The 64,739-nt window shown below is 42.3% G+C and overlaps 2 protein-coding genes and 1 long non-coding RNA gene across 4 annotated transcripts; all 3 read left to right on the plus strand.

The window, feature by feature from the left end:
• Nucleotides 1-8,668: 8,668 nt before the first annotated feature.
• Nucleotides 8,669-16,449, plus strand: LOC138949796 (uncharacterized). Its single transcript, XM_070321585.1, has 4 exons — nt 8,669-8,852; nt 9,456-9,745; nt 13,469-13,600; nt 15,660-16,449. Exons 1-4 carry the CDS (start codon nt 8,708-8,710, stop codon nt 16,206-16,208), a joined length of 1,116 nt encoding a protein of 371 aa, XP_070177686.1. The 5' UTR covers nt 8,669-8,707; the 3' UTR covers nt 16,209-16,449.
• A 4,153-nt stretch (nt 16,450-20,602) lies between these two features.
• On the plus strand, nt 20,603-27,875 carry LOC138951537 (uncharacterized). Its single transcript, XR_011451155.1, has 3 exons — nt 20,603-20,743; nt 24,700-24,864; nt 26,480-27,875. It is a non-coding gene; the product is annotated as an uncharacterized lncRNA (long non-coding RNA).
• Nucleotides 27,876-42,231: 14,356 nt separating this feature from the next.
• LOC138951470 (zinc finger protein 665-like) lies at nt 42,232-57,848 on the plus strand. 2 transcript variants are annotated; one of them, XM_070323073.1, is made up of 3 exons: nt 42,232-42,344; nt 45,120-45,301; nt 54,359-57,848. In XM_070323073.1, the coding sequence occupies exons 2-3, from the start codon at nt 45,199-45,201 to the stop codon at nt 57,244-57,246; spliced, it is 2,991 nt and encodes a 996-aa protein (XP_070179174.1). In that variant the 5' UTR covers nt 42,232-42,344; nt 45,120-45,198; the 3' UTR covers nt 57,247-57,848. The 2 variants fall into 2 exon arrangements, with proteins under 2 accessions (XP_070179174.1, XP_070179173.1); XM_070323072.1 differs by lacking the exon at nt 42,232-42,344 and having other exon boundaries at nt 44,849-45,301.
• The last annotated feature ends 6,891 nt before the right edge of the window (nt 57,849-64,739 follow it).

Here is a 64,739-nt window from a genome sequence, read left to right on the forward strand (position 1 = left end):
GAACAACAACAAAACAGGAAGTCGGCACCTCCTCGTCGATGGTCTCGCATGCGTGGCGGTAGGTAGGCTCTCCGAGAGGCTCCGGCAAAAGCATTCGATTCAACCATCTTTGAGGCTTTGAAAAGTGATATGAACTGAAGACAGCCAGGATAATAGTGCAGGATAACCTTTGACACACGAAACGGACATTTATTTCTGTTATTTTGGACATTGTGGCTCGAAAAAGCTAACTTAGCTGAAAAGTTGGACACTTCCGGTTTGACGCGAGGGGTGAGCGGAGACAAACATAGGATTAAATCAACTCTGTGGCAGTGAATACGTATCTCAGTCAGAGACTTATCAAGCTAAGTGAACAGGATATCTTTTGACTCAAGATAAGGTGGTGTACTTTTCACCATTCTGGACTTTGTTGCCTGAAAAGTGACTGGTGATTTGGAAACTAGGAACTTCCGGTTGGTAGGCGAGGTACGTACAGACGATAACTTTATAACATTCGACAGCCTACTTTTGTGGCAGTGCATTATTGCTGTGAAGAGACAACCGTCAAGCTAGGAGTGCGGAATAACTTTTGACTCATGATTAGACAGTGCGGTCCCACCACTGTTAGTATTGAGGCGTAAACAGTGCAGCGTTGGCAACTTACGGTCCACGGGAGCGGCGGGTGAGCCAGTGCATTTCTGCAATGGGAGACGAGCAGGCAAGATCCAGGCTTGGCACCCGAAGCAACTCCACGGGCAGCACAGGCAAACAACCCCAGACACAAAACAAGAAGATCAAGGTACTGTGCACTTTATGCAAACAAGATGTACAAGAGAAAGACAAGGCTCTGAGCTGCGAGTTATGTAGTGCATGGTACCATGCAAGCTGCGTCAAAGTTGATGATAACTTGTATGCATCCCTCCAGCAGGAAGGTACGAAGCAAAGATCATGCTTGCATTTCTATTGCCCAAGGCCATGCAACGACCTAGCCGCAAAGTTTCTCAACAATTTCATGAGGATGGATGTGAGGATTAGCAAGCTGGAAGGCACAGTGTCTGACATAGACTCGAGAGTAGGAACAATGGAGGCGTCTGGCATGGACAAAAGGGTGGAGAAACTAGAGGCACAGATGGAACAAATGTCAGAACCACAAGCAGGAAGTAGCATTGAGAGCGCGGCCCTCATCAAGAACTAGCAGACGAACAGGCAAGAAAACAGGTCGCTGAAATGGAAGATAGAGCTCGACGCAGAGGCAATCTTGTCATCTTCAGACTAGAAGAAGACCCATCAACCGATCAAAGCAAGACGAAAGACATGGAATTGGTCCAGACAATTTTGGCAGAGACTAAAAGCCCACATCAACCCACAAACATCAGACGGCTAGGAAACCCCAAGGCCCAGGAAGAGGGGGTGAAGAAAACCAGGCCGCTTCGGCTGACGTTTGCCACGGATGCAGCCAGAGATGAAACCATCACCTCCTTCAGAAAGGCCACCAAGGGTATCACAGAAGACGACCCCAGGCTCATCAGCAAGATTGCAATAAGAAAAGATATGACACCGGGCGAAAGACAAGAGGAGCAGGCTCTTTTTTTAGAATGGAAAGAGAGAAAGGCCCAGTCACTACAGGAAAACGACACACATGCCATCTGGATCAGAAGGAAGGGCAAAGTGGTAAACATCGGGAGGAACCCGCTGGCCCAGATGGACAGCGAGGAAGAAGCGCTCAAAGAACGTTGAAGAAGAGGAAGAAGAATGTAAATAGTTTTAAACGTGATCCAAACTGCGGGGAAAAAAAGACTTTGATGTACATACTCAGGCCAACTGCACTTGTATATATAGTAACGTTGACACCCTGAATACCAAGCGAGCTGAGCTTGCTGCCCTTGTGGAGATCCACAAACCCTCGATCATTGGCATTACGGAAATCAAACCGAAGAACGCTCGGTACAGTTTGCAGGAGTGTGAACTAGCAATACCAGACTACGAAATGTTTCATAATCTGGAAACCGGATCAAGAGGAATATGTCTGTACATACACAGCAGCCTGAAACCCTCCCCTGTAGACACTATAGACAGTGATTTTGAAGAACACATGCTAGCAGAATGCAAAAGAGACAACCTGCCCTCACTGCTTGTGGGGCTGGTCTACCGAAGCCCAAACTCCAGCAAAGACAACAACGAGAAGCTGAACTCCCTACTAGTGAAGGCTGCACAACTGAAACACTACGAGCTACTGATTATGGGAGACTTCAACTACCCAGAGATAGATTGGGACTCGAGCACCAGCGAAGCAGGACCATCACACCCAGCAACCTCTTTCGTCAAAGCAACAAAGGATGCATTTCTGGTACAGCACCAAAAAGAGCCCACAAGGTTTCGCCCAGGGCAGAAGGCCAACATAGTGGACCTGGTTTTGACCAGCGAGGAAGGCACAGTGGAAGAAATCAGCACCACGCCAGGTATGGGCAAGAGCGATCACTTCACCCTCATCATCGACCTGAGCATGAACATGAAGAAGCCCACAGCACGCACTTCTTTCAACTACGCAAAAATGGATGCGGACGTCCTGACTAGGGAACTGGGAGCGATCGACTGGAAGAGAGAGGGAAAGGGACTGAAAGTGGAAGAATACTGGACCCTGCTGAAAGGCAAGATCTCCAGTGCAGTTGAGAAGGCAGTACCAAAACGCAACACACAAGGCAGACGCAGGCAGAAGTGGATGGATGGTGGCACGCTGACCTCAGTACGAACCAAGCACAAACTGTTCCGACGATGGCTACAGACGAAGAGTGGGGAGGACTACACGGCCTATGTAAGAGCAAGGAATCGGGCATCGGCAGCCTGCAGGAGAGCAAAAAAGAAGCTGGAGAAAACGGTCGCAAAGAGCGCCAGGACCAACCCCAAGGCATTCTGGTCATACGTGAAGTCCAAGACCTCGACAAGATCGGGCGTGGGCGACCTAAAGACAGAGGACGGAAATCGAGCCACAGCAGACCGGGACAAGGCAGAGCTGCTCAACACTTTTTTTCAGAGTGTATTCACCAATGAAGATGACGGCCCACTACCACAGCCTCCAACCTACAACTACGGAGAAGCACTCGTTGACTTCGACATCAAGGATGAGGAGGTGAAGAAGAAGCTCCAGGGTCTGAAGACGAACAAAGCGGGTGGACCGGATGGCATCAGCCCCTTGGTACTCTCGACGGCTGCGGAGTCACTAGCACACCCAGTAGCGGAACTCTTCCGTCGCTCTCTGGCAGCCGAACAAGTACCAGGCGACTGGAAACGAGCTACGGTGACTCCCATCTTTAAGAAAGGCAGTCGCCTGACCCCAGGCAACTACAGACCGGTGAGCCTGACCTGTATCCTGTGCAAAGTGATGGAGGGTCTAGTGAGGGAGAGAGTCATGAAGCACCTGGCAGAGAATAACCTTATCCACAAAGAGCAGCACGGTTTCGTCGCAGGTCGGTCATGCGTGACTCAACTCCTGGATGTTTTGGATGCCTGGACTGAGGTTCTTGACGATGGCGGGAGTGTGGACATCATTTACACTGATTTCATGAAAGCGTTCGATTCGGTGCCTCACAAACGTCTGCTGTCAAAAGTTGCGGCCCACGGAATCCAAGGAAAGGTCCTAAGATGGGTGGAGTCATTCCTCACGGACAGAACCCAGTGCGTAGTGGTTAACGGAGCATCCTCACAGCAAGCTAAAGTTACTAGCGGCGTGCCGCAAGGCAGCGTTTGCGGGCCTCTACTCTTCGTCATCTACATCAACGACCTGCCGGAGGTGTGTTCCTGTCCTGTCCGCCTATTCGCCGACGATACGAAGGTCTACACCCGCAGCGACACAGAGGGGGGACCAGAGGCACTACAGCATGACCTGGACAGTCTACAACAGTGGTCGGACAACTGGCTGCTCCGCTTCCACCCAGATAAGTGCCACACCTTGAAGCTCGGCAACAAGAAGTCCGAGGCAAAGTACTTTATGAAGGGGAAGAGGGGAGGAGTGGATGTCAACATTGAGCTACAGGAGAGTGAGGTGGAGAAAGACTTGGGTGTGCACGTCGACAACAGACTGAGCTTCAAAGAACACGTCAGCATAGTCTCTGGAAAGGCCAACCAGATCGTGGGCGTCATCAGGAGAACTTTTGACTACCTGACGGAGGAAATGTTCATCCAACTATACAAGAGTCTGGTCCGACCTAAGCTGGAATACGGGCACTCAGTGTGGCAGCCACACAACAAGACGATATGTGCTGAAGTGGAGAACGTGCAACGCAGAGCGACCAAACTCATTCCAGGTCTGAAAGACGAGCCCTACTGTGAGAGGCTGAAAGCTCTGAAACTTCCAAGCCTGGAACACCGTCGCCTGCGAGGCGACATGATAGACACCTTCAGGTATGTGCACGGCATGTACGAAGCGGACAGACCCCACTTTGAGCCCATCAGCAGTAGAGACACTAGAGGCCACTCTCTGAAACTCGGCAAAGACCACTGTAGACTGAACGTACGAAGCAATTACTTCTCCCAGCGAGTAGTGAACACCTGGAACAGTTTGCCTGAAGAGGCAGTAACAGCGCCATCAGTCAACAGCTTTAAGACCAGGATAGACAATTTCTGGCGCCACAGTACTTCTATGTACAACCCTACCTGCCTAGTCTAGATTGTAGAACAGCCCGCCACGCATGCTACAGTCAATAGGACCTATGTAAAGGCTACACAGCCTACCACATAGTAAACTTCAAGTTCAAGTTCAAGTTCAAGTTCAAGTTCAAAACACTGTCAATTGATTCCGCAGAAACATCCATCCTTTTAAATTCCACAGAAAACATTGTTTGAAGGGCGCTGGTTCTATGCTACGCATAGTTTTCAAGATAGGCGTGACCTGACGAAAAACATCACGACAAATCCATCAAAAATAGAATGTTGCTACATTTGGCATCAATCTGAGAGATATTTCTCTGGTAACGTTGAACAAAAATAGATCTGGGCTGTTCGGTTGAGGCGGTTGGGAAGCAGACAGATTACTTTGATTTAAATGAATCACTGGCAAAATGAATAAATGCGTCTTGAAATCTTATACTTACAGATGAAACTGTATTTGACATGGTGTGTGTGCATATGTCCATTTGTCAACGCATTCTTTCGTAGCAGACAGATTTCTTATGACGGCGGGACTGAATAGTCCATATTCGTAAATCGCGCGGGAGGAGAGCGCGAGAGTAGCTTCCCTTGAAAGGGATAACAAACATGGCGTGTTTTTGTTTTCACAGTGCTGTGTAGACTGTGACATTTTTGAGGTTATAAAATGCCGAGACAGAAAAGATGTGCATGGGGGATGTGCATGGGGAGTGTGCAATATGGACACTAGGTATCCCGAACGGTGTGTGTGGATCGAATTTTTTTCCATTCGTGAAGCCTGGAAAGTTTAATTATCACTACGATAAGTGTCAGCGCTGGGTCACAGCTTGCTACAGGTAGAATGTTTATGTTGGTTCTTCCTGACAAGAAACCAGGATTCTGCAGCTGAACATTGCGTCGTCGTGGGTTTTCTGGGGTGCGTATCGCTAGCGCTACGTGTCATTTGTGCTACGTGTCATTTGTCCTACGTGTCATTTGTGCTACGTGCCGCTATCGCTACGTTGATTAGTGCTACAAATAATTTGTCTATGAGTCGCTATCATTCGTTCATTATCACTACGTGTCGACAGCACTACATCTTTTAGCGCTACGTGTCATTATCGCTACGTGTCAATACCACTACTTACTGACGACTTTCTCTTTCTCATTTTTTCTCGCGCTCTCACTCCTTCCGGTTTGTGTGTGTATATATTTATGTCTGTGTATGTGTGTGCGTGTGTGTGTCTGTTTCAGTGTGTGTGTATATATGTGTGTGTGTGTGTGTGTGTGTCTATCTCTCTCTCTTGCTTACTCGCTCGCTCACTCACTCTGTCTCTCTCTCTCTCTGTCCCTCTCTTTCTCTCTCTCTCTCTGTGACCTTAATATAATAAACCATTCTGAGTTCTCTCTCTCTCTCTCTCTCTCTTTGTTATGTTAGTTTGTATGTATGTTTGTTTGTTTAGTCTGTTAATCGTTTGTTTGTTCGGTTGTTTGCTTTTTTTTACTTCTTTAATTCATATTCTAACATTTTTTTAAACGTATTATCATTAGATTAAACCCTCCCATGTGCGAGGGCTGGATGTGAAAAAGCACCGGTTTGTTTATGCCATTACCCTCGTTAATAAATAATTTGTCTTTGTCTTGTCTTGTCTTGTGTGTGTGTGTGTGTCTCTCTCTCTCTCTCTCTCTCTCTCTCTCTCTCTCTCTCTCTCTCTCTCTCTCTCTCTCTCTCTCGCAATCTCTGAAGGAATATTTTGTTTTTCCTCTCACTTTGCCAGAGATTTGTAATGTAATTTTTGGAAGAAAGTCTCTGCATGATTTTCAGTTGTTTCTCTCGGAATTTGATCTTTTTAGAAGAAAAAGTGCTTTGTTTTTGACAAATTGTAAGACAGTGTTATTGCATATATTTTTAAATACAAATATTGACACAAGGTATAACCGAGGATATTAGTGAAACCTTTTCTTCTCTCCCAAATTATTTTATTAAATTAGAGGGGGAGAGAGATCCGGGGGGGGGGGGGGGGGTTGACAGACAGAAATACAGAGAAAGAGCGAGAAAGCGGAAGAGAGAGACAGTTAACAGAGAGAGACAGTTAACAGAGAGAGAGACAGTTAACAGAGAGAGACAGTTAACAAAGAGAGAGAGGGATGGAGGGTGGTTTTTGGCTCACGTAAGTGTAGCCTATGCGATGATAAACTTTGTCTGTCTGTGCGTGCGTGCGTGCGTGCGTATGTATGTGTGTATGTCTGTGGTAGAAACTTTAACATTTCCGAGTCTATGGATTACGTCAGTCTCGGTCAAAAGTGTTCGACGTGTGTGATAGAAACTATTTGAAGACGTCACATTATGACGTAAGAGGGTTAGACGTCACGCAAAGGAATTACTGAAAGTCTCGGTCATTGTTATTGTGAGCGGGCCGAGACTTCTTGGCAGATCCAGGGTCTCGCTTTCTTGCATATAGTTTCACCTATGCTTACTGTGTGTGTGTGTGTGTGTGTGTGTGTGTGTGGTGTGTGGTGTGTGTGGTGTGTGTGTGTGTGTGTGTGTGTGTGTGACGGAGTGATTGAGTTTGTGTTACTGTTTGTCGATTTCTTACGTGAGCCTTGAAGGCTTCGCCTCTTGTTATTTCATGGTTGGTTGGTTTTAGTTCTTAATGCACTGTTTTTGACAATTGTTTTCATTCGGTAAAAGGCAAATTCAATTACCGCTCTCCCTCTCTCTCTCTCTCTCGCTCTGTCTCTCTCTCTCTCTTCATTACACACACACACACACACACACACAAACGTACACACAGTATCGTACACACAAACTCACACACAGAAAAACATCCGTGGATGTAGAGGGGGGGGGGGGAGAGGCGGGGGGAGGGGGAAAGAGCGAGCGAGAAAGAAAGAGCGAGAGAAGACAGATGGGGAGAGAGAGGGGGAGGTGATAATGGCATGTGTGAATTGTGGCAATAGCAATACGTGCCGATAGCACTACTCCTTTTTTGTCAATTTGTGTCGATAGCACTAGAGAAAATAGCGCCAACGATACGTAGCACAAATGACACGTAGCGCTAGCGGGACGCACCGCTCTTTCTGGACCGGCTAAATCGCGCAGTTTCAAGCCGATCACTTCGGCTCGATCCTCGATCAGCGCCTCGGGATCGATGGGCAACTTGATTTCAAATGCTTTCTGCACTAATACGGACAGTTCATGCTTGCGGTAATCGCTAAACGTGACGCCTCTTTCACGCAAGAACGACTGTAACTCGCTCACGGGTAGCAGGCTTTCCCTTCGCTGACGCCATTGTTTGGTATCCCAAACAAGGGAAACTACTCTCATAAGTCAGTTTATGCATACGCCCTATTGGCACGCATAAAGTTCCATTCTTTAACTCGCAGCTTGAATGTGATGTCAGTTCAGCTTTCGTCATCCGTGATCGTTTGGTATTCCAATCACTGTGTTCTGACAGACCAGACGTGTTGAGAAAAGCATCGCCAAACATTGCGGTAAAGCAGCTGAATATGAAAAGAAAAGGAAGCGTGCAGAAGGATGTTTGAGTCTTGCTGTTGCTGTCTCCTTGAATGCTCTTGGACACTTTTCTGTACCTATATAGCAGTTTGTATGTGGCTATTCATTTAGCTCTAAAATTCGGACAACTTTATGACTGGCTTTGCCTCCAAAGGTAATTCGTGGGGTTCGGGTATTACATGCGAAATATGTACATAAACGAAATCACAAAGAAATACATTGAAGCCAAACATTCTCAACGTCTAGTTCTTAGGGTGTCCAAATTAGCCCCCTTTACCCTAAGATGTTAAAATAAAATGCTTTTTCTTTCTTTGCCGTTTATCATAATATTCACCACATTGTAAATCGAACACAATGTCATCTTCAAATTAGTTCGATCCTCGGCACGTAGCTGGGTCAAGGGGTCCTGCAAGTCGTGAATTCCTGTGTGAGGTAAGCTCGAGGCTGGCCAAATCGAACAACTGCGAGACAGGACTTCAGGGCTGGGCAAGACACGCCGAGATTTCGAACCCGAAAGTGTTTGACGTCATCTGAGTCGTCACTACTAATTGATACGTCGTTCTTTTTAGCCCTGGCGTAAAGTACACCAAAATGGCCGGGACGTTGACGGTCATACTCACAGCAGTCCTAACTATCGGCAGTGTGTGTGGTCAGGTCAACATCACGGTGAAAGCTACCAACGCCTTGAGAGTCCACCATTATGCCCTCATGTGCTGTTCTTCTCAGCGCTGGCGAGGTCAGTATAGTATTATGATTATATAAACTATGTCACCAGTAATCTTGATGCCGGTAATCTTGAACTTTAGTGTGTTAAATTCATAGCTGAGAATTCAGACTGACGTCGTACCAATATCTCCCACCTCACCGCTTTCTCACTTTCCCAAGGTCTGGAACCATCGGTGAAAATAAGAGTATGTGATGCATCTTAGACTTTTCTACCTACTTTTTTTTTGTTTTTTTGAGAAATGATAAAAAAAAACTTCAGGGTCGGCGGGAAAAAATAGGGTCGGTCGGGTTACCCTAAACCAACATATTTTTGTGGGGGCCTGAACACCCAACATCATACAGGAGGACCCCCCCCCCCCCCTATTTTTTTTGGTGGACCCCTCATTTTTTGTGTTGACCCCCCCCCCCCTCTTTTTTGTGTGGACCCCCCCCCCTTTTTTATGACCCCCCCCCCCCCCCAATTTACGTCTTCCTCTCTTTAAGACACTGTTTTCTTAGACGTTCTGTTTATAACCTCTGTACACTCACCCCCATTTGAGGACTTCCTCCATGATTTTCTCAGATTTGGGGGGGGGGGTGTCTTAAAATGAAGGTTCCACTGTATTATTACAAGGTCTGGTGCCAGAACTTCGCCTGAAAGTGGACCCTGACGACGACTACACGCTCACCCGACCCCCAGAGAAGCCTGGCGGGGAATTTGAGTTGTGCTACAACATTTCTGTGGCCGCCAAACACCACCTGAGGCAGGCCGAGTGCATGGCGACTTACCTTCCTCCTAACGCCGAGGAGCTGCCCGAATCCTTCACTTCCTCGTTCGTGATGAAGGTCTTCCTTCTCACCGGCGTTAGGATTCAGCAGACCAACAGCTTGACTCAGGGTCTGGGTCTCACCGCCTCCTGTGAGGTATGCTGACAGCCCGCTTTCCCTGAGGTTGGGGCGGGGGCGGGGTTGTGAAGATGAAAGGAGTGTGTCTGTGTGTGGGGGTGGGGGGGGGGGGGGCGTTGGGGGAGGGGGGCTTGGCGGGGTAAGTGGGGCGGGGTGGGGCATGCGGGTTACCGGAATGTGTGGGTGTGAGGGGGGGGGGGGGGGGGGTACGTGTTGCCAGGCAACATTTTAACTCTCTTTTTGACTCACATGCGAAGCAAAAGTGAGTCTATGTACTCACCCGAGTCGTCCGTCCGTCCGGAAAACTTTAACGTTGGATATTTCTTGGACACTATTCAGTCTATCAGTACCAAATTTGGCAAGATGGTGTATGATGACAAGGCCCCAAAAAACATACATAGCATCTTGACCTTGCTTCAAGGTCAAGGTCGCAGGGGCCATAAATGTTGCCTAAAAAACAGCTATTTTTCACATTTTTCCCATTTTCTCTGAAGTTTTTGAGATTCAATACCTCACCTATATATGATATATAGGGCAAAGTAAGCCCCATCTTTTGATACCAGTTTGGTTTACCTTGCTTCAAGGTCAAGGTCACAGGAGCTCTTCAAAGTTGGATTGTATACATATTTTGAAGTGACCTTGACCCTGAACTATGGAAGATAACTGTTTCAAACTTAAAAATTATGTGGGGCACATGTTATGCTTTCATCATGAGACACATTTGGTCACATATGATCAAGATCAAGGTCACTTTGACCCTTATGAAATGTGACCAAAATAAGGTAGTGAACCACTAAAAGTGACCATATCTCATGGTAGAAAGAGCCAATAAGCACCATTGTCATCATTTTCACGAGTTTTCATTCACAAGCACCTGGGAAATAAATCTCATGTTCCCCGGGGAATAAATCCCCGGTTACCATAGTTGCAGGAAGCCCTATTACATGGATAATCAAAAGCAAACCCAATAGAAACGCTCGAGGATTCTTCGGCTCTTTTCATTGGCGTTTCCCCAGACCTAAACAGACGACACTGCTTCGCCAAGTTCCAAATACGAACTGGCAAATGTAAACAAAAAACAAAACTACCTCATCAAAGGTCATACATTTATGCTTTATCGCAAACAAATGAAACCTATCGATATGTTTTATCTTCTCACAATGTCATGGAGTGCGTGTATCTCTTTGGAGAAACACGAACGTCAAGTTTTAAGTCAAACCAATTGACCCCTGACACACACATTTTGACCCGTGCACAAGACGTTGTATCGATAAACTAAGCGCAAATAAAAAAATAATAATAAAAAAGCAAAGAACATAGCAACAAGAAATGAAGACATCTGACAAAGCCGAGCAAGCAGAATGACAAGTCTAATGAAAAACAGAGAGGCAATGAGAAACAAGATCGCGATTATCTTTCCTTCGCGGCACGACGCAAATCGTTTGTGTCCTTTGACCCAATTCGTGCAGTGCTGCACGATGCAAATCTTCTGTGACCTTTGACTCAACGTAGCTTCAATTTTCGATTACTAATATTTACCACTGAAAACCGAGGGGTGGAATACCGAGAGGGGCAGGGTGGTAGGGCGATGGTGAAATGTAATGAAGAGACACGTGTAGCAATAAGAGAAAACCAATTCTGCAATAACACAAACACGAACAAAAAACCCAACACTGACCTATATGAATATTTAATCAATGATATGATCGTCTGCGTTGCAGGTGTGCAAGTGAAGGGTTGGGGGGGGGGGGGGGTAACTTGATCATTAATTTGTGTGTGTCAGTGTTTGTGTTCATGGACTGATTGTGAGGGAGGGGGAGGGTGGGGTGGGGTGTGTTTCAGGTTTTGGTGTGGGTATGAAACGAGCAAAACAATACCCACACCACAAAATCTTGGAGGCAAAAAACACTCGCCGTCGCATCATTTTGTCCGCACAATATTATATGCACCAACAACCGGAAAGAAAGGTGACAATGGAAAAAGACTCATCTTTGCTTCCTGCGATTCCTTGCCCCCGACTCGAACGTCGCACGATAATCCACATAACAGATCTGTTGTGAGATGGTCAACGCTGACTGTGCAAGTAAATCACCTCGTTTGAAATACGACAATCCCATCGCTCGAATGCAACATGTGGGCACTATCGTCTCAAAGGCGCTTACTGTTGGTTTCACACACCACTCTGTAGTCGGAACCTACAGAACTTCGCATCCTCAAACCTGACATACTTGTCTCAACATTATAAACTCAAATCACACACAGTAAGTTGCTTTCGCACGCCAGCTTTGAACAACGTGCTGGGGCCCCGAACATGCATTATAATAACAGAACTCGCGTGTCAAACCATGGCTCCCTGTGTTGATTTTTCACTTAATGTTGAACCACCAAAATGATGACAAAAACGATGTTTGATGGTTTGTTGCCAGACTAGCTTTTTTGTCGGTCCTCGGGGGGCATATCGACTTTTGTTTCATATTTATTGACCGCGGCCTTCGGCCTTGGTCAATAAATATGAAACAAAAGACGATATGCTCCCCCTCGGACCGACAAAAAAGCTGGTCTGTCAACACCCCATCAAACATCTTATATTGTACTTCCTATGTCTTGAATTAACAGCTTTGTGTTGCATGACCTTGGATGACCTTGACCTTGTTGGTAGGAAAAATGTGTAAAGCAGTTCTTAGTGTATGATGTCATTGCTGTAAAGGTCAAGGTCAAGCATGTGAGTCGTATGGGCTTTGCCCTTCTTGTTATATTTAGTCAAGTTTTGACTAAATATTTTAACATCGAGGGGGAATCGAAACGAGGGTCGTGGTGTATGTGCGTGTGTGTGTGTGTCTGTGTGTGTGTGTGTGTGTGTGTGTGTGTGTGTGTGTGTGTGTGTAGAGCGATTCAGACTAAACTACTGGACCGATCTTTATGAAATTTGACATGAGAGTTCCTGGGTATGAAATCCCCGAACGTTTTTTTCATTTTTTTGATAAATGTCGTTGATGACGTCATATCCGGCTTTTCGTGAAAGTTGAGGCGGCACTGTCACGCCCTCATTTTTCAACCAAATTGGTTGAAATTTTGGTCAAGTAATCTTCGACGAAGCCCGGACTTCGGTATTGCATTTCAGCGTGGTGGCTTAAAAATTAATTAATGACTTTGGTCATTAAAAATCTGAAAATTGTAAAAAATAATAACAATTTATAAAACGATCCAAATTTACGTTTATCTTATTCTCCATCATTTGCTGATTCCAAAAACATATAAATATGTTATATTCCGATTAAAAACAAGCTCTGAAAATTAAATATATAAACACTATTATCAAAATTAAATTGTCCAAATCAATTTAAAAACACTTTCATCTTATTCCTTGTCGGTTCCTGATTCCAAAAACATATAGATATGATATGTTTGGATTAAAAACACGCTCAGAAAGTTAAAACAAAGAGAGGTACAGAAAAGCGTGCTATCCTTCTTAGCGCACCTACTACCCCGCTCTTCTTGTCAATTTCACTGCCTTTGCCATGAGCGGTGGACTGACGATGCTACGAGTATACGGTCTTGCTGAAAAATGGCATTGCGTTCAGTTTCATTCTGTGAGTTCGACAGCTACTTGACTAAATATTGTATTTTCGCCTTACGCGACTTGTTTTATCCTGTGTTGCAGGACAACATTTTAACTATCACTTTGTGATCCTGTGTTGCCAGGCAACATTTCAACTATCAATTTTGATCGTATGTTGCCAGGCAACAGGAGTGAGCTATGACAACGAGTACGAGTTTAAGCTGACACACAGCTTGAACAAGTTGGCGCAGATCCAGACTCTGCGCATGATGAACACGACCACGGATCGAGGCTACCTGGACAGTCGGCGCAAGGTATTAACTACTGACTGTAGTCTTTAGCAATAAACACTCACACACTCTGGCCTTGACAAACACGGCCACACCTCACAGCTACCTGGACAGCGGTGACCGGTATTTACAACTGGCAGTAGTCTTCAGCAATAAACACACACACACACACACACGCACACACACACACACACACACACTCGCTCTCTCGCTCTCTTTCTCTCTCTCTCTCTCTTTCTCTCTCTCTCTCTTTCTCTCTTTCTTTCTCTCTTTTTCTTTCTCTCTCTCTCTCTCTCTCTCTCTCTCTCTTATCTCTCTCTCTCTCTCTCTCTCTCTCTCTCTCTCTCTCTCTCTCTCTCTCTCTCTCTCTCTCTCAATCACGGTCACACATCAAGACTACCTAGGCAGCCAGCGACAGGTATTTATACTACTGACTGTAGTCTTCAGCAATAAACACTCACACACACACACACACACACACACACACACACACACACACACACACACACACACACACACACACACACACACACACACACACTGTTCTTGACAATCAGGGTCAAACATTTACTACTGTCTGTAGTTAGCAATAATCTCGCACACGTACACACAATCTCTAATCTCGCACACGTACACACAATCTCGCCTTCATAACCTCGATGTACTATAAGTGCATAGTTTTAAACTGTTGTCTTATTCTACCTCTTCATAAATTATGTCATCCTGGGTAAAAGTTCGGGCCACAGCGGGGTCATGTTCGATTCATAAAAAAAAAACATTGATGTAATCTCGAATGGTTTTGAGGGTAGAACTTTGACACTTTGCATTTCTAGGGTCTGATAATCGCCCGACTTGACAACCGTTTGACTGACCAACGCCAAATGTCACAGAGGTGTTTTGTTTGATTCAAATAAATTTAACATGATGTTATCTAGGATGTTTTTTTAAGCTTGACCTTTGAAACTTTGCACGCTTCTTGGGTCTGATGATCACCCTAGTTTGCCTGACTAGTCACAGCGGGGTCATGTTCGATTCATTGACACTTAAAGGCACAGTAAGCCTCCCGTAAACCATCACAGATACTGTCAGGCTTTTACACACAGTACAAACACCCTTCCATTTGAACGCTCGCCAAACGGGAACATCCTAGGTGCCCTACGTACAGAGCGAGTAATTTTCAAAGAATTAATTTTGCGGATTGTCTCAGTAGACAATCGGACCGTGGTGCGTTTTGGCGCTAGACCTAACTTTTAAAATCTAAATAATAAATTGACAGCTTGTTATGCACAAACATTCTTAAATCATAAAAGAATTCTTTTTTCATCAAGACAATTCGAAGTTTTGAAAGTTTGAAAAAAGAAAAGTCCGGAAGCAGGGTCACGCAAGGTCGTGGTTCTCGTAACAGACGACGGTTTATGCCTAACGCCAGTTCCTCTGAACAGTCAAAAGCCATCGCTAGAGTTCTTGTGAACCACAGCGTTTGTTTCGTGCATAGTCAGAGGTACATAATAACGTGCTATTGCAGATAAGCTCACATGGAGTCGCATTCAAATTACTAACTGACGACTACATTGTGAAAAAGAGAAACTGGATCACACGGGTTCACGATGGCTCAGGGGTAAGATAAACCACGCACAAATACATTCTTTGAAAATTGCTCGCTCTTTACGGAGGGCACCTAGGATGTTCTCAAGCGGTGAGTGTTTAAATGAAAGGGTGTTTGTACTGTGTGTAAAAGCCTGACAGTATCTGTGATGGGTTACGGGAGGCTTACTGTGCCTTTAACGTTGAGGTTATCTCGGCCCGTTTTTGAAGCTAGACCTTAGAAACTTTGCACACTTCTTGGATCTGATGATCACCCTAGGCCTAGTTTGCTCGACTCTCGTCTCAGCGGGGTCATGTTCGATTCATAATTACAATTGACATTGATGTTATCTAGGATGTTTTTGAAGCTAGAACTTTAGAACTTTGCACACTTCAAGAGTTTGATGATCTAGCTGCCAGATTTATACCAGTTTGGTTTATCCTCGGGGTCATGTGATACAAAAAATTCAAGTCGAGATTTGGTCGGATGACGTCACAGGTGCTGGCTGTGCACGATGTGGTCAGCGAACTGCGCTACGTCATCCCAGAGGGCATCGAGCCCGAGAAACGCATGATCAGCGCCGGGTGTGTCCCGAACCACCTCTTCGACCGCACCTGGTCCAACACTACCACCGTCACCGACCTCCCTCCCTTCCCCAACGCCACCGCCACAAACGCCACCGCCACGGAGACCGACACTGACACGGACAACGCTACAGGGTCGATCGAGACGGCCCGCAGTAAAACACAGGTGAGCGAGTCGAGTGGTCAGCTGGCCATCATGACAGCCGTGGGGGGAGGGGTTGTGGCGGCCGTAGGGCTGACCGCTCTGCTCGCCAGTGTTGTCGACTGGGCCAGGAACAAGGACAGACCCCGTACGGCGGCCGTAGGAATCACCGTGATGTCCCGGAAAGTGTCCAGTTACGCCAGGAAGCCGCCAGCGCTCGAAGACGTCACGGAGCGTGATGATGACGCGGAGTCAGTGTCGGTGGCCACGACGTCAGAAGTAGAGGGGTCAGCGTTCAGCACGACTTCCACTGTTGCCTAAATGCTGTCATTTTTCTTCTTCCGTTTTTGACTCACCCATAGACCAAATAGCCTGGACCGCCAACTCGTCACGTGACCCTTCGAGGTTACGACGCTCGACTTTCACAGTAGTGGAAACCTCCTTTACAAACAAAACCCTGAGAAAATCAGGTCTTAATAATTGGGTTAAACTTACAGAGGTTATGAACAGAATATCTGAGAAAACAGTATCTTGAAGAGGTGGAGCTAGGGTATGATCGGGGGTTGGGGGCTTTAAAAGGGAGGGAGGTCCAGGGGAGGGGGAGGGGGGGGAGGGGTTGCGGCGGTGACGAAGGCGAGTCGTGTAAGCATTTGCTTTTCTTGTTTCGCTAAAATTTTCTCTGTCGGTTTTAGAAACACATAAGCCTACTTTCCTGAGAAAAGCATTTTGACAGATCCACTAGCTTCCAACTGTTACACTCCAACTGTTATGCTCCAACTGTTACGCTCCAACTGTTACACTCCAACTGTTACGCTCCAACTGTTACGCTCCAACTGTTACACTTTCAGCGTAGCATGCAACATGTTAAGACAAATTTCTACGCTGTTCCGTCAAACTTAGAATTACTACGCTCAAACAAATATTCACAAAGATGCAACAGTTTGCTCTTTCTTCTGAATCCCTGTTTTCATTTCTGATTCTCACTCTGTGTAGGTGATCAGAATGTGTGCCATGAAATACTGTCTGCAAACATTCTCTATTGGCCGGTGTTTCTTAAAAAAAAATTTTTTTTTAATTCAAAATGTATATTATTCTTGCGCAAAAAAAGCCTTAACGTGGTTGTGCGAGCAAGTTCTACACAATGATATACTAAAACATAACTTGAATTTCTTGGCTAAATATGCCACACACAAAAATGCAAATTGCTACACTTGGCAGGTTTCCACAAGGGTTTGCAGGTGTTCAGGTCTTACTTCTGGCCAAGATATTGCATGCATACGATCATCGCTTTAATTGGAGACATATCAATATCTTTGCTTGAATGGCATTGTTGATGAATTAATAAAACCAAAGAGTCTAGCTACTGTGTGTGTGTGTGTGTGTGTGTGTGTGTGTGTGTGTGTGTGTGTGTGTGTGTGTGTGTGTGTGTGTCTATCTGTCTGTCTGTCTGTCATTTCCCTCCTAATTCGTTTAATTAAATTTCTAATTTACACACTGGCACAAGTAAAGCGCCTTTTTGTCTTGTTATTCATTAGTATAGTGTGCACAAGAGATTCAGTGTTCGAGGAAGGTTGCCTAACTTGATATATGGACCCTCTCCGGCGGTTCTGACAAACTAACCGGTGCCAGAGCTGCAGCGCTCAAAACAATTTCATGATTTGCTGTACTTTACCCTCTCTGGTTATAAACAGTTGCAGAAACACACTTGAACCACTAGAACGTAAGGCTTTTTCTCTTGTATACACTTGTTGGTAGAATGTCTATCACTGACACAGTTACACTTACACACACACACACACACTGATACACACGCACGCACTGTGACACACGCACGCGGCCGCACGCACACACACACACACACCGTCGCACGCACGCACACACACACACACACACACACACACACACCTTGACACACACACACCACACACACAAACAAACACACACACACGCACACACACACACACTGGCTCACAGTCCACACACACACACACACAAACACACACACACACGCACGCACGCACACACTGACACACTGACATACACACACACCGGCCGTCACTCCACACACACACACTGACACACACACACACTGACACACACACACACCAGCTTGTTAGTCGGCGCACATGAATACACTGGAAACAAGAGGCGAAGCCTTCAAGGCTCACGTAAGAAATCGACAAACAGTAACACAAACTCAATCACTCCGTCACACATACACACACACACACACACACACACACACACACACACACACACACACACACACACACACACACACACACACACACACACACACACACAGTAAGCATAGGTGAAACTATGCAAGAAAGCGAGACCCTGGATCTGCCAAGAAGTCTCGGCCCGCTCACAATAACAATGACCGAGACTTTCAGTAATTCCTTTGCGTGACGTCTAACCCTCTTACGTCATAATGTGACGTCTTCAAATAGTTTCTATCACACACGTCGAACACTTTTGACCGAGACTGACGTAATCCATAGACTCGGAAATGTTAAAGTTTCTACCACAGACATACACACATACATACATACGCACGCACGCACGCACGCACGCACGCACAGACAGACAAAGTTTATCATCGCATAGGCTACACTTACGTGAGCCAAAAATGAACAAGTCGCGTAAGGCGAAAATACAACATTTAGTCAAGTAGCTGTCGACCTCACAGAATGAAACTGAACGCAATGCAACGCAGCAAGACCGTATACTCGTAGCATCGTCAGTCCATCGCTCACGGCATAGGCAGTGAAATTGACAAGAAGAGCGGGGTAGCATTTGTACGCTTTTCTGTACCTCTCTTTGTTTTAACTTCCTGAGCGTGTTTTTAATCCAAACATATCATATCTATATGTTTTTGGAATCAGGAACCGACAAGGAATAAGATGAAAGTGTTTTTAATTTGATTTGGAAAACTTAATTTTGATAATAATTTTTATATATTTAATTTTCAGAGCTTGTATTTAATCCAAATATAACATATTTATATGTTTTTGGAATCAGAAAATGATGGAGAATAAGATAAACGTAAATTTGGATCGTTTGATAAAAAAACAATTTTTTTTTACAATTTTCAGATTTTTAATGACCAAAGTCATTAATTATTTTTTAAGCCACCACGCTGAAATGCAATACCAAAGTCCGGGCTTCGTCGAAGATTACTTGACCAAAACTTCAACCAATTTGGTTGAAAAATGAGGGCGTGACAGTGCCGCCTCAACTTTCACGAAAAGCCGGATATGACGTCATCAAAGACATTAATCAAAAAAATGAAAAAACGTATGGGGATATCATACCCAGAAACTCTCATGTCAAATTTCATAAAGATCGGTCCAGTAGTTTAGTCTGAATTGCTCTACACCGCACACACACACACACACACACATACACACACACACAGACACACACACGCACATGTATACACCACGACCCTCGTCTCGATTCCCCCCTCTACGTTAAAACATTTAGTCAAAACTTGACTAAATGTAAAAAGAGATGAGAGGTCACACTGAAACCGAAATAGTGAGACAATCACATGTAAATAAATGTACCACGCAAATTAAAAACCTGTTGATTACTTCACTACTAGGCAAAAGGGAAAGGCTCCTAATATGGACCGGGTCCGAATATGGACCACCTCCTGTTCTGACAAACTAACGGCGCTAGAGCGCTCAAAACAATTTCATTCGCTTTATTCACCCTCTCTGGATAAGTTGCACATGTCAAAACCGTTGCAGAAACACAAACCTCAAAACCGTTAGGTTTTTCGCTTTTTTTCACTTTTAGCAGCGTTCACTCTAAATTTTCTGCCTATAACGGACTCGTTTCTGTCCACAGCCAAAGCTTTTATCACACACAAATGGCTGTATATGACAGCTAAGACCGTATTTGTTACATTTTAGCAGTGTTTACCGCGAGTTTCTACTGCAAACAAAAAATAATAGCAAAACCTCAAAATATGTGTGAGTCCCCTAATATGGACCACCTTCAACAAATCGAAGAAAATAAAAGCTAAAGGCAATTTTGATTAATTCATTAAGAAGCTTGCTGAAAATATCCTATGACAAGCCCTCGAGATTTCAAAAAAATATTACAAATAGTCTTTTTTTTTGTGGAAGTTGATAATTTCACTTATTTTCACTCTGTTTTTGATAAGCTTCTTCAGTTTCCTGGTGTGCTTCAAATAATGCTCTCATCAACCCGAAAAAGATAAATCTAAAGCATATTTGAATTAGTCTGACTTGCACACTAAGTTGCATCATGTTATTTTGAAGTATAGGGGGAGGCTTTTTACAGTGATTCATGAAGGCCGCTTCACTGGTCCATATTGGGCGCCCAGGCTCCTAATATGGACCATTTGTGATTTTTTTTCCTGTATTTAATTTTTGCTGAATGTCTATCAAAGCTATTTCACTCTAATTAGGCCTAACGGTTAACCTAAGAGAGAAGGACTACCAAACACAAAATGAAACTTCTTCGCAAGAAAACATGAAACAAAAAGTGGTCCATATTAGGGGCCCTTCCCCTATTACTACCATTTAATTTCTTCCTCCTTCCACCCCATCACAACAGTTTGAAAACTCATGTCCTAAGTACAGTAGCAGGCCCTTCATGCATTGGAGGACGTAAAGCAGTTCTAACCAATCGGTCTGTGGTTTATTTGGGAGTTTCAGGCAACAAGTCATTCAGGGGAAATCACTCTTCCCGACTGCCATACTTCGTTTCGAGCAAGGACAAAGGTAGTACACAGTACTGTGTTCAGAGCTGACCGAGAGCAAGCGGAAGACGAAGGATTAACTGTAACAGATTAGCTGCGACCTCACTACGTTCTCAAGGTAATCTTACAAACATGACTTCAAACATAGGCCTGCTGCATTAGTTCTTCGCTGTGCACAAGGGAAGATGAAAAAGCTTGCCTGTGTGTGTTTAGCCTGTATCATTCAGTACTCTTCTTCTTCTTCACGCTTATGAGGACATCCCTTTACAGGGCAACGATCCTCATTTTGGTTGGTGCGCATAATTTCCCTAGAGTGAAAGATAAAGTGGATAGTGTACCTACGAAAATCAAAACAGCGGTGGGTTGGTAGGCAAGCTATTGCTTTTCGCTATTTGGCGTGGCGCCCGATTTCAGGCCCTGGGCTGAGGGGCTACCCAGTGGCAGTGCTACCTAGCGCAGCAACTGGGCCCCGACGAAACAATACAAACAGGACGAACAATATGGAGCAAGAGTGTTAGATTCTACCTATATCAAGTAGTAATTACTTATGGGTCACTAGGGATGGAGAGGGCTAATGGGTCTAATGAGAGAGGGGAAGGGAATCTAAAGCAAGGGGAGGGGAATCTAATGCGGAGGGGGGAGGGGGGGGGGACAGAGGGAGTGGAGTTTATCGTGGAGTGAACTGTTATTGCGCCAGACCTGAATTCGTACAAGTTGCATTGGTAATCTTGAACTTTAGCTTTGTGAATTCAAACCGGTAATGTCACGTTGAACTTTAGAGTTGTGAATTCATAGCTCCTAAGCTACTGCAATGTAAGTCACCAATTTTGCAGGCGCACTGGCTACGCGCACTCCCAGTGTATAGAAGATTCTGCCCCCTGTATACGCTCCGACCTTACCTTCCGTTCGCATAGCGAATTTGCCATTCGCCTCAGAGTGCATGCAGCCTTTGCCAAAATTATAACTAACCAAAATACTGCTTCTGGCTCTAGTCACCCCAACAGCTATACAGGTCCGTTTGTTAGTTGTAATTATGTCAGCACACACCATAAACTTATTGCTTAGTAATTCACATTTGAAACAACTGTGTATGGGTTATATTTTGACACAGTGATTTCTGATAAAAGTTCTCACACTGCACAACGTCTTTGATTTGATTTTCATCCTACTTTTCCGCCCTAGAGGTACATATTTAAACTCGCACAAAGCGCTGCAGATCAAGTTTGGATTGTGGTTAAATTGATGACGGCCATCACAGGAGGAATTGTAACCTTCGAATTATACCAAAAAAAGACCAAATTAAAGCACTGAACTCACGTTAAAATGACAAACACGGAACAAATAACGGCGACGTTTCGACCTATGGGTCTTTTTCAGGCACGAAAAGACAAGTACACACACAAAAAAGAAGAAAGACAATAGAAATTATAGTTAAAACTTCATTGACATAGTGAACAATTTTTGTTTGCCTTTTTTATGCTGTGTCATGATGTACAGCAATGAATGAGTGAGGGCTTGCTCGATTATAGATTTGACTTGAGAAAATATAAGTTTTACACCCTCACGACCAAGCCATTAGGGGCATGTTACATGGGAAAACCCAGGTTCGTATACAAAATAAAAATGAAGGGGGGTAGACTGCTGGCTGCTAGAGGAGACCTGAAATAGGCTATAGGGACCGGGTTGGGTCAGTGCTGAAATGGTTACTTTATGGGCTGTTGGCCGAACGGACACCGGGGCTTCACATTTTTGCATGCATGTATTCGTGTTTCCAAGGCCTCAGGCTTTCGTTGTGACCCTAGTATCTTTATCATGCTCATGCGTGCACACAGGGGGTGTTCGGACACCGAGGAGAGTCTGCACAAAGTTGACTCTGGGACACACATCCCGCGCCGAACTCGGGGGTTGAACCCACGCTGACAGTAACAACTGGTTTTAAAGCCAGCGCCTCTACCAACTGGGCAAACTCCCCACCAATAATTTGGGGTCAAGAAGTTCCATGGAGGGCGGGGGGTATGGAGTAACACATAGTGTTTTGCTCAGAACATTCCCGCCCAAGCTGGGCCGCGCTAGGGGTACACATTACTGTGAAGCTGGCAGTCAGTGCTACCAAATGTCATCTGTGTCTACCACTCGGTGGTGACATAATGTGGGTCTATGTAAGGCCTAAAAAAAAAATAGGTGTGGTTACGGTAACCCGACCTACCCTATTTTTAGGGGCCGACCCTATAACTTTTTATTACATTTGTCAACAAAAAAACAAAAAACAAAAAAACGAGTGCAGAAAACGCAATGAAAGCAAAATCGCCCGTGTCGCACACTTATTTCCCTGTCAAGTAGGTTTAATTTGTACACATTAGAAAAAAAAGTTAAAAAAAAGAAGTGATTGCCTACCTTCCTACCCTATTTTTTTGGGCTATGTTACCGTAACCACACCTATTTTTTTTTTTTTGGCCTAAGCAGATTCCAGCGCAAGCAATCTGATGCAGACACAGGAGGCGGTTTGGTATAAGAGAACCTTTTGACTTCCTGAATCCAACAGTTATCTGTCTACTAGACGAATGAGTACCCACCAGCGGGGATGGCCAAATCGTCCGCCCGGTCGTGAGGGGCAAGTAAAAAAATGTCCTGAGCTAATAGAAACCATCTAGCAACTCGCCCAGCTGGCCAGTAAAAATGTTGGTCAAATGCAAAACAACTTTGGATTGTACTATCCAGTTTCAAAGTCATTCAAACTCGTTACAATGAAGGAACTTCTGTCGTCTCCAAAAACACGGCCTTGTTGAAATGACACGAGAACGTGGTACCTATTTCCGGACCCCCTATTTCGGATGCTCTTCCGGCATTTTATTCGTATTGCGGCTTTGCTGTTTGGACTTTCACTACTGATTTCAACGCCACATACGTCTGTCATCTAGGTGAACCTGCACAAAAGAATAACTAAATAAAGGCTCATGCCGGGAGGAAGGGAAAAAATCCAACAGTATGAGAACCCAAAAAAATCGACCATTCAAAGAACACTGGCGAGCGGTCTGATTTCAATGGGGAGACGATGGAGAATTGTACTCTGTAAAAGATTTTCAAGAACACAGAAAGACAGAAAGAATGCATTTGTGACTGGAACAACATAACCAATAAAGTTGGAAAAAATCAAGTCGCACAAAACTGAAATTGCTCATAGTATGAGTGGAACTTGCGCGAAGAGTATTACCCCCACCCCCGAAAGAAAACAAAACAGAAACTTGAGAGCTAGACAAGATGCCAGCTGGGAAATACTATACCTTGCTGTCCGCCAATTAGTTGTCCATCGTATCACCGCTATTTTGCGTGTAAAATAAAACCTGTCGGTCATTCATACTATCCGCATTGTGTCTTATTTTTAGTGCGTGGAATATGTAGCTCTGTAGTGAAATTTCTGACGGGCTAGTGACTTTCTTGAGGTTACTCGCCCAGCTGGCGAGTTACATTTTTTAGATTTGGCCATCCCTGTGCCAGTACTGGATAAAAATTTAAATGTGACACGACCACCCTTTTCTGATTAAAATTCATGTAATTAATAAGCGTAGTATTTAAAGGCTGCCATATTCGTAGCGTTCGTTAATTAATTCATATTGTTTACATGTGCCAATAATGTTATAAAACTGTACCTAAGGGGATATATAATAACGATTGGCTGTAGCTTTCGAACACAGAAAAAATTATTTCAGTATTGCAAAGTGGTGTTGATAGTGTCGAATGTAAACAGAACAGTCTCAAACGCCATCTTTGGTTTACGAAATGTCACGACGTGACGTCAACGGTCTAAAAATAGCCCAAGTCCTGGCGAAATGTTGCTAAACAATGCAATAAAGAATTAATTATTTCTCGTAATTGGTAAGGACTTCAAACCTAAAACTTTGCAGGAAGCTTAATGTATACATCCCCGCAACGATGGAAAAAGCCCTGGAAGTAATTAAACTAATTAAATAGGACTATGTCACTTGTCAGCTTTTAACACACCACTTTGAAACTAATTGCTGCAGCTGTGTCTAAATCATTGCTGAATGCCTTTTTTTCTGATTTTCTTTAAGCCAGGGATGAATCTCCCTGCAGCAACATCTTGAGCAGTGAGCAGTCAGGCTTGTCATTGCATCATGGAGGAAGGAGACACAGCCATTCTGTCTGACGTCAAAATAGAGATTGATGTCGCTGAAGAGACCCTGGCGCAGTGTTGGCGCATGACTGGGCCGCAACCGTACTGTAAGTCTAACAAATTAATTTCATCAGACATGAAAAAAGAAACAATTAACTAACAAGTCGCGTGAAGCAATATTACTACATTTAATCAACCCTCCAATCTCACAGAGAAAAATTGACCGCACCGCATTTTGTTCACTGATATAATTACTCAACGGCAAAAGATGCAGTGGAACCACCCTTTTGAGACCCCTCAGTTTAAGACTAATCGTTTTTAAGACCTTGTTTTCTCAGACATAAACAGCACGTTTCGCCCTGCAGTCCGGACTGACGATCTAACAGCGAACGACAAGAAGAAGAAAAACATAATCTTATTTTTTTTATTATTGACTTGTTTTTTGTTCATAACCTCTATAAAATTACCCCCATTTTAAGACTTCCTCCTTCGAAAGACCCAATTTTCTAAAATTTTGTGAGGTCCTAAACAGGGGGGGGGGGGGGGGGGGGGGGAGTCAACTGTAGTAAATTTTTTGAGTTTTGTGTCACAGGTATAATGTAAATGGATTCTTGCTTTGAATATATACAGAGTTTCATGGAGGCCATTTTACTTTGGATCGCACATGATTTTGTGTAATATGCGCATGGGAACGTGAAGTTTGGGATTTTTTTTGTATTTGAACATGCTTCGCCTAAATGTCCAAAATTTCTTGTAAAATATTACATGTACAACGATTGGGAAACCGGAAAAGGAAAAAAATGTCCTAAAAGTCACACATGGCTCAATCAGGCATTTGGACGAAAAAGTCACTCCAACTTTTGACAGTATAAATTTTATAAAAGTTATGAATGTCTCGTGATACATGTTTGTGAGTAAAGAGAACAGAGGTAGCTCTCTTCAGTCTAATATGTTGGTCTGATGAATAATAATTTTAGAGGGTGCAAAGAAATGCAAAAGTTTATCTGTTTTGGGCAGATAATTCATCTGACATATCAGGTCAAAACTGAGGGAAATTTGGAATGCAAATTGGTACATGTACTCAAGCTTTTGGCGACACATACTTTTAAATTTAATACAAAATATAATAAGAATAATAATAAAACATTCTTTTATAGGGCTGTTAACAGCCAAATGGCAGTGTCATGGCGCTTTACATTAGACATTAAAATTTAACATTTTACATATAAAAAGTTTTCTCGTAAGAAATAACATACAAGCATTAAAAACAATTCATAGACAACGACCACTTATAGAACATATATAAGATAATCTAGAAAAACTGTTTTTTAAAAAGATGAAAAAAACACGTAAGATAAGTAATAGACACATAGTTACACATAAAAAGTCTGACAATAAAACAGAACTCACATAAAAGCGTACAGATCTGAAACAGAACGAAGATGTAACGATATCGAGAGTATTTAATGGTTGTATAGTCATTTACAGCAAAAACAATTTGTGTCTACTCATGACAAAAAAATGTTCAATGCTCAAATAAACGATAGACACCATCTTTAAAAGACTGAAGGGATATATATATCTGAAATACATGTACATGTAATATGATAATTGATTTATAGAACCAAACACAATAAAAACAAAGAATATAGATTTGATAACATGACTCGACTGGGAATATCAGCATTACCTTTATGAATGTGTCTAATGCTTTCTTTTCAGTGCCAGTCAGAGAGGATGTTGCCACAGAGAACACAGCTACCATGCCTACAGTCCTGACATTGAAAGGACATGCTGCAGTCAGCAGGCACAGTGATACCTTGCTGAAACAAGAAATACAGACACCAGGAACACAGACTGCAGTCAACACTCACAGTGATACCTGGCTGAAACAAGAGATACAGACACCAGAAACACAGACTGCAGTCAACACTCACAGTGATACTTGGCTCAAACAAGAGATAGAGACACCAGAAACGTGGACTGCAGTCAACACTGACAATGGCATGCAGCTGATAGGGGAACATTTGTCTGATGGTGTCTGTGACTTCAGACACACAGAAAAACAAACACATATGGTCGGGGGACATGGGCCAGGAAAGAAACAACTCAAACGGTCTAGTGATTTGAAGTATACAGGAGTGAAACACTATGCATGTACAGAATGTGAATCTAGGTTCACACGGTCTGGTTCTTTGACTCGACACATGTCAACACATACCGATGCGAAAAAACATTCATGCGCAGAATGTGATGCTAGGTTTATAAGGTCGAGAGATTTGACACGACACATGTTAACACATACAGGAGAGAAGAAATATGCATGCGCAGAATGTGATGCTAGGTTTATAAGGGCGAGAGATTTGACACGACACATGTTAACACATACAGGAGATAAGAAACATGTTTGTACAGGATGCGGCTCAAACTTCAAACGGTCTGGTGATTTGAAGCGACACATGTTGACACATACAGGAGAGAAGAAATATGCATGCACAGAGTGTGATGCCAGGTTCACACAGTCTGGTTCTTTGATGCGACACATGTCAACGCATAAAGCAGAGAAAAACTATGCATGTACAGAGTGTGATGTCAGGTTCACATTGTCTAGTAATTTGATGCGACACATGGCATTACATAAAGGAGTAAAAAAGCATTTATGTAAAGAGTGTGATGCCAGGTTTGTACAGTCTGAATATTTAAAGCGACACATGTTAACGCATAAAGGAGTGAAACACTATGCATGTACAGAATGTAAAGCTAAGTTCACACGGTCTGGTTCTTTGACTCGACACATGTTAATACACACAGGTGAGAAAAGACATTCATGTGCAGAATGTGATGCTGGGTTTATAAGGGTTAGAGATTTGAAACGGCACATGTTAACACATACAGGTGAGAAGATAATGCTAGGTTCACATGGTCTGGTGATTTGAAAAAAACATATGTTAACACATAATGATACAGGTAATAAATAACTTTGCATGCACAGAATGTGATGCTACAGAGGGGTGACAAAAGTGATGCATAGTCGCCAAACTAGAAACTGAAATTTGGAGCGTCGCGCACACTTCGCTTCATCAGAACTAAACAACGGAGCGTCACAAAATATCGCATGGTGACATGATCAGTAAGTACATGATGAGACCTTTTCATCAAAACTGTTTTCAGGCATGGGAATTGTCCGCCGAATGGCGGATTTCCGCCGATTTTTTTTTTTGTTCCGCCGAAAATGCAAAAGTGTCCGCCGAAAAAATAAAGGGGGGAGGCACACAAAAAAAGCACGGGTTACTTTGGCCTTTGCGCAAAAGCCCGCGAAAACTTTCCATACTTTGTTCCCGCACTGCTACCGCCCGCCTCAGTTATTGAACTTTTATGTTTGAAAGTAAACCAGATTGCACAGATTGTGTTACAAGTTACATTTTCCTGTTTGTCTCAACAGATAATTTTTTTTACAAATTTAAACCATATATAATACATGTAAGCAAAAATTGGTACATTTTTGTACTAAAAACTCTGATTCTAAAAACAGAATTTAATGGCAAACTTGGAGCTCAGATGACACCAGATTGCACCATCTGGGTTCTTTGGAGAAAAAAATTTCCGGGGGGGCATGCCCCCGGACCCCCCTAGTAAGGCTAGGCGCTTCACGCCGTCGACTTGACGCTTCGCGTCTTCAGTTATAAATTTTCCGCCTATTTTACAATTTTCAATTCCCATGCCTGTGTTTTTAAGTGTCGTCTCTCAGTTTTTGTTATGCATGCTTGTGGAGTTATGAACATGACCAGGACAAGTAAAAAACTGACAGTTTGGTGTAAATAATCTCAATCATGAACAGCAACAAAGTCTGAGAGAACCCAAATTGGTCTGACTGACTGACTATTAGGGTTTAACGTCCTCTCAGACCAACTGGTCTATATTGGGACAGGTATTGGTAATACGCTGAAGATATGGTGTGATACTTTGATTCGAACAAGCCCGCTGTGGCTGTCTTCTTCGACACACCAGCATTGGGTTTGTCTCGTCAAAGTATCGAAATACGATCATGATAATCAGAGACGAGAGATGACGCATGCGTGTCTTCGTGTTTTCCAAGCCCTGAGACTTTCGCTGTGAACGTGGGATCTTTTTCGTGCGCATGTGTGCACACGGGGGTGTTCGGACACCAAAGAGTCTGCACAAAGTTGACTCCGAGAAATAAATCTCTCGCCGAACGTGGGGATCGAACCCACGCTGATAGCGACCAACTGGCTACAAAGCCAGCGCGCTACCAACTGAGCTACGTCCCCGCCCAAATTGGTCTAATCCCATGTTAAAGGCTGACCAGATCTAAGACGGTGAGATGAATTTTTTTGCTCGAGGCGGATTGGGCCTTTAAACCTATATATATAATATACAGAATTCAAGAAACTCTTTTTCCTCTGCACCACTCCACAGAATGAAAGCTGGAAAACTTTTTAAAGCTTAAGAAAGCTTATTTATACAACACAATAAAAAGTCCAAAACCAAGCCAGAATGTCGCATCTTTTTAAAATCAAAATTTTCAGGCCCGCAGGCCTTCTTCAAAGGTACACAGACCAAGCGTCTACAGTTTACAACACATAATGTGTGTGTGTGTTGTAACTATAGACGCTTGGTCTGTGTACCTTTGAAGAAGGCCTGCGGGCCGAAAATTTGGGTTTTAAAAAGATGCGACATTCTGGCTTGGTTTTGGACTTTTTATTGTGTTGCATAAAACAAACAAGATAAGTTGGCTACCCACATTTTCGGTCAAAGACCTTCCTCATGGGCGTGTAATGCACGCAGACAACGATGGCTAGGTTACGAAATCGCATGCATGGGTTGCATATATATCTTTGTCAAATAAAGTTCCATTATCATCAGAGTAACCGGCCTTTGTTGATTTTTTTTTATTGCGCTGCATGATGATTATGTCTCACTTATTTTTTTTCTTTGACATCTTCTTCTTTATCGAACGCAGAAGAAGTCTCACTTAACGTGTTTTATTTTGTTATCACTCCGCAAGTTTAGCAAGCAAAAAAACATTGGTAAGGCCAGACCGCAGATAGTTAGTGCATAAAGGTGTGTGTGTTCGTGCGTATGTCCGTGTGTGAAAGAGAGAAAGAGGCAAGGGTAAAATATGCCAGACTGCAGATAGATAGTGCATAACGTCGTTTTCATGGAATTTTGGCGCAACTCGATTCTTGGTGATTTTGATGTTTTTGTGCTTCAGGCAAAATAAATCATACTCCATGAGAAATATTCCCTAAAATACAATGGACAATACATGATTTAGCATTCTTTTATCTGTCTATCCATATCAGGTACAAATATAAACACTACTTCATGATAAAAATAATCAGCTTTGGCCTTCTGCTGAAAAACTGCCTTTAAGTGAGTTACACCGAATTTCCATAACGACGTCGATAAGGTGTGTTTTAGTGTGCTTACGTGTGTGTATGTGTGTTCGTGCGTGTGTCCGTGGTTGTGTGTGTCCGTGTGTGAAAGAGAGAGAGGGAGAGAGAGAGACAGCGGGAGAGAGAGAGGTAAGGGTAAAATATACACAATACTACAGGCTGTCGGTTCGCAAGAAGGCCCGCAGAACACACATACCAAGGGAGGTAATCGTAATACACGGCAGGCTTTAACCGTTGTACGATCGCACCAGTAACTTCCCTTGCCTTAGTCATGTTTATGGTTGATCTCTTTGCATTTTAGTAATATTTTTACCAAGTAACTGCTGAACGTTGTGGAACAAAAAACAAAGGTGCAAGTTAGTGGCATATCATAGCGTCTCACGATTGACAGAAAACACACACACATTCACATACACATATTTACACGGCACAGGCATATAAATGACCCACATTTAAACTCTCACACACACAACTGACTTAGACCCAGCCCTTCAATAGCCTTTGGCGATCAGAGATAGCTAGCAGATCTGTTTTGACGCCTAAAGATAATGAAAACATTTGCCTTTAAAGGATAAGGTCTGTAGGCCTACATAACTTTTTGTCTGTGAGGTTTGTATCTTTTGTCGAATATGTGGGGTAAAAAAAATCCACAGCGGGTTTTTTAGAAAACAGGCGCGTGACATTTTTCGCTGTTGTTGGTTGTATATAAACATTAATTGATTGTCGTATAGCTAAGTTGGTCATGTATGCCGGTATAGCGTTCCCCTATCTCAGACAGTTCATCCGGCCCCGGGTGATCACTTTGGGTAACTGAAAGGTCTCGTCAGTTTGGCTTGCGGAGGAGGGGGGGGGGGGGGGGTTGTTACCAAAAGGTTTCACGTTGATCCTCAGTCTAGGAACCGCTCCCAAATGCCCCCCCCCCCTCCCCCCCTCTCAAGCCCAGGTCTACCACCTATCCTTCTATCACATCATTCCACACACCTTTTTTATATTTAGTCAAGTTTTGACTAAATATTTTAACATCGAGGGGGAATCGAAACGAGGGTCGTGGTGTATGTGCGTGTGTGCGTGTGTGTGTGTGTCTGTGTGTGTGTGTGTGTAGAGCGATTCAGACTAAACTACTGGACCGATCTTTATGAAATTTGACATGAGAGTTCCTGGGTATGAAATCCCCGAACGTTTTTTTCATTTTTTTGATAAATGTCTTTGATGACGTCATATCCGGCTTTTCGTGAAAGTTGAGGCGGCACTGTCACGCCCTCATTTTTCAACCAAATTGGTTGAAATTTTGGTCAAGTACTCTTCGACGAAGCCCGGGGTTCGGTATTGCATTTCAGCTTGGTGGCTTAAAAATTAATTAATGACTTTGGTCATTAAAAATCTGAAAATTGTAAAAAAAATTAAAAATTTATAAAACGATCCAAATTTACGTTTATCTTATTCTCCATCATTTGCTGATTCCAAAAACATATCAATATGTTATATTTGGATTAAAAACAAGCTCTGAAAATTAAATATATAAAAATTATTATCAAATTTTTTTTTTCGAAATCAATTTAAAAACACTTTCATCGTATTCCTTGTCGGTTCCTGATTCCAAAAATATATAGATATGATATGTTTGGATTAAAAACACGCTCAGAAAGTTAAAACGAAGAGAGGTACAGAAAAGCGTGCTATCCTTCTTAGCGCAACGAATACCCCGCTCTTCTTGTCAATTCCACGGGCACTGCCTTTGCCACGGGCGGTGGAGTGACGATGCTACGAGTATACGGTCTTGCTGCGTTCAGTTTCATTCTGTGAGTTCGACAGCTACTTGACTAAATATTGTATTTTCGCCTTACGCGACTTGTTTTTCTCTCTCATCTGTAGACTCCACCCTTAACCGAAATATCGTAGTTTTTATATTTAGTCAAGTTTTGACTAAATATTTTAACATCGAGGGGGAATCGAAACGAGGGTCGTGGTGTATGTGCGTGCGTGTGTGTGTGTGTGTGTGTGTGTGTGTGTGTGTGTGTGTGTGTGTGTGTAGAGCGATTCAGACTAAACTACTGGACCGATGAAATTTGACATGAGAGTTCCTGGGTATGAAATCCCCGAACGTTTTTTTCATTTTTTTGATAAATGTCTTTGATGACGTCATATCCGGCTTTTCGTGAAAGTTGAGGCGGCACTGTCACGCCCTCATTTTTCAACCAAATTGGTTGAAATTTTGGTCAAGTAATCTTCGACGAAGCCCGGGGTTCGGTATTGCATTTCAGCTTGGTGGCTTCAAAATTAATTAATGACTTTGGTCATTAAAAATCTGAAAATTGTAAAAAAAAATAAAAATTTATAAAACGATCCAAATTTACGTTTATCTTATTCTCCATCATTTGCTGATTCCAAAAACATATAAATATGTTATATTCGGATTAAAAACAAGCTCTGAAAATTAAATATATAAAAATTATTATTAAAATTAAATTGTCCAAATCAATTTAAAAACACTTTCATCTTATTTCTTGTCGGTTCCTGATTCCAAAAACATATAGATATGATATGTTTGGATTAAAAACACGCTCAGAAAGTTAAAACAAAGAGAGGTACAGAAAAGCGTGCTATCCTTTTTAGCGGCGCAACTACTACCCCGCTCTTCTTGTCAATTTCCCTGCCTTTGCCATGAGCGGTGGACTGACGATGCTACGAGTATACGGTCTTGCTGAAAAATGGCAGCTACTTGACTAAATATTGTATTTTCGCCTTACGCGACTTGTTTTTTTTTGCAGTGAAATACGACATCGCGACCTCCGACCGGAAACCTCTCAGAGATAAAAGGAGACATTGAAAACATACAAACAGGATATGATCTGATCAGATAAGGGTACTAAGCCTAAGAGTGAATCTTCGAGGGAACGAATTTTGTCTGTTCCGGGCCATCTGTGATCCTTTTTTTCGTGTGAAAAGTACCCCACCAAGATGAAAATTGCTGTTATTTTCCTGTTTGCTGCTCTGGTTGGTGAGTTCTGTGACAAGTTTAAACGCTTTATTTTTTAAACTAATCTAGTCTCAAATAACCAAAGGGAAGTAATCGCTCTTAATGCATACGACATACTCTATTACACATGTCGTATGCATTAAGAGCGATTACTTCCCTTTGGTTATTTGATATCTTAAAGGCAGAGTAAGCCTCCCGTAAACCATCACAGATACGGTCAGGCTTTTACACACAGTACAAACACCCTTTCATTTAAACACTCACCAATTGAGAACATCCTTGGTGCCCTCCGTAAAGAGCGAACAATTTTCAAAGAATTTATTTTTGCGTGGTTTATCTTACCCCTGAGCCATCGTGAACCCGTGTGATCCAGTTTTCCCCCTTTTCACAATGCAGTCGTCATAGTTAGTCATTTGAATGCGACTCGACGTGAGCTTATCTACAATAGCACTTTTTTTTATGCACGAAACAACGGCTGTGGTTCACAAGAACTCTAGCGATGGCTTTTGACTGTTGAGAGGAACGGCGATTTGCACTGATAAACCGGGCCGTCGTCTGCTACGACCCTTGCGTGACCCTGCTTCCGGGCTTTTCTTTTTTTACTTTCACAACTTCGAATTGTTCTGATCTTGTCTTGATGAAAAACGAATTATTTTATGATTAAAGAATGTTTGTGTAACAAGCTGTCAATTTATTATTTAGATTTTAAAAGTTAGGTCTAGCGCAAAAACGAGGCGCCATTGTTCTTCAGGGCCAAGTCCACGAAAATAAATTCTTGGAAAATGTCTCACGCTCGACAAAAAGCAGCCAGGATGTTCCCGTTCGGTGAGCGTTCAAATGGAAGTATGCTTGTACTGTATTTAGACGCTCGGGGAGCTCTGTGATGGTTTACGGGAGGCTTACTGTGCCTTTAACAACGCTCTGCCTCATTCTGTTTGAGAATCTAGTCTCAGTTTTTGTGTGTGCAAATCTAAGGTATTCATGCTGTGTGATGTCATATTGGTCCAAACTCAAAACCAAACTTTGTACGTAGAACTCTTTTGCCGTGTATTGTCGTTGGGCAAAATCACCAAACCGTTAGCTGTTTCTGCCAGGGTATTGTCGCTGTGTTTGTGTGTTTGTATTAACTTGCTACTCTGTGTGTGTGTGTGTGTGTGTGTGTGTGTGTGTGTGTGTGTGTGTGTGTGTGTGTGTGTGTGTGTGTTTGTTTGTTTGTTTGTTTGTTTGTCACGGTGTGTGTGTGTGTGTGTGTGTGTACGTGAGAGTGTGTGTGCCCGCAAGCGCAACCTAATTCTGTATGCGCGCTTGCTGCGCCGCGACTGTCCGCGCTGGTGCGTTGGTCTGTGTGTGCGCGTGCGTTGGCCCGCGTTTGTGCATACGTTCAAATTCTGTCTCCTCGCGCCGCGCGCTTTATTCTCCGTGCTCGTTAGTGCAAATTCGCTTTACTGCCTACCTAAAAGTATTTGTTGAGTCTAATCATTCTGCCGCAGTTTCGAGCCATGCGTTTTCCCTGAGGCAGCTGGTGGGAACATGCGTGGAGATGTGCAGTTCGGACGACGACTGTGGTCAAGGGTATCACTGTCGTTCCAACGGCTGTGGGCACACCTGCCAGAAACCCTTCCTCAGCATCGGCGGTCTGCATGGTAAGTCCTGACACTAACTGACTTTTCTGAAGGCGAAGTATGGGTGGATGAATGAGAGAGGAATGTAATAAATGTATCGCTCAGTGTATGTCAGTATCTGTTCACTGACAAGCAAAAAAACCAAACAAACAAATACGCAAATAAGCAAATAAATAAATGAGAGGGAAAAGCTGAATGAAAACAACTTGACTGAATAAGAGAAAACAATATGACACAAAGAAACAAAGAAATACGTTGATAAATAAAATAAACAAATCGAAAATAAATGAGTAAGACTAAGAGAATTCAAACTACAAATACAAATATGTATTTCCCTCTCGTTGTGTGTACGGGTGTTTGAGACGAAATAGGTAGTTACAATTGTCTTGACGTCATGATACTCAACACGTCGTCGTGTGTGATATGTTTGACGCAGATTGCCGCTTCAACGCTATCTGCAACAACTACTGTTTCCATGGCCACGCTCACGATGCCAACGGATGCCCAACCTGCGCCTGCAACCCTGATCCCACTACGACCTAGTCACAGACAATGTTCGGAAATAACTCTGTCAAGTTTGTATGGGAAGTGACAGAGTTGCTTTTCCTTTGCGTGGCAAGCTACACGTGATTTTATTGCTTTTTAGTGATTGGCCTACAATGCCACGTACGTACGCGTAGCTTGCCTCAGCCGTGTTTCCAGGGAAAAGCAACTCTACCACAGCCCATAACAACCCGACAGAGTTATTTCCACAATTGGTGTATTGGCCATGCCAGCTCAGCAATTGATGCAAGTCAGATCCTAGATTCTGCTTGAATGTTTCATTCGGAAAGTGTCACGTCAGCTAGTATGAATTCTAGTTCGAATTCTGAACATCCTTGTAATTCTAAAATAAAGACCTGATTCACCGCTGGTCAGTTGTGTTTATTTGAATCGCTGTCTTTACCCTATAAACACACACACACACACACACACACACACACACACACACACACACACACACACACGTACACACACACACTCACACACGCACTCACACACACAGTGACAGTCACACACATACACACACACACACTGACACACACACACACTGACACACACACACACTTACACACATACACACACACACACATGGCCAGTCAAACATACACGCGCACAAACTCACCAACATTTACACACACATATTTGCGAACAATCATATAAATTCACATGAAAAAATACACACAGGCACACATACACACGCGCTCACACACATGTACAAACACAAAGACATATACACCAACAATTGAACACACACACACACACGTCGGGTATGGTGATAGGTTGATTGGCTGGCTGGTTGGTTGGTTGGTTGGTTGGTTGGCCTGTTGATTGCTTGCTTGCTTGTTTGCTTTTCTGTCAGTCTTTCTCTCTTTCTTCCTTCCTTTGTTCTTTGCATAACTAGGCTCCAAACGCAGCCTCAGTCTAGAATACATCAGTTAGGGATAAACAGAAAAGAAGATCAAACAAACAGATGAGCAAACAAACAAACAAACAGATGAGCAAACAAACAAACAGATGAGCAAACAAACAAACAAACGAATAAACAAACAAAAGAGCAAGAACAACATTGAATTCACTTATCTATGTGCAATATATATATATCCTCCGCCTAAAACAACAACAACGACAGCAAAAACAACAACAACGACAGCAACAAAAACAACAGCAACAACCATGAAAACAGACAAAACAACACATCAGAAATAAACTAACACGGAATGTATCAAATTAGAAATGGTCTCGGTCACCGAGACAGGCCACTTTTGATTGCCCAGAGTGTGCACGTGTTTTTCGTGTTGCACGCTTCTCGTGAAAGGATTTGACCACGGGAGATAATCGCTAGTTTGGCAATAACTTTGCAGCTCACCACTGCAGACGGACGGGGGACCAGGATCAGAGGTGAGAGACGGAGATCAACAAAAGAGAGAGTGTGTGTGTGTGTGTGTCAGTGTGTGTGTGCCACGGTGTGTGTGCGTGTGCGATACAGACATATAGTCAACTCTGAGTGTACGATAGAAATGATTACATCTGCAGAGCCGCTTTTGAACTAAAATAGTGTCATTGCTCATATATATATATATATATATATATATATATATACGACTTGTGTCTGTGTGTGTGTGTGTGTGTGTGTGTGTGATTGATCGCCATGCACGGCCAAAGTTCTCGATGGATCTGCTTCAAATTTGGTGTCCATATTCAGATACACCCTGCACAAAATCTGGTCGATGAGATATTTCAATACGTGCTCTCAGCGCGCAGCGCTGAACCGATTTTGGTTCCACCTCAGCTACCCGGGCCCCCATACCGACACACCAAAGCCAAAGTTCTCGGTGGATCTTTTTCAAATTTGGACACCGTATTCAGCTACACCCCGGACACAATATCATCGATGAGATATTTCAACACGTGCTCTCAGCGCGCAGCGCTGAACCGAATTTGGTTTTTGTGTTCATTTCACCATTATAAGTAACTCTTCCTTATCTTCTCATCTTCTCCATGTTTTCAGCGTTTACCTCCCTTCCTACGTATGGTGCACTTTTGTATGAAGGCGGCATCTTCGGATATTCCCCGTTCTGTTACTATTTTTAGAAGGTCACCGCAGTGTCCAGAACGTAAATTGGACCCGTAAATTATCCTCACTGTAAAAGTGCAAAGGTCGAATCAATTTATAGCCACGCGAAAAATACACTGTCATCTATCTCTCTATAGATACGGCTTCTCTGTGTTTGTGTGTGTGTGTGTGTGTGTGTGTGTGTGTGTCTCTATGTGAGGAACACCTGTGCATTGTTCAGTTCTGTTTGTGATGTGGTCTGGCGGCTTTTGTGTAATTTTATGTACTGGCCTTCCTTTGAGAAGCCATAACAGTTCATAAGGGCTTAGAGATAAGCTCTAACTTGCTCAGCCCCTGTTTGAGTGGAGTTCGCCTCCAAAGGTGATTAACACGGTTACATTCGTCGACAAGGATGGGACTCGATATGGTCAGGAATGGCATTATGGCCACTGAATCATTTTCGTGCTGTTCCCATTCCACGAATCTGGGAGGGACCTAAGCTTGGCGGGTCCATTGTTCGGCTCTAAGTACTTCTTCCCGGCGAAGCCGGCTACCCGGCGAAGCGGATATTCATCTAGTATATATATATATATATATATCCCATGACCTCCCTTCTTTGTCTCTGTTACTTCAGTATGGGTATATATGTTGTATTTTTATAGCTCAATAAATACATCATGGACTCCAAAAAATATATGATAGTGCAGATTCCGATTTGGGCAAAGGACTACTTTCCTCCCGACCTTTGACCTCGCGCCGAACAATGTGACACATTTGTATGAAGTTCTAAAATCGTATTGCACGGCTCAGAAAACCATATCAGTTGCACGCAAAACTGAATGAATCTCAGAACTGATCTGATGTATGAGATGCAATAAGCAAAAGTTTCTTTCATTATGAAAGCAATGCAGGTCGAAAAAAACGAACATTCAACTTACAAGATAACCAGATGCTAGCGAACCAAAACAAAAACACGAGTACCCTCCCCTTGCATCGTTAGCAGACGACTTTTGAGAACTTCTGTCGGTAGTGTGTTTTGGTGTGCGCCTTCAGCTATCAAACATCGGCTGTTTCACGTGTTTTGCGAGCAAGTCTACTCTTTTGCCTGGCTCTGCAGTAAGTCCACATATTTTTCCGTAATCCAGTCATATTCCTTCAAAATGCAATCAATCGGCGGTGACAGACGTGTCGGTCGCGTTTTCCTCACACGGGCCATACCAGTTTAAGTTCATCCATGCAAACACACTCGCAAAACAGTTTATCACGTAGATACATTTCAAATAGGGAGCAAATGGTTAAATCTAAACCTACATATTTGTTCCCTAAAATTTGCTTCTCTGTCAATAAGCCTAATTACACACGTTCGAGAAAAACAACGTGGAATCAATTCTGAATCGAGTAAGCCAAATGGGTCCCAAACCCGTTTCGCCCGTTCTGCCGACCTGAAACGCAAAACAAAAGAATTGTGCGCTTCAACTAAATTAATTTCTATTCGACTTCATTACTTTCTTGCAACTTACGAACCTTTACTTAAAGCTTTTAAATGGTCTGAAAGTTAGTAGTGTTACCGCGTACTTATCGATGCACTCATTCGTTTTATTTTTTCAGCGACGGTCACTTAGTTTAAGGTTGCAAAAGGGCTAAGTCTCGCTGGCAACAGTTTTACCCTGCACAGATCGCAACAGTGCCGCTAGTAGTCTACACTTTGTGTTTGATGGTAGAATGGGATATACAGATTACAACACTCGTGGTTTTTTATATGGCTTGTATTTCAGTCAAGACCCAGCGGGAATATCAATCGAGAGCCACTCGCCAGAGGCTCGTGTCTCCCGATGATATTCATCCGCTGGGTCTTGACTGAAATACAAGCCATATAAAAAACCACTCGTGTTGTAACCTATACATATATATATATATATATATATATATATATATATATATATATATATATATATATATGTGTAAGTACAGGGGTGGTGTTATCCCACGTACAATACAAAGAGGTAGATCTGAGGTCGCGAACAGAACTGTTTTCACAGAGACGACAGAGCCTTTAAAAGTCCACATTATCACGTGCTGTTCTTGCACATCAGCCGTTTTGCTTTCTCACATCACAGAACAACTCAAAATTGTGTACCTTGTTATTGCGCCCTTGGCGACTTCTCCGTGAGTGTGTGTTCGTGCGTATGTCCGTGTGTGAAAGAGAGAGAGAGAGAGAGAGAGAGAGAGAGAGAGAGAGAGAGAGAGAGAGAGAGAGAGAGAGAGAGAGAGAGCAAGAACAAGAACAATTCTTTATTTAACGAGGGTAATAGAGTGAGCAGTGATCTGCTTTTTAACATCTGGCCCTCGCCCTAAAGAGGGACTAGTCTAAATTTGCTAAAGAATAAGCAAGTAAAGAAAACTACTGCTACATGATTATAATAAAATGAAAGTAAGAACATAATTATCATCAATTTACATACAATACAGAGAGAGAAAGAGAGAGAGAGAGAGAGAGAGAGAGAGAGAGAGAGAGAGAGAGAGAGAGAGAGAGAGAGAGAGAGAGAGAGAGAGAGAGAGAGAGAGAGAGAGAGAGAGAGAGAGAGACAATGACAATGACAATGACAAATCTTTATTTTAACAGAATAAGCATTGGTATACTTTTTTGCATCTGGCCCTCGCCCTAAAGAGGGACTAAATCTACTATAATAACTACTACTACATACTTACATAATTAGTAAAACAGTATAAGTTTATGTACATAAGTGCATTATATGAAACATTGTAGTTTATAAATGTTCATGACAAGGTGCAAAGCAAACATTTGCAAGTCAATTAGAGTCAGAATACTATGCAATAGTACATCAACTCTGCAAGACAATGGATATTATGCAGAGCATCATAATTTCGTGAACAAAACAATAAATCAAAAGTGAGTGACTGTGTCCCAAAGGACATAACAATCAAGAATATACTATTTTCATTAAATGGGATATATATAGAGAATACTACATGGCTTGCTGTGTCGTACCAGATTTACACGAGTTTTTTTTTTAAATATTGAACTGCGAGCGAAAGCGAGCTGTTCACTATTTGAAAAAGCAACGAGTGTAAATCTGGTACGACACAGCAAGCCATGTAGTATTCTGTTTATCCTACATACTGTACTTACGTGTATTTTACTGAAAATGTCTTGCAGACGAGGCAGCTAAATTGAAGACGCCTGTTTTGGAACCTCGATCTCTTCTAAAGCCTCGTGCAATCTATTACGTCAAAGCAAAGAAACGTCACTCTGAAAGTGTGGCGTGACGTGTTAGTTCTAAAGATTCATCGAGGGTAATTAGCGAGCGCAATTTTTGTTTCTATAATGACGTTTGTCTCGGTGACTTTGGCATCATAAGCAGTGGAAAAACAGGTCCCTGCCAGACTTGCTTGACATGACCTCATTTACATGATATACACACGTGTGATTTGAACGATTATTATCTCACGAGTGTCTCTCTCACGTATGTAGGATAAATTTGTTTTTGAAAGAATCTGTGCTGGTAGCTTCCCGTAAGGCATTCAGCGTTCCAGAGACGGCCACCTGAATAAACTAGACTAGACTTAAATAAGTCTCCTAGGAAGAGGAGTGTTAATAAGGTGGTGTGAATTCTTCATAGAGAACTTTGAACAAATGGTTTGGGGTAGAGTTTCGGATATAATTTTATGCATAAAGATTCCTTTGTTAAAAAAGCAGTCTTGACTTTAGAGGTAAGATCCCTAAAATGTATGTAGTCTAACTCTGTGAGGGTAGTGTGCTTTAGTAATACTACTTTTAGCGCTCTTCTATGTAATCTGCTGAGTGGTTTTAAGGAATTTTCACTTGCGGAGTCCCATAGAGTGGATGCGTAATCAATAACAGATTGAATATGAGCAATGAAGAATAACTTTCTGGTGTGGCAGTTCAGGAAGTGTTTAATTCTAGATAAGAGATACACTTTCTTTGACACCACTTTACTAAGTTGCTCTATGTGGGTTGACCAGCAGTTTGTGATGGTCGACTTTTTCCACTATTTCACCATGTATCATTAAAACAGGACCAGCTGAACAAATATTCTGGCGTTTTTGTCTTGTTGTTATGACCATGCATATATTTGGTTTTCTTTGGGTTGAGACATATGGTTTAGTTCAGTCCACTCTGTCCATATAACTCCTTTGAAGTGATTCTGATAAGCGAGTTAAAAAATTTGTGTTGCTGGAGTGAATTGTGGTGTCATCTGCACTAGTTAAGCATAATTGATTAATTTGGTTGTTTGATCGATGAAAATGACGTCAGAAAGCTTACGTTTTCAACCAGGCGACATCATATACACGACAAAGAACTTTATATATATATCTCCTGTCAGAATTCACGGATAAGATGCCTCTGAATTCTGAGCTATGAATTTAACATTACCAGTTCAACAGTTTAACAGTTCAAGATTACCCGGCGCTAATTGCTATTGTGGGATGTTGACTTGTGTTTTGGAAAATATGATATGTAGCTCTAAGTGTTCCAAAGCGGTGTCGAAAACGCCGGAGTGTATACAGGACTCTGACCCTTGTAAACTACCAGGCACTCCGAGTGCGTATAGCCAGTGCAAAACAATTAAACAAATCTGATGCTCCACGGACTTCAACTGACCAGACAACCACATCAACATGCAGATTGTCATTCCGGCGACGCCATTCATTGTCGATTCATTTCTGTGGACACAACTTACGAATTCCGCTGGAGTAATCTATTTGTCCGTCCGCGTCAAATGATATTAATTTAGCGATTTTATTCTCAAACGGCATTTATTTCTCAAACAGTTCGGAATCGTATTTGGTACAGTCTTCACCTTTGCCTTTTCCGGTTTGCGAAATGGTGCACCGCAAGGACATTGTCGAACGAAGCAAATGTTCAACATTGGATGAAAGTTTGAAAAACAAGTGGAGATAGGATTCGACAGGGGAGAAGGTTGATAAAGAGGTAATCTTAAACTTTAGCGTGTTAAATTCATAGCTCAGAGGCATTTAAGTCTCCAAATTTGTAGAAGCTGCACTTGTATAAATCATAACAAGTCTTTCTTTCTTTCTTAGCGGTAGGTAGCCAACATCAGCATGGTGATGAAACTGCTACTCTTGGGTGATGGTGGTTCCGGTCTATTGCTTGGTCAGAGGTGGAGTCAGGGGGGGGGGAGGTTGGGGGTAGGGGGGGGAGGGGGTGGTGGGTCAGTGGAGAGTTGCCAGCCTGGCCTGAAAGGACGCCAGGGATGGCGCTGTAGCAGTTTCTACAGGCAGGCGGTTCCACTCTGGAATGGTGCGCTGGAAGAATGTTTTCTGCCTGTAGGCTGTCCTAGTAGAGTGGGGGATTTCATAGGATTGAGCATGGATCTGCCTAGTCGTGCACTTGGGTGGGCTTGGCTTTGGTGCGTGGTTGCTCTTCACTGCGACAAGGCCGTGGTGGACTTTGTAGAAGGTTGTCAGTCTCGCTCGCCTCCGTCTGCTCTCGAGCGTAGGCCACTCAAGGTCTTCGAGCATGTTGTTGACGCTGGAAGTCTGGCGGAAGCGATGCGACACCCATCTGGCTGCTCTTCTTTGGACCTTTTCGAGAGAGGTTAAATGTCTTCAGCGGTGTGTGGGTCTCATACTGGGCTGGCATACTCTAGGATGGGTCGTACTAGTGCCTTGTATGCAGCCGCCTTGGCCTTCTTGTTGCTGAGCTTGATGTTACGTCTAGCAAAGCCAAGTGCTCTGTTCGCCTTGGTGGTGATGTTGGCGATGTGGGTGTTCCACTTCAGGTCTTTGGTCAGGGTGACGCCGAGGTACTTGGCCTGGGTCTCCTCCTGGAGTTTCTGGCCATGGAGCTGGTACTCGTATGGTAGAGTGGTACGGCGTCGGGTCATGTGTACGGTGGTGCATTTGGCAGGATGGAATGCCATCTTCCACTTCTGTTCCCAGGACGCCAGTCTGTCGAGGTCTGTTTGGAGGTTTTCTTGGTCCGCTGCTGTCTTGACGTCAGCATGGCACGCTGTGTCGTCGGCGAAAAGTCGCGCAGTCGAGGTCAGGTCTGACGGGAGATCGTTAATGTCATTTTAGATCCCTTTGAAGTTACGGAATGAACTCCGATGTACTGTACGAATGCATTTCGTTTACATGGGTCAAAGAAGGAATTATCCGTATGATCGGGCATGGTTGACAACGTACGCCATGTTCGGTGCATTTTTGTCGATTGAACAACCAAATTAATCATGTTAATTATGCTTAAGCTCAATCCGTCAATTAATTTCACAACAAATGTTCTTTGGCTTGCTTGCTATGAATTTATTTTAACACGCTAAAGTTCAAGATTACCGATAAAGAACTTATTGGAGAATTCATCACAGTATCTATATATGGAACAGAACACTGGAGGCTTGAGAGTTAAATTGTGCTGACTGAAAACTCCTGATAACTAAGGCCAAAAAAAAAAATAGGTGTGGTTACGGTAACCTAGCCAAAAAAAATAGGGTAGGTAGAGGCAATCACTTTTTTTTTTTTTTTTTTTAACTTTTTTTTCTAATGTGTACAAATTAAACCTACTTGACAGGGAAATAAGTGTGCGACTCGGGCGCTTTCGCTTTCATTGCGTTTTTTGCACTCGTTTTTTTTTTTTTTGTTTGACAAATGTAATAAAAAGTTATAGGATCGGCCCCTAAAAATAGGGTAGGTCGGGTTACCGTAACCTCACCTATTTTTTTTTTAGGCCTAACAGTAAGTTTGAGCTTCAATGCATTAGAGCGTCACTTAGATCATACTATTGCCAGTATTGGATTATGGATACATGGTTCATTGCGTAAATATGCACCATTACAAATTACCTTGTTGTGTGAAAGTGGTTTGTTTGTGTTTGGTTGAGGTTGTTTTGGGTTTGTTCGTTTTTGTGTGTGTTTGGTTTTTTTTGGGGGGGTTGGGGGTGAGGAGCGAGGAGAATGCCTTTTTTACCTGATCCAAACAAGTACGATTTTACTTTCAGACTGCACCAGATTGCACAGATTTTAATTTACCATTTAAAAAAAATTTGAACCCCCCAAGAAAAAAGTGATTTCCTCTTTTTTCATCACAAGAGAGTCCCACCCCTGAAAAAACATACAGTAACACACACAAAAACTGTTGCTGCACGGCAGTTTGGAACACACTTTGTGACCCAGAAGTGGTTGTATACTATGTAAATGTACATTATTTGCCAACCCTCGACACTCCGAAAAAGAGATAGCGGAAGTCAATACATCATATTGGTTTTTCATTGGCTACTTCCTAATGACTAGTTAGGGGGCATTTCATTGACAAAAGAGTTGTAACAGAGCTTTTCATTGTCGGAGTGTATACAGACCTAGCAATCCTGTAAACACTCGGAGTGCGCATAGCTTTTGCCTTATTTCACCTGTTTATCTCTGATTTCTGCATACAATGATTACTTTGCATATAGTGATATATATATACTGAGGGGCGCGTGCCATGTTTGTAGTTTGTGAAAACAAAACTATTTTGAAAGACAAGACCACGACTTTTTTCCCTTGAAAAATTGAAAATGGCTGTTCAGATGTTCCTGTGGCGGCTGTGCTATTTTGGTGGTTGTGATGTCGTGTGGGAAGAATTACCATAACGGCCAGCTGTCATGGAAGTTGTTTTTTTTTACTGCAAGTGCAAGCAGAAGAACCATTGCACCAATTCATCCTCGTTTTCTTCAAATACATGTATCATATTTTTTGTTCTTTTTCTACAGTAACGCCGTGAACAGTGGGGAACCATCAAGGCCTTCACTAGTGACCAGACAGGTACATGCAGAAGCTTCTCACTGCAGCATGGAGGAAGGAGACACAGCAATTCTGTCTGACATCAAGATAGAGATTGATGTGGCAGAAGAGACACCGCAGTACTGGCACATGACGGAACCAGAGCCATACGGTAAGGTTAACCAAACCTCTCTAACACTAAAACAACAAATGCAACATCCTCAATATACAATGTGCCTTGCTGAAAAAATGCTAGCTTTTAATTGTTAAAGTGACATCTTTTAGGTGTGTTACTGTTAGTGTTAACAAAACCTATGTAAAGATAATGTTGTCTTTTGAAGGAAAAGCAGAGAGAGATAAAATAGATTCATTTAAACAAGGTTGACACTGCAGAGCAAGCTTGTAGACAAAATACGTTTACGGTAAGTGAAGCTTATATACAGCACATCACTAAGAAAAAGAAAAATGCCTTTGTTCGCAGCTCATTTTCACTGTAACAACGATAAGGCAGTTTATGTTGAAACATACGATCGACTGAATAGGCCAATAATTCCCCTGCCATATTCAGCAAACATTGCTTTTGTAAGACGTGGTGGCTATACAGTAGAACAGATTGCTTTTATAAGACGTAGTGGCTATACAGTACAACAGATTGCTTTTATAAGACATAGTGGCTATACAGTACAACAGATTGCTTTTATAAGATGTAGTGGCTATACAGTACAACAGATTGCTTTTATAAGATGTAGTGGCTATACAGTACAACAGATTGCTTTTATAAGACGTAGTGGCTATACAGTAGAACAGATTGCTAATATAAGACGAAGTGGCTATACAGTACAACATATTGCTTTTATAAGACGTAGTAGCTATACAGTACGACAGATTGCTTTTATAAGACGTAGTGGCTATACAGTACAACAGATTGCTTTTATAAGACGTAGTGGCTATACAGTAGAACAGATTGCTAATAATAAGACGTAGTGGCTATACAGTACAACAGATTGCTTTTATAAGATGTAGTGGCTATACAGTAAAACAGATTGCTTTTATAAGACGTAGTGGCTATACAGTACAACAGATTGCTTTTATAAGACGTAGTGGCTATACAGTAGAACAGATTGCTAATATAAGACGAAGTGGCTATACAGTACAACATATTGCTTTTATAAGACGTAGTAGCTATACAGTACGACAGATTGCTTTTATAAGACGTAGTGGCTATACAGTAGAACAGATTGCTTTTATAAGACGTAGTGGGTATACAGTAGAACAGATTGCTAATAATAAGATGAAGTGGCTATACAGTACAACAGATTGCTTTTATAAGATGTAGTGGCTATACAGTACAACAGATTGCTTTTATAAGACATAGTGGCTATACAGTACAACAGATTGCTTTTATAAGATGTAGTGGCTATACAGTACAACAGATTGCTTTTATAAGACATAGTGGCTATACAGTACAACAGATTGCTTTTATACGATGTAGTGGCTATACAGTAAAACATTGCTTTTATAAGACGTAGTGGCTATACAGTACAACAGATTGCTAATATAAGACGAAGTGGCTATACAGTACAACATATTGCTTTTATAAGACGTAGTAGCTATACAGTACGACAGATTGCTTTTATAAGACGTAGTGGCTATACAGTAGAACAGATTGCTTTTATAAGACGTAGTGGCTATACAGTAGAACAGATTGCTTTTATAAGACGTAGTGGCTATACAGTACAACCGGTCTGACTAATTACTACGCGACCGCACGCGACCTTGTACTACCTTGCGCGACCTCAAACTAAAGCATGTACATAAAATATTTTTATATATATAGTATCTTCACAACATTATATGACTTTATACCAAGTTTAAAGTCAAAGAAATTAAAAATAATGGAGTTATAATGTATTTTGCGACGAGCTATCGAGCGAAAGTGAAAGCATCGTGGTTCAGCGTCCGACCATGTTCGCATTGATTTAAGAACGTAGGATCAACCTCAAACTTAATAATGTTCATGTAATATATTTATGTATCTAGTAATTTCACAGCATTATCATACTTTGTACTAAGTTTTAAGTCAGAGATATAAGAAGTTATGATGTATTTTCGAAGAGTTAGCGAGCAAAAGTGCAAGCAGTCGGAGATCTGCGTCCGACCATGTTCGCATTGTTTTTAGAATCGCAGGCACGACCATAAACTAAAGTATCCTGGTTTTGAATATTCTTATATATTTAGTATATATATGCACAACATCATTTGCCTTTACACAGAGTTTTAAGTCACAAAAATAAAATATTATGGAGTTATAATGTATTTTTGTAGAGCTAGCCAACGAAAGGGCAAGCCTAGGATTCCTGCCTCGGATCATAGAGTCAATACACATCTATGCTCGGATCAAGTCCGCATTGATTTTAGAAGCGCAGGCGCGAACTCAAACTTAAAGTATGTTAACGTAATATTCTTATTTGTCCAGTATCGTCCCAACACTATGATGATAATTATGATAATCATGATTATGATAATCATGTTAATCAGTGATGGTGATGATGATGATACTCGAACGATGGGAGCAAAAGAGAGCGATAACTACGAGAAAAAAAGAACTAGCATATACAACAACAACAACAACAACAGTCTGCGTGTGTGTGGGTGTGTGTAAGTGTTTATTTGTGTATACGTGAGTGTTTGTGTGTGTGTGTGAGTGTGTGCCCAGTGTTTCAGTGTGTGTGTGTGTTTGTGTGTGAGTGTTTGTGTGCGTGTGTTTGTGTGCGTGGGTGTGTATGTATGTGTGCCAGTGTGTGTGTGTGTGTGTGTTAGTGTTTGTATAATATGTGCTTATGTGTGCGTCTGTATTTGAGGTTTGAGTGTACGTGAGTCATGTACTTGTTTGTGTGTGTGAGTGTTTGTTTGCGTGTGTGTTTGTGTGCACATGATGTGTGTGTCAGTGTGTGTGTGTGCTAGTGTTTGTGTTAGTATTTGTGTTTGTGTGTGCATCTGTATTTGAGGTTTGAGTGTGTGTATGTGTGTGTGTGTGTGTGTGCTGCTTTCCGAATCCTCCCTCTGTGTTTGTACGGGCTTGGGACCGTTTTGACAAGAAATGTCAAAGCCACATTAGGGACTTGGATTATTTATAAAAGGAGACAGATTGAATTAAACATTAAGTTAAACGAGAATGTGGCTATGTGAGTCCCTTAATTAGAGGTCGCGCGCTCTCGAAACAGGTCGTGCGCAGTTTTAATTTTTTGTTGGACATGGTCTACTTTTTCAGTTAAAGATGCCTCATATTGACACGCTCATAAGATTGAAGCTCATAAGATAATTGCCTATGTGATTTTGTTTATGTTTTGAGACAAACGCACAACACTTTCTTTGGTTTCTGAACAATTTCATTTTAGTTATAAGTCAGTTGTACACTGCCTATCTCAAGCAGAGACAGCTGATACATGTGAGGTAAACAGCTGACAGCAACATTTTTAATCAGCAAAACTGCATAACAACCCGCAAAGAGCTTTTGCATACTTTGACATTCTCAAAACAAATCTTCTTGTATCATAATGAAAAGAAACGATATCGGCAGTTTTGCTGTCGTTACTGTGGCAATGGTTTTTGATGTACCCTTGCCGGCTGTTTGCTTCTCTCTTCCCAATTAGTTTTGACTAATGTATAAAGGCCTACTGCATGATATACGATGCAAGCGCCTTGCAAGTCAGTCACCCAATGTACCCTTGCCGGCTGCTTGCTTCTCTCTTCCCAAATAGCTGTAACGGCCTACTGCATGCGATAAAATGCAAGCGCATTGCAAGTCACCCAATTTACCCTTGCTGGCTGCTTGCTTCTCTCTTCCACATTAGTTTTGACTGATGTATAACGGCCAACTCATATAAGGTGCCAGCGCCACGCAAGCCCCCCAAATTTTGTTGACTATAACGTGCATCTGTTCTGCGCGAAGTTAGAATCCGGTTTCATTCTAGAATGGACCGGGTCCAGGTTGGAATTCTAACCCTGCGCAAGTACAGGGGTGCCATTCTAGAATGAAACCGGATTCACCAGTCGCCGGGGGCCGTAATGTTTGTAGGTAAGACAGAGTTGTCTTCCCTTGAATTATCTCCACCTGCCCCTTCCCTTTGATAAAATGGGGCTGAAAAAAAATCCTTTGGCGATCTTGCGATGTCATGTCATGTCAAGAAAGTTGACACTCCTGAGTACGCAATAAACAAAGGCAGACCATAGCAAGGGGGACTACCAGGGCGGTAATGTTTGCAGGGCAGTTGTTTTTGTGATGAGAGCCGGTTGCGGCCGCTTGCAATGTCAGCGCTGTCTCCCTCTCGGAAATGTCCGGTTTTTGACTCACATGCGAAGCAAAAGTGAGTCTATGTACTCACCCGAGTCGTCCGTCCGTCCGTCCGGAAAACTTTAACGTTGGATATTTCTTGGACACTATTCAGTCTATCAGTACCAAATTTGGCAAGATGGTGTATGATGACAAGGCCCCAAAAAACATACATAGCATCTTGACCTTGCTTCAAGGTCAAGGTCGCAGGGGCCATAAATGTTGCCTAAAAAACAGCTATTTTTCACATTTTTCCCATTTTCTCTGAAGTTTTTGAGATTCAATACCTCACCTATATATGATATATAGGGCAAAGTAAGCCCCATCTTTTGATACCAGTTTGGTTTACCTTGCTTCAAGGTCAAGGTCACAGGAGCTCTTCAAAGTTGGATTGTATACATATTTTGAAGTGACCTTGACCCTGAACTATGGAAGATAACTGTTTCAAACTTAAAAATTATGTGGGGCACATGTTATGCTTTCATCATGAGACACATTTGGTCACATATGATCAAGGTCAAGGTCACTTTGACCCTTATGAAATGTGACCAAAATAAGGTAGTTAACCACTAAAAGTGACCATATCTCATGGTAGAAAGAGCCAATAAGCACCATTGTACTTCCTATGTCTTGAATTAACAGCTTTGTGTTGCATGACCTTGGATGACCTTGACCTTGGTAGGAAAAATGTGTAAAGCAGTTCTTAGTGTATGATGTCATTGCTATGTAAAGGTCAAGGTCAAGCATGTGAGTCGTATGGGCTTTGCCCTTCTTGTTTGACAATTTTTTTGACAGACAGACAGACAGACGGTCAGACCGACTAACCGACAGACAGACCAACAGAAGGACAGAGTGAGTTATAGAGCTGTTGTCACAGGTTTAAAAAAAAAGTTGACATTAACAAAAACAGAAATCAACAACAACTTTTGTCTGGTTTTATAATATTATGGGAAAACATTGAAAGCAATTCATAGTAGTAGTACTACCACAACAAATACTCTCAAAGGGGAATTCCATGCCTAAAAGTTTGACAGTTTTTATTTAATCTATCAGAATCCCTACCTTCCAAACTGTGATATGCCCACGTTTCAAACTCCTACAACCCTGCATTACTACTACACAAAAGAACAAAGTTCCAAGAATTATATCCTGGTGCACATTTATTTGTAGAGGAAGTACCAATCATTCAAGAGAGTTCACTTGATTTACAAATGGATTGGAGGTCTGTCATTTCCAAGCAACTGAATTGTAGCTTAAAATCAGTGAATACCCTTTATTTCTGACCAAGCCTCATTGCAATGACAGTCAATTAATTTTTCTCTCCAAAATCACAACATTATACCATGTCATACTTTCAAATAACCTCTAATTGCCCTTGAAAAAAATACAGGCTCCTGACGTTCTTAGTGCCCAGTGACGGCAGAGATTGACGAATTGCAATTCAACCGTGTAGCAAGATGACACCACTTGAGCCAGAGGTCAACTAATGATTAGTAATGACATTCCAATTCACAGCATCTTGATTGACAAGCTTGATTTTCCGTAATAACTGTGGAAAGTCAGAATTTTCAAAAATTTTCCCTGAAAAGCATAAATACTCGAAGCTCAGCGTTCACAAATGAATCAAATGAAAGAATGAAATCGATGATTAGATGCCACAAGACCTTATGTCGAAATACAAACGCCAGTTATGGGATGATATGTCATTTTGGAGAAAACAGAGACGATTTTCTACAGAAACTAGCCTCGCCTTTGCCGATTTTCATGGGGCCCACCGCAGCCAATTGCTTTCGTTGTGGTCGGCGCTCATAACGAGGGGTTTGCTATGGCTGCGAGTCTTGTGGTCAAAGCAGCACCGTTCTTAAGAGGCGCATGCCTGATAGAACGTTAAAGCTAGTTAAAAAAAATAAATAAAAAAAAAGCCTTTCCCTCGCTCAAACTATATAGTCATATTATATATCGATACAAAGCTAAAGACTTTATCTTCACAATTCAGAAGACCAACTTCATGTATATGAATAAGATTAAAAGTTACAAGCGAGATCGGCAAAACACTGTCAGTCCGGAAATTTCCGTTCGTAGCGATCAGTGCTGAGTGTCTCTCAAAATCGTAATCACTTTCAGAACATCACAATCCCAATTCACGATGTCTTTGGGTAAAGTGTAAAAAACCCGAAAAAAACACCCAACCAAACACACAAAAAACAAAAAACCCCAGAAAATCCACATTTGTGGCTTTGGCTGTGTGATAGTCTAACTGAAATGACTATTCCAACTTGGACCCAAATTCCAACCTTGCGCACGGCCGATTCTAGAATGGACCAGCAACAAGGGTTTCATTCTAGAATGGCACCCCTGTACTTGCGCAGGGTTAGAATTCCAACCTGGACCCGGTCCATTCTAGAATGAAACCGGATTCTAAGTTCGCGCAGAACACATCTAATTTAATGGTGCCAGCTTCAATCACCAACGTAACTCCCTATACCCAGGCCAACCAGAACTTTCATTGTTAACGGTTACTCGCTTCTTACTCCCCTAATTGTTTATCGCAAACGTCTACCTGGAAGAATTAAGCACAAATCAGTTACAATTCACTGAGCATCGGTCACTTTGATGGGGTGCAACTCCACTTCACGGGCTTCGTGATGTTCTTTTTTACATTTAGTCAAGTTATGACTAACTAGAGGAATACCCGGCTTCGCCGGTTTTTATCCACCAGTTTGTGCCCGGGGTCCACCTGAATATGCCCACCAAATTTGATGCAGAATATTTACGATATCACAAACAGAACTCTACAATCCACAGGTGTTGCTTTGCGAGCTATAAAGAGCTATGAAATATCTCACAACTTCTAAGGCGCACAACTCTGCAGAGTCTGCTGTGAAGGGCGGCGGTAGTCTCCCTGTCACACCCGCCCCCCGTTTGAATGAACCGAACCATGGATCCTCCAAGCTTAGGTCCCTCCCAGATTCGTGGAATGGGAACAGCACGAAAATGATTCAGTGACCATGATGCCATTCATGATCATATCGAGTCCCATTCATGTTGACGACGCCGAATGTAATCGAGTGCCGAATCACCATAATCACCTTTGGAGGCGAAGTCCACTCACACAGGAATGAGACATTTAGAGCTTATCTCTAAGCCCTTTTTAGGCTGTTATGGCTTCTCAGAGGAAGGTCAGAACATACAGACTCAGAAAAGCAGCCATACCACATCACAAACAGAACTCTACAGTCCACAGGTGTTTTCTACAGACACACACAAACACACACACACACACTCACACACACAGAGAAGCCGTATATATATATTTATATGTATAAATATATAGGGATAGATGACAGTGTATTTTTCGCGTGGCTATAAATTGATTCGACCTTTGCACTTTTACAGTGAGGACAACTTACGGGTCCAAGGAAAGCGTTCTGGACACTGCGGTGACCTTCTAAAAATAGTAACAGAACGCCGGGAATATCCGAAGATGCCCCTAATACCGTACTGCACCATACGAAGGAAGGGAGGTAAACGCTGAAAACACGGAGAAGATAAGGAAGAGTTATGGTACTTGATCCCGAAAAAAAACACCAAAATCGGTTTGCGCTGCGCGCTGAGAGCACGTATTGAAATATCTCATCGACCAGATTTTGTGCAGGGTGTATCTGAATATGGACACCAAATTTGAAGCAGATCCATCGAGAACTTTGGCCGTGCATCGCGAAGACACAGACACACACACAGACACAAGTCGTATATATAGATGTTTTAACATCGAGACGGGGAATCGAGACGAGGGTTGTGGTGTATGTATGTGTGTGTGCGTGTGTGTATGTATAAAGTGATTCCGAGAAAACTACTGGACCGATCTTCATGAAACTTTACATGAGAGTTGAAAAGTATAATATCCCCACCCGGTTTTTTCCATTTTGGGGGGGATAAGATAATGTCTTTGATGACATTATATCCGGCTTTTTGTGAAAGCTGAGGCAGCACTGTCACGCTCTCATTTGTCAACCAAATTGGTTGAAATTTTGGTCAAGTAATCTTCGACGAAGCCCGGACTATTGCATTTCAGCTTGGTGGCTTAAAAATTAATTCATGAGTTTGCTCATTAAAGTTGTCATTAAAATTGATTTTCCGCAAACAGATTTAAAATTCCCTTACCGCAGTACGCTATTTCGCTATTCTTGCATGTCAATTTAACTGTGAAAAAAATGCAGTGCGTTCAGCCTGTTTTATTCTATTGGTTCGACGGTTTGACTACTGAATGTTTTAATTTCGCCTCACACGACTTGTTTTTTCTTCTTGTAATCCGTTGTTTTTTTCCTCCTTCGAATATCATCATCATCAGAATTATCGCTAGCTCTTCAAAAATGCATCGTACCTCCATCAATTATTGTTCCCTTGACTTTAAAAGTTGGTACATACTGAGTCCGATAAATGTGAATATACTAATTTAGATATATACAAATATAAATATATTTACATGCATCACAACTCCCTTCTTGTTTATTTCCATGACTTAAAACTTGGTACTAAGTCTGATAATGTTGTGGAGATACTAGATCTACACAAATATTGCATGAAGTTGAACATTCTTTAATTGATTCACTTTTTTTTTGATCTGTCGAAGGATCTATGATCCGAAACGTCATGTTTGTTTTTTGTTTTCAGTAAAGAATCAACTCATCACCGACTTCTTTTCTTATTTTTCCACATTGATTCTTCAGTCACCATTACATTATTCTTTAGTTTATAGTTTATGTGCCTGCGATTCTAAAAACAATGCAAACCGGTTCCTGTTTCAATTTTCAGCGCCGTATGAAGCGTCTCTGTGCACTCTACAGTCTCTGTAGATACTAATTTGTATCACTTATATCAATTGCATTTTTTCAGTACCGGACAGGAAAGTCAAAACAGCTACCATGAGTGCAGTGCAGTCATTGGGTGGAAAAGCTGGAGTCAACACAGCTACCATGCCTACAGTGCAGTCATTGGTCGGAAAAGCTGCAGTCAACACAGCTACCAGTACCATGCCTACAGTGCAGTCATTGGGCGGAAAAGCTGCAGTCAACACAGCTACCATGACTACAGTGCAGTCATGGGACGGAAAAGCTGCAGTCAACAGAGCTACCATGCCTACAGTGCAGTCATTGGACGGAAAAGCTGCAGTCAATACAGCTACCGTGCCTACTGTGCAGTCATTGGACGGAAAAGCTGCTGTTAATGGGCACAGCGATGCCTGGCTCAAACCAGAGATTCAGACACCAGAAATACAGACTGCAGTCGACAATTGCAGTCATACTTGGCTGAAACAAGAAATACAGACACTAGAAACACAGACTGTAGTCAACACTTATAGTGATACCTGGCTGAAACAAGAGATACAGACACCAGAAACACGGACTGCAGTCGACACTCATAGCGATACCTGGCTGAAACAAGAGATACAGACACCAGAAACACGGACTGCAGGTGACACTCATAGCGATACCTGGCTGAAACAAGAGATACAGACACCAGAAACACGGACTGCAGTCGACACTCATAGCGATACCTGGCTGAAACAAGAGATACAGACACCAGAAACACAGACTGCAGTCAACACTCACAGTGATACCTGGCTGAAACAAGAGATACAGACACCAGAAACACAGACTGAAGTTAACACTCATAGCGATACCTGGCTGAAACAAGAGATACAGACACCAGAAACACGGACTGCAGTCGACACTCATAGCAATATCTGGCTGAAACAAGAGATACAGACACCAGAAACACAGACTGCAGTCAACACTCACATTGATACCTGGCTGAAACAAGAGATAGACACACCAGAAAAACAGACTGCAGTCGACAATTTCAGCAATACTTGGCTGAAACAAGAGATACAGACACCAGAAACACGGACTGCAGTCGACACTCATAGCGATACCTGGCTGAACCAAGAGATACAGACACCGAAAACACAGACTGCAGTGAACACTCATTGTGATACCTGGCTGAAACGAGGTAGATGGATAACAGAAACTCAAAGCATGGGTAGATTAGAACTAAATGAGAGACGTGAAACAGATCCAGTTCCAATGTCTAACACCACATTCCAGTGTTCAGGTCACAAGTATCAGCAGGTTGTGATTACAACAAATACAGGGGAGAAAAAGCATGCATGCAATGAGTGTGGTGCTAGTTTCAAACTGTCTTCCTATTTGAAGCAACACATGTTAACACATACAGGGGAGAAAAACCGCCCTGATATGGCCCTTCGTGGTCGGCTGGGCGTTAAGCAAACAAACAAACAAACAAAAGGGGAGAAAAAGCATGCATGCAATGAGTGTGGTGCCAGGTTTTTACGCTCTGGTAATTTGAAGCGACACATGTCAACACATACGAGAGAGAACAAGTATGAGTGTACTGAGTGTGATGCTAGTTTCAAACTTTCTTCTTATTTCAAGCAACACATGTTAACACATACAGGAGAGAAAAAACATGCATGCAATGAGTGTAGTGCCATGTTTTTACGGTCTGGTGCTTTGAAGCGACACATGTTGACACATACAGGAGAGGAAAAGCATTTCTGTAAAGAGAAAATGCATGTATGCAACGATTGTGGTGCCAGGTTTTTATGGTCTTGTAGTTTGAAGCGACACATGTTGACACATACAGGTGAGAAAAAGCATGTATGCAACGATTGTGGTGCCAGGTTTTTACGGTCTGATGAATTAAAGCAACACATGTTAACACATACAGGGGAGAAAAACCATGCTTGCAGTAAGTGTGGTGCCAGGTTTTTATGGTCTTGTAGTTTGAAGCGACACATGTTGACACATACAGGAGAGAAAAAGCATGTATGCAACGGTTGTGGTGCCAGGTTTTTATGGTCTTGTAGTTTGAAGCGACACATGTTGACACATACAGGAGAGAAAAAGCATGTATGCAACGATTGTGGTGCCAGGTTTTTACGGTCTGATGAATTAAAGCAACACATGTTAACACATACAGGGGAGAAAAACCATGCTTGCAGTAAGTGTGGTGCCAGGTTTTTATGGTCTTGTAGTTTGAAGCAACACATGTTGACACATACAGGAGAGAAAAACCATGCATGCAATGAGTGTGGTGCTAGGTTTTTACGGTCTGTTGATTTGAAGCGACACATGTTGACACATACAGGAGAGAAAAAGCATGTATGCAACGATTGTGGTGCCAGGTTTTTACGGTCTGATGAATTGAAGCAACACATGTTAACACATATAGGGGAGAAAAACCATGCATGCAATGAGTGTGGTGCCAGGTTTTTACGGTCTGTTGATTTGAAGCGACACATGTTGACACATACAGGAGAGAAAAAGCATGTATGCAACGATTGTGGTGCCAGGTTTTTACGGTCTGATGAATTGAAGCAACACATGTTAACACATATAGGGGAGAAAAACCATGCATGCAATGAGTGTGGTGCTAGGTTTTTACGGTCTTGTGCTTTGAAGCAACACATGTTAACACATACAGGAGAGAAAAACCATGCATGCAATGAGTGTGGTGCTAGGTTTTTACGGTCTGGTGGTTTGAAGCGACACATGTTGACACATACAGGAGAGAAAAAGCATTTCTGTAAAGAGAAAAAGCATGTATGCAACGATTGTGGTGCCAGGTTTGTATGGTCTAGTGATTTGAAGCAACACATGTTAACACATACAGGAGAGAAAAACCATGCATGCAATGAGTGTGGTGCTAGGTTTTTACGGTCTGGTGGTTTGAAGCGACACATGTTTACACATACAGGGTAGAAAAAGCATGTATGCAGCGATTGTGGTGCCTGGGCTCGTATTCTTGAAAAAGCTGCAAAATTGTGTCCTTTAAAGTCAAACTGTCGTTTAACTACCGCCCGGTATTTATTTTTACTGCCCAGTAATTATTCATTTTCACCCGGTATTAATGTGTGTCTGGCGGAAGGTCGGCAGCTACCAGAATTGGTTATTTTTAGAATAGGAGATTCCTCATGCTTGCTCCTCTCTACAAACAATATTTGAACAAGATTTATTCTTGAAAAAGCTGCAACTCATATACTGGCCTGTAAAACTCAATAAGTCCGTCAACTGCTAAGTGTTATTTATGAAACACCGGTAAGTCCTTACCGGGTTGTCTCCGAGCTGTAAAGTTAGAGGACCCCTCCCCCTCCTGTAAAGTCGCTACCTGTCAGTAACTTCACCAACACTGTCCATTAAAACCGTCAAGTTCGAATAAATCTTGTTCAAATATTATTCGTAGATTTATGCCCCTCATGGACACACATTGGTGTCATTTAAGCACCGATGCATTGCGGTCAAATACGAGCTTCTGCTCGCGAAAGATTTCAACCGATGCTCGATCATAACGGCCTGTTGCGAAAGCGTGCTTGCGTCTTGTTTAATGCATTACAGTAGCGAGAATTTGGTGTCTGATTCCGTAGCCGAACGGTTATCGAATTCGCCTGATGCGCGATTGAGTCGAATCGCCATCAGGCCTTACTTTTGTTTTGTTTTACTTTTTATATTTAGTCAAGTTTTGACTAAATATTTTAACATCGAGGGGGAATCGAAACGAGGGTCGTGGTGTATGTGCGTATGTGTGTGCGTGTGTGTGTAGAGCGATTCAGACTAAACTACTGGACCAATCTTTATGAAATTTGACATGAGAGTTCCTGGGTATGAAATCCCCGAACGTTTTTTTCATTTTTTTGATAAATGTCTTTGATGACGTCACATCCGGCTTTTCGTGAAAGTTGAGGCGGCACTGTCACGCCCTCATTTTTCAACCAAATTGGTTGAAATTTTGGTCAAGTACTCTTCGACGAAGCCCGGGGTTCGGTATTGCATTTCAGCTTGGTGGCTTAAAAACTAATTAATGACTTTGGTCATTAAAAATCGGAAAATTGTAAAAAAAAATAAAAATTTATAAAACGATCCAAATTTACGTTTATCTTATTCTCCATCATTTGCTGATTCCAAAAACATATAAATATGTTATATTCGGATTAAAAACAAGCTCTGAAAATTAAATATATAAAAATTATTATCAAAATTTTTTTTTCGAAATCAATTTAAAAACACTTTCATCTTATTCCTTGTCGGTTCCTGATTCCAAAAATATATAGATATGATATGTTTGGATTAAAAACACGCTCAGAAAGTTAAAACAAAGAGAGGTACAGAAAAGCGTGCTATCCTTCTCACCGCAACGAATACCCCGCTCTTCTTGTCAATTCCACGTGCACTGCCTTTGCCACGGGCGGTGGAGTGACGATGCTACGAGTATACGGTCTTGCTGCGTTGCGTTGCGTTCAGTTTCATTCTGTGAGTTCGACAGCTACTTGACTAAATATTGTATTTTCGCCTTACGCGACTTGTTTTTTTTACTCTTTGTCATTAATTTTGTTTGTTTTTGTTTATTTTCTTCGTGTGCAAAAGAGTACGTTGTAATATCAAAATTGATTTAAAAAATTAATTTTAGGCGAGAATGAGGTTTTTTTTAAAATTGATGGTTAACATGATATTACCGTTAACTACCTTGTATACGCCCACCCACCCTATGTACCAGTTTTGCCCAAAAGTGGGGGGTGGACGTTTACAAGGTACTATACCCTTGGCAGGAGCGGGTTCTTAGCTAGAAAAACGATATTTTGGTCATTTGTCATAGAAGTGTTCAAAGGATGCGTTATTGCACAAAACTCCCCCCCCCCTCCTCTCTCTCTCTCTCTCTCTCTCTCTCTCTCTCTCTCTCTCACACACACACACACACACACACACACACACACACACACACACACACACACACACACAAAATCAACCTCTTCAGACATCACTTCCCGCCAAAGATGAAGCTTTGAAGATGAAGACCATTGTTGGAGCAGTCCGCGGTACAAGCCATCAACAACTGTACGACGAGTCAGGCTTTATTTCACTTTAAGAGAGGCGTAAACGTCAAAAATTGATATTATTTCACAAGATTGTACACCGTAAGGTGCCAAACTACTTACTTGCGATATTGCCACCATTAATATCAACTAATAATCCATATCGCCAGCGCAGACCTTTAGATAGGAAAGTTCCATCGTTTAACACTGAATTATACAAAAACTCATTTCTCCCATCTACAACACAACTCTGGAATTCTTAACCAGACTACATAAAACTTAGTAAGTCCCTCAAGCACTTTTTGTAAAAAAACGATTTAAGTCTGCCGTGTTATTGGTATTCTGGAGATCGCATATCACAAACAATTCACTGTAAGCTCAGGCTATATATAAGTGATCTTAATAACGATCTAGTGAGACGACACGTTGCTACAGATGCAACTTGTGACTGCGAATTTCCGTCCGAAACCGTAAAACACTTCCTATTAGATTGTCCAAATTATTGCGAAGCACGTCAAGAAACCATACATACCCTCCCTAACCACAGTATTCACCTCCCCCACCTTCTAAATGGAGACAGACAGTATTCTCTATATATTTTGAACAGGAACATTTTTTCAAGAGTACACTCGTTCATTGAACGTTCAGGCCGCTTTTGGCAAACCAGAATCAATGCCTCCACAAGCCGGACAACAACTTTAATTTCTGCACAACTCCTACCCATCCCTCTTCTTTTTTATTCCTTTTCTTCCCCTCCTTCCTTCCTCTTACTGTCTTTCTTTATAATGATTATGCAACGTTTATTATGTTATGATAATTTTGGATGATTAATGAGATGAGGATGATTATAATGATGATGCTTTGGATTTCCAATTTGGTTTATTTAGACAAATTGTTCATCCGTTACCGCCTTACGTTATAATATCCATGCAGGAACACCACTATAAGCTTCTAGCTTGTTGCTGTTACCTGTGTCTTTTGTATACATGTCATGATTGTAACATTTGTTGAAATAAACTTATGTTTAAACCAAAGATGAAGCTTTCGTTTCTTCTTTTTCCTCCCAGTCAAAACATGTATTGCGATTCTCTAGCCACTCCAGAAACCTTTTTCTGTCCAATCCCCGAAGCATGTCTGAGGAAAGGAAACAATTGAAAAACAACAATAACAGCAGACTGAATAATCTTTATTTATTTTCCTTGTCTACTAGTCCACTGGTCGAAACTGGGGGGTGGGCGTTTACTAGGTACCGTGTACACCTGCATGCAACTGAGGTTTATAAAAAAAATAAAAATAAAATCTCCCCGTGTTTTTATTTCATTCAGTTTGTTTGGGTTGTTGCTATTGACTTTGAAACTGACACGCCGGCGAAAACGCCGGTAACGCGTGCGCAGAGAAGAGCAAGCATCGGGAATCTTCAATTCTAAAAATAACCAACTGGTAGCTGCCGACCTTCCGCTAGACACACATGAATATCGGGGGAAAATAAATAATTACTGGGCAGTAAAAATAAATACCGGGCGGTAGTTAAACGACAGTTTGACGTTGAAGGACACAATGTTGCAGCTTTTTAGCCAGCGTGTCAGTTTCAAAGTCAATAGCAGCTACCCAAACAAACTGAATGAAATAAAAACACAGGGAGACCCTTTTTATTTATTTTTAATTTTTTTGTTTTTAATCTCAGTTGCATGCAGGTGGCTGCTACCGCATTTTAGGTTGGTTTTTTTTCTCTCACCTTTGTTTTTTAAAGCGGGAAGCATCCTTCTTCATGGTTATTTATTTAATTTTTTAATCAAATGTTTACATGTTTTAGTTAACAAACTTTATCAATAAACTAATATCATGTTAACCAAAGATTTTAAAAAAAACATTGCAGCCTAAAACATTTTTTTACATCAATTTTGCTATTATAACGTACTCTTTTGCACATGAAGAAAATAAACAAAAATAAACAAATGCCAAAGAATAAAAAAAAAATACGGGCAGATGGAGATTTGAACTCGACTCAATCACGCATCAGGCGAACGAGAGAACCGTTCGACCACGGAAACAGTTGAAAATAATCGGACACTGTAATGCATTAAAGAAGACGCTCGCACGCTTTCACCACAAGCCGGTATGATCGAGCATCGGTTGAAATCTTTCGCGAGCGGTATCTCGTATTTGTCCGCAATGCATTGGTGCTTAAATGACACCAATGTGTGTCCATGAGGGACATAAATCTACAAACAATATTTTAACAAGATTTATTCAAAATTGACGGTTTTAGAGGAGGGGGATGGGTCCTCCAACTTTACAGCTCGGAGACACCCAGGTAAGTCTTTCCCGGAGTTTCATGAATAACACTTAGCGGACTTATCGAGCGGAAGTGGTTTTACAGGCCGGTATATGAGTTGCAGCTGTTTCAAGAATACGAGCCCAGGTTCTTGCAATCTGGATTTTTAAAGTGACACATGACATGTTAACACATACAGGGGAGAAAAAGCTTGAATATCACTGCCCGCCGCATCCTGAACTCAGGTTTAACAAGAGGCGAAGCCTTCAAGGCTCACGTAAGAAATCGACAAACAGTAACACAAACTCAATCACTCCGTCACACATACATACACACACACACACACACACACACACACACACACACACACACACACACACACACAGTACACACACACACACACACACACAGAAAGAGCATAGGTGAAACTGTGCAAGAAAGCGAGACACTAGATCTAGATCTGTCTGTCTGCATGTAGCCTACTTACATGGACACAGAGATACTGCTACAGATCTCTGATGGACACGACTGCCAAATAGTCTCGGCCCGCTCAAAATAACAATCACCGAGACTTTCAGTAATTCCATCGCGTGACGTCTAACCCTCGTACGTCATAATGTGACGTCAATGTAATATGACGTCTTCAAATGTTAAAGTTTCTACCACAGACATACACACATACATACGCACGCACGCACGCACAGACAGACAAAAGTTAGCATCGCATAGGCTACACTTACGTGAGCCAAAAAAATAGGTCTTATTTTTACCCTTCAGGTGACACGATGCGTTGAGTTTCCTGGTCTAGCGGGGAAAACGATTTTTTTACATACCTGGAGCTTTTCATAATGTGTTATTGATATACAGTACTCCCCGGTTAACGTCACTACCGTTTAAGGTCACACCTCTGATAACATCAATCAGGGTGTTGGTCCCGACCTAAAGCCTTCTTTGTATGACTAAGAAAACCTCGCTTAGCGTGACCTCGGATACGGGAACACCTCTTTTTAGGTGACCCCCGTTCTGGTCTCTAAATGCAGAAGACCACCGGTTTTAAGATCATGCGAAACTGAAACGTAAAAATCTCTCCCAATTTTGCGGCCTTGACAGAGGTTTTTTGACTCACATGCGAAGCAAAAGTGAGTCTATGTACTCACCCGAGTCGTCCGTCCGTCCGTCCCCCCCGGACGTCCGTCCGTCCGTCCGGAAAACTTTAACGTTGGATATTTCTTGGACACTATTCAGTCTATCAGTACCAAATTTGGCAAGATGGTGTATGATGACAAGGCCCCAAAAAACATACATAGCATCTTGACCTTGCTTCAAGGTCAAGGTCGCAGGGGCCATTTTCTCTCAAGTTTTTAAGATTGAATACCTCACCTATATATGATATATAGGGCAAAGTAAGCCCCATCTTTTGATACCAGTTTGGTTTACCTTGCTTCAAGGTCAAGGTCACAGGAGCTCTTCAAAGTTGGATTGTATACATATTTTGAAGTGACCTTGACCCTGAACTATGGAAGATAACTGTTTCAAACTTAAAAATTATGTGGGGCACATGTTATGCTTTCATCATGAGACACATTTGGTCACATATGATCAAGGTCAAGGTCACTTTGACCCTTATGAAATGTGACCAAAATAAGGTAGTGAACCACTAAAAGTGACCATATCTCATGGTAGAAAGAGCCAATAAGCACCATTGTACTTCCTATGTCTTGAATTAACAGCTTTGTGTTGCATGACCTTGGATGACCTTGACCTTGGTCACATGTATTTTGGTAGGAAAAATATGTAAAGCAGTTCTTAGTGTATGATGTCATTGCTAGGTTTAGTTATTTGACCTTGACCCTGAAGGTCAAGGTCATGTAAAGGTCAAGGTCAAGCATGTGAGTCGTATGGGCTTTGCCCTTCTTGTTTCTTCATATGACGTCAAAAAAGAAGTGACGCACAAATGTAAACGTCATCAGATTATTTGGCCCGATTATTTTACCCCAAAAGAGAAGGATGAGGAAATCTTTTGCAAATAAAACTTGGAAAATAGTTCCCGCCAAAAAAGTCGCTGAACCAATTTGCCAGTTCGTCATGTCACGTCTGCTTGTTTTCCTGCCGGTTTTAGGCCAAAATAAAAGACATTGTCATTATTTTCACGAGTTTTCATTCACAAACACCTGGGAAATAAATCTCATGTTCCCCATGCAATAACTCGAGGTGGTCAATGGGTTTGAGCTTTCAGGTGAAACGTGGATTGTCAAAGTAAAAGCCAATCAGGCTGATTGTTTGATGTGTGGAACCATCGCGGCTTGGGATTTGTGTTTCCGAGGATAACGATTGTAAGCATTCACTCTCAAAGACACAATCTTCTTCTTCTTCTTCTTCTGCGTTCGTGGGCTGAAACTCCCACGTACACTCGTGTTTTTTGCACGAGTGGAATTTTACGTGTATGACCGGTTTTTTTTACCCCGCCATTTAGGCAGCCATACACCGTTTTCGGAGGAAGCATGCTGGGTATTTTCGTGTTTCTATAACTCGGACATGGATTACAGGATCTTTTTCGTGTACACACGGGGGTGTTCGGACACCGAGGAGAGTCTGCACACAAAGTTGACTCTGAGAAATAAATCTCTCGCCGAACGTGGGGACGAACTCACGCTGATAGCGACCAACTGGATACAAATCCAGCGCGCTACCGGCTGAGCTACATCCCCGCGCAAAAGACCCAATCAATGTTCATAATTACCGCGGCGACTCATGGTCAATTTGCAACTTATCTCTGTAATCGCAAAATCCACAACGAAAAGTCATAAACACTTGAAAAGAAAAGAAATATGCTCAACACTTACTGAACTCACAGGTAGGATCGCAGCTCTGTACATTTTCAGACTGGAAGAAAAGCGTCAACAAGCTACGTTTGACGTCACATACAAGTTTGACGTGTTATCTCGTGCTACTGTGACGATGCTTTGTGGCCCGGAGTTGGATTCTAAAAATTCGTCTCCCTGTGGGTTATTGTGCATTTTGTTGCACAACCAAAATGATGACAAAAACGATGTTTGGTGGCTTGTTGTCAGACCAGCATTTTGTTGTTGGTCCTCGGGGAGCATATCGCCTTT

Source organism: Littorina saxatilis, linkage group LG16 (assembly GCF_037325665.1).
Source record: "Littorina saxatilis isolate snail1 linkage group LG16, US_GU_Lsax_2.0, whole genome shotgun sequence".
NCBI classification, from domain to species: domain Eukaryota; kingdom Metazoa; phylum Mollusca; class Gastropoda; order Littorinimorpha; family Littorinidae; genus Littorina; species Littorina saxatilis.

Coding starts and splice junctions, on each gene's coding strand:
- LOC138949796 (XM_070321585.1), top strand. CDS start 8,708: ATGGCCGGGACGTTGACGGTCATACTCACAGCAGTCCTAACTATCGGC. Junction 8,853..9,455: donor TTCTTCTCAGCGCTGGCGAG/GTCAGTATAGTA, acceptor TATTATTACAAG/GTCTGGTGCCAGAACTTCGC. Junction 9,746..13,468: donor GTCTCACCGCCTCCTGTGAG/GTATGCTGACAG, acceptor GTATGTTGCCAG/GCAACAGGAGTGAGCTATGA.
- LOC138951470 (XM_070323072.1), top strand. CDS start 44,974: ATGTCGTGTGGGAAGAATTACCATAACGGCCAGCTGTCATGGAAGTTG. Junction 45,302..54,358: donor GACGGAACCAGAGCCATACG/GTAAGGTTAACC, acceptor GCATTTTTTCAG/TACCGGACAGGAAAGTCAAA.